Source organism: Aulonocara sp. 'chitande type north' Nkhata Bay, linkage group LG5 (assembly GCF_057382095.1).
Source record: "Aulonocara sp. 'chitande type north' Nkhata Bay isolate Kocher_YH1m ecotype deep benthic linkage group LG5, A_spYH_male_GT1.1, whole genome shotgun sequence".
In the NCBI taxonomy this organism is placed as follows: Eukaryota; Metazoa; Chordata; class Actinopteri; order Cichliformes; family Cichlidae; genus Aulonocara; species Aulonocara sp. 'chitande type north' Nkhata Bay.
In genome coordinates, this window is record NC_141348.1 from 47,801,434 (window position 1) to 47,867,182 (window position 65,749).

The 65,749-nt window shown below is 39.9% G+C and overlaps 5 protein-coding genes across 7 annotated transcripts in view; all 5 read right to left on the bottom strand.

Annotated features, from left to right (window-relative positions):
* Positions 1-871: 871 nt before the first annotated feature.
* Positions 872-15,648, bottom strand: LOC147331579 (uncharacterized). Of its 2 annotated transcripts, XM_086294389.1 has the most exons (9): positions 15,526-15,648; positions 14,168-14,449; positions 13,644-13,955; positions 13,252-13,545; positions 13,069-13,074; positions 4,210-4,248; positions 3,869-3,955; positions 3,513-3,568; positions 872-2,283 (listed from the first exon to the last, which is right to left on the bottom strand). In XM_086294389.1, exons 1-9 carry the CDS (start codon positions 15,563-15,565, stop codon positions 1,978-1,980), a joined length of 1,422 nt encoding a protein of 473 aa, XP_086150515.1. In that variant the 5' UTR covers positions 15,566-15,648; the 3' UTR covers positions 872-1,977. The 2 variants fall into 2 exon arrangements, with proteins under 2 accessions (XP_086150515.1, XP_086150514.1); XM_086294388.1 differs by lacking the exon at positions 13,069-13,074.
* Positions 15,649-16,592: 944 nt separating this feature from the next.
* Positions 16,593-24,882, bottom strand: LOC147331580 (polymeric immunoglobulin receptor-like). The gene is made up of 9 exons (XM_086293981.1): positions 24,739-24,882; positions 23,789-24,088; positions 23,172-23,474; positions 22,774-23,082; positions 21,027-21,074; positions 20,814-20,894; positions 20,292-20,347; positions 19,380-19,695; positions 16,593-18,701 (listed from the first exon to the last, which is right to left on the bottom strand). The coding sequence occupies exons 1-8, from the start codon at positions 24,770-24,772 to the stop codon at positions 19,381-19,383; spliced, it is 1,446 nt and encodes a 481-aa protein (XP_086150107.1). The 5' UTR covers positions 24,773-24,882; the 3' UTR covers positions 16,593-18,701; position 19,380.
* A 16,038-nt stretch (positions 24,883-40,920) lies between these two features.
* On the bottom strand, positions 40,921-47,130 carry LOC147331581 (uncharacterized). The gene is made up of 5 exons (XM_086294114.1): positions 47,010-47,130; positions 46,569-46,874; positions 42,799-42,882; positions 42,628-42,659; positions 40,921-41,563 (listed from the first exon to the last, which is right to left on the bottom strand). The coding sequence occupies exons 1-5, from the start codon at positions 47,128-47,130 to the stop codon at positions 41,306-41,308; spliced, it is 801 nt and encodes a 266-aa protein (XP_086150240.1). The 3' UTR covers positions 40,921-41,305.
* Positions 47,131-52,408: 5,278 nt separating this feature from the next.
* On the bottom strand, positions 52,409-59,431 carry LOC147331582 (uncharacterized). Its single transcript, XM_086293985.1, has 8 exons — positions 59,248-59,431; positions 56,663-56,815; positions 56,037-56,333; positions 55,634-55,930; positions 54,441-54,533; positions 54,217-54,297; positions 53,944-53,999; positions 52,409-53,256 (listed from the first exon to the last, which is right to left on the bottom strand). Exons 1-8 carry the CDS (start codon positions 59,429-59,431, stop codon positions 52,963-52,965), a joined length of 1,455 nt encoding a protein of 484 aa, XP_086150111.1. The 3' UTR covers positions 52,409-52,962.
* A 2,772-nt stretch (positions 59,432-62,203) lies between these two features.
* The window catches only part of LOC147331583 (uncharacterized), a 9,660-nt gene continuing 6,114 nt past the window's right edge, over positions 62,204-65,749 (bottom strand). For both annotated transcript variants that reach the window (XM_086293984.1, XM_086293983.1), the window contains exon 7: positions 62,204-62,944. In XM_086293984.1, coding sequence (XP_086150110.1) covers positions 62,810-62,944 — 135 coding nt within the window. In that variant the 3' untranslated portion in view covers positions 62,204-62,809. The remainder of the gene's footprint in view (positions 62,945-65,749) is intronic.

Below are 65,749 nucleotides of genomic sequence, written 5' to 3' on the forward strand. Positions count from 1 at the left end.
CACACAATATTAAGAAAATGAAGACAATCTTTATTTAATGTTGAATGAAAACAATGATCATCTCTGGTGAAGCGCAATAAGAGAAAGAGAAGACTGAAACCACATCAGTGCATGTTGGGAAAGACCAATAACACTAAGCTCATCTAAAGAAAGAAGGATGAACTTGTATTTATTATGTTGCTCTTTCTTGTTTGTTTTCTCTTCTGTTTTTTTAATCTCCATACAGGTGATCCAGGTGTTGTGTTTGTTTTTCCTTTTTTTTCTTCCCCCCTTTCTCACCATCTCTTCTCCCCGCTCTATTTTTCTTTCTCTCCCTCTCTTTCATTCATTCTTTCTCTCTGTCCTTTCCCCCAGTCATGTCTGTCCTGTCTGTAACATCCGAAAACCAAATAAAATAAATACATGATTATAATAAAGGTCAATCAAATGGACCAATATGGCAAGGCCATGATGATCCAGTTGGTAAAGTAAAGCCGCTTGGCATCTTTCTTGGCCTTCAAACAACAATTCTGATGGCTAAAGATCAAAAAAAAAAAAAAAGAAAGAAAGAAGAATGAACCAAGTCAAAAGCTTTTGTCAGACCTACAACTATCACCACTTTAAGATGACCACGATCGGCAGAGAACACGGGATTTTAAGAGAGCATTAGTTGGGAAGTATTTCAATCTGAAAACCAAGTTTATGCTGTGAGAGGATATGATTATTATTAAGGTACAGAAATAACTGATTATAATTTTTTTCAGTCACTAAATGAAAGAATGTGATTGTGGATAAAAGTGATAGAAATGAGATAAGTGAGATAAAGTGAGGACCACTCAGCAGGGCCTTGAAGTAGAGCCACTCCTCCTCCATGAAAGGAGCCACTGGGAGTTCTAATTGAAAAAGGGAAGGTAGGGAAGAAATTCCCTCTACTCGGGCCGCCCATATTCTTCTCTTCTCTTCACCGGCTCCAGTTAGTTCAAAACGCAGCTGTCAAATCATACTAGTTTTAGTCAACTTACACTGGCTCCCTGTTGAAGATCGTATCAATTTCAAAATTATCTTGCTTACCTTTTAAATTCTAAACAATTTGGCTCCCAGCTATCTGTCTGAACTCCTCCATTTGTATATTCCTAATAGAGCACTAAGATCTTCCAATCAGATGCTCCTGACGCAACCGAGGTCTCGTCTGAAGTCCGGAGGTGATCAGGCCTTTGCTATCGTAGCACCCTGACTCTAGAATAACCTCGCTCCTTATATTTGTTCCTTCGACTCCATCCAGTCATTTAAATTGCATCTTAAAACTTCTTGTTTTAGTCTGGCTTTTAATTCAAACTAGTTGGTAATTTCGTGGCTAGTTATGCTGTTTACCCATATTGTTTTCTCGCCCTCCTTCTTGACTGTTTTTATTCTAACTGTCTTATACTATTGGTCTGACCAACTGCAAAGCACTTTGATCAACTTTGTTGCATTATTATGTGCTATAGAAATAATTTTTGATTTTTGTTGATATCAAGAGTGACACTGTGGTTGTACAGCAGAGTAATGTGTGCACTTTTCCAGATAGATGACATTGAGTGATCGAAAGATAAAAATCAGGACTGTTTAGGATTTTTTAAATCATTGCTTAAATAATATTTACAGTAACCTGAATTTGACTTTTGCTAATGTTAGTTAGCTGAAACACACGTCTACACCCCAGCCCAGGCTGCCTGAGCCAACCCATGATGGGTTTAAACTTGAACAAGTCTAATCCCAAAGTCCAAACAGGCTGGTCAGCGGGAACGCCTGTTCAAACAAAGCAGCATCAAGTGTGCCTTGTATCGCTGGGACTCTACCAGTTGATATCTAAGAGCTCAGTATGGATCAGTGTAAAAAGATCGCAAGTCCTCACATTAGTTGAGTGATTTAACACAGATGTAATGACCTGAATTCTTGGCCATGCAGGTTCTGTAATTTATACATTTCTAACAAGAGAAATGAACTCTAATTCCCGTTTTAGTTTTTTCCCGTCCTTTTGACTCTGGAGTACAAAGACTCCTCTGTAGGTCTGTGTAGCTGATTAACAGATGAGTTGGTCGGATGTTTGCTGAACGTCACAGCAGAATATTTGTAGGCAGAGGAGCTGGGTTTGACAGTCGGTGTCTCACCACCAGCTCTGTTAGACCTGCTTTGAAAGTTGATGGTAGAGTAATGCAGTGAGTCAGGCTGGTTTGGGGGATTCACAGTGAGATAAACTGTGTTTGTTGCAGTTTCTGAGTCTGGATACTCAAGGTGCTCCTGGAACTCTTCATAGATATTCTCCTGCAGGAAAGAATGAAAACACACCGTTGAACAGTTTATATTTGATCTAACAGGAAGCCTTTTCCATGCAAAGCGCAAATAAAATTCCTGGCCAACTCATTTCAATTGTGACTTTTCTTGTGATAACATTATCAAGCAAGATCCAGTTAGCCAGCTGGCTACAACTTAACATTGATGCACTGATCTGGCAATGGTTAGGTCATAATTTCTTGAGCATATTCACACAAGATCATTAAGAAACTGGTTTCCTCTAACAATCACATTTTCATTGGTAAAATGGGCTTCATCACATGAAAGCAAGAAGCAACCCAGCTGAAAAATCCCCACCCAAAAGTGCCAGAAACTTGAGCTTCTCTCCACCTGCACCTTAACCCAAAAGCAAGGTAATCTCCATAAACTACCACGTTATAATGATCACCAATACAGGATTAAAACGCCTGAACAAAAAGTGGTTTTGGTCTCACTGTATAGTTTCTCCAAGTATGACAGCTCTATGGAGGTCCCCGCCTCTCCTCCAGTTGTGCACTGAGCAGTGGCTCCCCACGAGTGTGTGTGCTGAGCCCACTGCTCTACACCCTCTACGCTACAGACTGACCTGCTCACTCCAGCAACAAGTGTGACAAGTGCAATACCCATAGGTTGTGTTTTTATTGTTATCTATTCAAAATGCTGCAGCTGGGAGTTGCTTCTAATTTCGTTGAACATCTGATGTTTAATGACAATAAAAGAATAGTTATCCTGATTCTGACTTTTTACAATTCATCCATATAGATTTTATAGTTAGATCTGTGACAACTCTGACTTGTGTTCCATTTTAAATCAGGTATCTTGAACTGGCTCAAGTCAGACTTCCAGTTCATAAAGATATAGCAGTCCCACCAAGCCTGACTTAACACTCCACAGCTGTGAATGTAAATAGTAGTAAAACTGTAAGACATGTTTAAGAGCTTTATCCAGGCTCTGGATGTGAGTGCGCTGCAGCTGTGTTTTCAAACAAAAACAGCAAGCACTGATGAATTAAAGGTTCTACCTTTTCTAAAGAGAGAAAAATCCTTCATATCTCTGCTTTTCCAACTTAATGCTTAGTTATTGTTACTGTAACAAGCTCAACTGAGGAGTCACTCCCAGCTCAACCATCAGACTTCTGAGGCATTACATTAATAATACTAATACATTACAATGCAATACAGTGAACAGACATGACACATGACACAGCCTAAGTCACTCACCTCTTTTATATTCTGCACAGCTGCTTCATTTCCTGTGTTTTGTAATTTTGAAATTCCTGCCAAACAGAAAAGAAATAGTGCAAATTGATCAAATTTCTACAAATCTCATAAAAATAAATTCAATTTCTTCCACCAGCTCCATGACCTTTAAAGAAAGAACTGTAAGAGTTTCATTGATAATGTAGTATTTACATATTACATATTAAAATATCAATTTCAAAAAGCAAATAAAAATGAATAGAAGCTGCTAACATCATCCTGTCTGCTGTGGGATTTTAGACATCATATGTACAAAACACAGGGAAGGAAGTGATGGTCGTTCTGTGCTCCACAAATGAATAATAAAATGTACTTACGTTTGTAGATAAGGATCAAGACTATCACAAACACCAGCAGCAGCAGCAGCAGCAAAGTGACACAGACGATCACAACAATCACTACATCTGAGGAAATGAAGGCAAACAAAAAGTCAGCATGGCTTTATCTCCCAGACTGTGGACGCTTGTGTAATTTTATTTGAGACTGTAGAGAAATTTAAATGAAACTGTTCTTTTTAAACCTCGTGAACATCTTCACCTCACTCGTGTTCAGCAACAGTTTTAAAACATTAAATGTATGGAATGGGTCTTGGTTGGAACTCAGTTTATCATGTTCGTAGTGACAACCAAGAATTAAAACATTAAGTGTAATCTCTTACCATGACTTTTAGAAGCTGCATCAGGTGCTGTGTTTGCATCTGTTCATGAGGAAAAACGTTTTATTTTCTTCATATAAGACAAACAAATCAAATATAAATGCATATGCAATGTTCAGTCATGTTCGGGGAACAACCAACAAACTCTGAGCCTGGAACCAAAGACAACAGGCAGTGGTGTATTTTCAGAATCAGAATCAGAATCAGAAAGGGGTTTATTGCCAAATGTTGAGCAGGTTTACAACATCAGGAAATTGCTGCGGTGCTTCAGTGCAAACATAGTGTCATAAGTTGCGCTTAAATAGACATGAAAAAATAAAAGTAAGAATAAGAATTAAAAGTGCTACGTAGAAAGATATATGCATGAGATATACATGAGATATATACATGAGAATAAGAATTAAGAGTGTTACGTAGAAAGATATATACATGAGTGCAGGTGGTGATCAGTGCCAAACATGGAATGATGCAGTGACACAGCGTAGGGTCATGTGTTAGTGGCGGGAACAGTCATATGGTTATTGTTCATGTGTCCAACAGCAGAGGGGAAGAAACTGTTCTTATGGCGAGAGGTTCTGGTGCGAATGGACCGGAGCCTCCTACCTGAGGGGAGCAGGTCAAACAGACTGTGTCCAGGGTGAGAAGGGTCAGCTGAGATCCAGGCTGCACGCCGCAGAGTCCTGGAGGTGTACAGGTCCTGCAGAGATGGGAGTCTGCAGCCAATCACCTTCTCAGCAGAGCACACAACACGCTGCAGTCTCTGTTTGTCCCTGATAGTGGCTCCAGCAAACCACACGGTGATGGAGGAGGTGAGGATGGACTCAATGATTGGAGTGTAGAATTGCATCATCGTCCGTGTTGGCAGGTTGAATTTCTTCAGCTGCCTCAGGAAGTACATCCTCTGCTGGGCTTTCTTGATGACGGAGGTGATGGTGGGCTCCCACTTCAGGTCCTGGGTGATGGTGGTACCCAGGAAGCGGAATGAGTCCACAGAGGTGATGGGGGTGTCAGTCAGGATGATGGGGGGGAGTGGGGCTGTGTGCTTTTATAAGAAGCTTGGATAAATAATCTGGGGCATGGCCATTTAGTGCTCTATGTTAAAACAAGAATTTTAAAACGAATTCTAAAATCTATTGGGAGCCAATGTAAATAATATAAAATGGGGGTAATGTGAGCACGCTTGCTAGAGCATGGTAGTAGCCTGGCCGCTGCATTTTGTATAGCTTAGAGGCGAGAAAGAGATGATTTGTCCAAGCTGGTAAACAGGGCGCTACAATAATCTAAACACGATGACACAAATACATGAACAATGTTTTATAATTCAGCTGAGGAACCCATATGTTGGAGTTTAGAAATGTTCCTTAAATGAAAGAAGCAGGAAGGAGGTCCAGAGAAGAATCAAAGCTTACTCCAAGATTTTGAATATTTGACTTGGCAGAAGGAAAGAAAGAGGCAATAACTTGACTGATTTTAGACTGTAGTTCTTAAGGAGCTACAGTCATGGTCTCTGTTTTATTTTTGTTTAAAATAAGGTAATTGTTAGAAAGCCAATCAGAGATTTGAGTTAAACACTGGACTAAGGTGGACAGCCTACCCAGCTGGTGAGGCTTAAAGGACATATGCAGCTGAATGTCATCGGCATAGACATAATAAGATTGAATTATGCCAGCTAAAGGAAGAATATAAAAAGAAAATCATAATAGACCCAAAACTGAACCCTGTGGAACCCCACAGGTTAGGGGGGTAATGTTAGAGGTAAACCTGTCAGTCCTAACAGAAAAGGTCCTATCTGATAATTAGGAAGAAAACCAGGCAGATCCAGATAGGCCAGCCAAAACCTTCAACTTGTTAAGTAGAATTTTATGGTCAATGGTATCAAAGGCAGCATGGTGGTTAGCACTGTTACCTCACAGCGTGGGTTCTCCCCGGGTACTCCGGCTTCCTCCCACAGTCCAAAGACATGCACTTTGTGGGGATAGGTTAATTGAAAAATCTAAATTGCCTATAGGTGAAAATGCAGGAGCGAATGTGAGTGCGAATGATTGTCTATCCCTGTGTGTTAGCACTGCGACAGACATGCGAACTGTCCAGAGTGTACCCCGCCTCTCGCCCTATGACAGCTGGGATAGGCTCCAGCGCCCTGACAAGGATAAGTGGAAGCGAATGGATGGATGGATGGTATCAAAGGCTGCACTGAGGTCAAGCAAAACGATCACAGAACAATCCCCTGCATCAGAAGCCATTAATAAATCATTATAGACCCTTAAGAGAGCAGTCTCAGTGGAGTGATGCTTTTGAAAGCCAGACTGAAAAGGGTCAGCAATCTATAATCTGCATACTAAGGACCTGAACAGATTTTCTACATTTCTTTACAGTAATTTGCTTAAAAATGGCAATTTTGAAATAGGCTGGTAATTACTAGTAGAGCTGTTTTTTCAATAGAGGAGTTACCTCAGCATGTTTAAAATAGGATGGAACACAACCTTGCCTCAGTGTGCTGTTGATGACGGATAGCAATGTGGGACCAATGCTGCTGAGAGTCCCAGACAGGACAAAGGGAAGTAATGGTGAGGATTTCATTTTACCTATCACTGTAATTAAATCATTAAGTGTGATTGGAGAAAAGGAAGTACATGACCCAGGACACCGAGGGGCATCTTCATAAGGGGAGGCACTTTAGGAGATTTTGGATCTCAAGTCCATCACCTTATTTACAAAGTGATGGAGAAAAGTATTACAATCTTAATCAGAAAGTAACTGAGCATGCTGAGTTGGAGGAGAAACAATACTGTTGATGGTATCAAATAGAATTCTTGAGTTATTCTTATGACGATTTATAAGATTATTGAAATAAGAGGATCTAGCCTTTTTCACAGACTCGTTTTATAAGTGAAGAAGATCTTTGAATTGCTCACGATGGACAACCAGACCAGTGAACTTCCAGAGACGCTCTGCTTTCTGACAGGAGCGTCGAAGACCACAAGATTGATTATTTAACCAGGGTGTACGGGACCGAACAGAACAATGCCTAGTTTCAAAAGGAGCAACCTGATGGAGAATGGCAAGATAGTGTTCATTAAAAGAGTTAATGTGGAGCTCAACATCGTCAAAAGAAGTCTTAAAATCAAAAAAGGGAGAACATTTAGAAATAAAAGTCATCAATAAAACGCCTGCGCCTAATAAACCCTTGTGGAAGAGACTCTGAGTTGACAGATACATCAAAAGAGACTGTCTTATGATCGCTAAAAACGACGTCATTTAAATCCAACTGGTCAAGGGAAATGCCATAAGTGAAGACCAAGTCCAGAGTATGCCATGCAGTGTGAGTAGGGGCTGATACATGCTGAACAAAATTAAAAGAGTGCATGATGCTCAGGAATTCCTTAGTTGTACTATTTGATGAGTCCTCTGCATGAATGTTGAAGTCTCAAACAATGATGACCATGACCAGTTTAATAGTGGAAGTTAAAAGTTCTTGCAAGTCTGAAAGAAAAGCTGCAGCAGACCCAGGTGGACGATAAATTAAGATACCGTAGAGGGGCTAATCTCTTCCAATTTTTATCATGATCATCTCGAAAGAATTGTAACAGCTCAAAGAGATCATCTGGCATAAAAATGTCTTTTTAAAAATTACAGCTGTTCCACCTCCTCGTCCAGATATCAGAGGTGCACAGAGAAATGAACAGTCTGCGGGACAAAGCTCTAAAAGACGTGAGACTTCATTCTCACGTTGCCACGTCTCATAAACATGAAGTCAAGCTTCTTTGCACAGAACAAGTCATTTAAAATATAAGACTTGTTGGCAATTGAGCGGGCATCAATTCACTTTTTGCATCCCACCGGGACAGGGGTAGAGTCCGCACAATGTGGTAAGCCACACAGCAAATCAGGGTTCCTACTGCAATGAGCCGTGGCTTTCCATGCTTTCAGGTGACAGCCCGGATGGTAAACACAGGGAGTCGTGGGGATTAATCCAGCTCCAACAAGTTTCTGGCGTATCTTACCAGCAGCAGCCCAAGAGTAAGCCCCTGAAGACCAAGTTCTCTGCTTCCTCCGATGAGGCCTTGGAAGCAAAAAAGAGCTGACCAGCAAGAATGGAGGTAAACCGGGTGCTGCGCCGCGCTCAAACGGCGGTGGGAAAACAACCTTGTTTCGTTGACTCTGAAAATTATCCATAGCAGATTTGATTGCCAATAACGCATGGAGATCATAAATGCGAAGTGCGCTGGACAAAAGTGTAGCAAAGACACTAGCACAACATGAAAAGTAAACAAACAGGGGCCATCTTGCTCATGACAAATGTATACACTTACTAACACAAAATAAACAAAATATAAAGGGCATCAAATACCCACTCAATTATGGAGTAGGAACATGTATGTAGTCAAAGGAGCTTGCAAAGAAAAGCATCTGGACTTCATCTTCACCAGTTTTTTGTCTGAGCAGCAAAAAAACTGGTTCACCCGAAAGATAAAACGCCAAAACACAGACTTAACAATGTGGTGTATGCTGTACAGTGCAGCGAGGAATGCCCAGACCTCTACATTGGAGAGACCAAACAGCCACTTCACAAGCGCATGGCACAACATAGAAGAGCCACCTCCACAGGACAAGACTCAGCAGTCCATCTGCATCTTAAGGATAAAGGACACTCTTTCGAGGATGCCAATGTTCACATTTTGGACAGAGAGGACAGATGGTTTGAAAGAGGAGTGAAAGAAGCCATCTATGTCCACTGTGAGCGACCATCTTTGAACAGAGGCGGGGTTTACGACACCAACTCTCTGCCATCTATAATCCAGTTTTGAGATCCCTTCCCAGACGCCTTAACGCCCACTCACATCCTGGGCCATCTGCCCTCAGGAATTCGCATGATAAGGTGGGGCCAGGTTTCACAATGAACCCACCCGAAACTCTGGCTGATTGTGACCCACACCCAATTCCACACCTTGGCTCAGGCGATTAGAGGATCATCAGGGGGTCCTTTTGTCCCTCTGTGGGGGGTTACTCCCACTAGGTTTATATCTGGGATTCTCCACCATTTGACCTTAGAACTGAAGAAGCTTCTCGGATGAGAGGTGAAACGTCTTCAAGTAACTTAAAGAAGTCCAGACGCTTTTCTTTGCAAACTCCTTTGACTACGATGACCTGGATGACTGAGAACCTTCACAGACAACATGTATGTACATACTTCCTACCCGATGTTGAACACGCTATCAATTCACCATATTCAGTATCCGATCCCGAACCAGCAGACTGAGAGAAAACTTTTTCCATCAGGCAATCAGACTGCTGAACACTTCATAGACACCTCGCCTTCACTACTGGAACTTCAACATTATGCACTCCATACTGTACATTAATGCCACTTGTTTTGCTCAATATCCTACTACCAACCTCTGTGTATTTTATATATTTTATTTTATTGTTTACTCTATTTAATTTGTAATATTACACACACACACACACACACACACACACACACACACACACACACACACACACACACACATATACAGACACGTAAATATACATATTTAGTATACACATTCAGTAAGGCATATACACTCTTATATTGTACATATATTTATTCATATAACTCTCAGATTTAGCCATTCTTATATTTTGCTTGTTCTTATGTTATTGTATTTTTGCACACCTCTGTTGCTTGTGAAGCTCGCACACAAGAATTTCACTCACATGTACTGTACCAGTGTACCTGCACGTGATGTGACACTAAAAGTGATTTAATTTGATTTGATATTCATCATTACCCCCACTTCCCCTCAGTGCTTGTAAACACTCACCCCACACACAAAATAAGAGGAAAAAGAAATGAAAAATCTATGTATAAATATAACGCTAGATAGGAATCTGATATGAATTTGCATAATAATGTATACAATCAGTCATCAATTTCATTAATTTCTTCTTTTTCTAAAAGCAGGTTTTAAAATAAAAAAAACCCAATGTTCCACAGTTTTACTCCACAAATGGAAACACAACAGGTTTTAACTGTTATCATTAAGTCTTCAGATTTCGCCCCAGGTTATTCTCTGTGGAAAACAACATCCTCTGTACATAACAGAGTAACATAACATAACATATCATAATTATACATGTATATAATTTGGCAGTTTTATATTTTATGAATTCCATGAACTTCATGATTTTAGTCTTTAAAAGTAGAACATTAGTGTGGTCTCTAAATCCAGCTTGATTAATGATCCTGATTGCTTTTTTCTGAGGTTTACACAATAGTTACAAAAAAGTTGTGTGTGTGTGTGTTACCTCAGACTTCCACACAGCACTCTAGGTACAGCAACATGAATGACTACTAAAACGCACGGTGATTTATAATGCTAAAAAAGCTTTTGCTCAACTCAGTACAAAGATGCTTTGTGACAGTTTGTGTGCTTTTATGTTGTACCCTGAAATTTTGCATGAAAGACTCGCCTTGAACAACAAGAGACAGTCCTCGTCATTAAAGCCTTTTCTTTTCTTTAAGTGAAACATATGAAATAAAAACCTATATCATTGAGTTCTACTGCTAAACATTTTTTTTGCTTTTAAAACTTTAAAAAAACAACTTTTAAATACATTTCAGATATTTGATTTGGCATGTCTTGAGTTATTATACCAGACACCCTTGCTGATGTAACCCTGCAGTTTGTGTCTCCTCCCACTCATGAACTGAGAATCTTTTGTGTTTTAGATGCATTTGTAAAGTATTGCACCATGGAGCCACTTAAAGAATCACCTTAAATTAAAAACAAAAGAAAGAAAACCCAATATCTTGGAAATTGTTGACTATCAGGGAGCCTACAATGTAATGAAAACCACTGAAGAAGTCCGCAAACTACACTGTGTCAAACCAGTGTCGCTGAAAAAATAGACAATGTTTTATGAATAGGAAGTGTCGTTGTCAGTGTTGCATTACCCTGAAAAATGTGAACTTGATGAGGTTAATTTAAACTACATTTTAAATGACAGAAGACAAAGATTTAAAAAAAGAATTTCAAAACTGAAGCGATGTCAGCGATTTCAGTTGTGGCTGATAATTTCCTGCTATTGCATTTCTGTGGGTTACAGGAGGTGCAGGAAATGAAAACAAAAACAGCAGCAGCTGTACATGCTACTGCTGAGCTGTGTTGCTGTTAGAGTTATGATAACAGAACTGACTTTTTACAGGAATGGGTCTTGGTTGGAAATCAGTTTATCATGTTCGTAGTGAGAACAAACAATTATTTATTTCAGTCACTCCACTTAGAGAACGACCATGTGGTTTAAAATCAAGACTAAGTGTGTTGATCAAGCAGCAAACTTTGGGGATAATAAATGATGCCAATGTGGAACTAACACAATCTATAGTTCCTCTAATAGACTATGTGCACCTTAGCATATGCTGCTTCCGGTGGGAAAACTGTATAGCGCTTTGTTTCCAGTGCGATATTCATGCCTTGTTTACAGTCAGGTTTCCCAAAACAAGTCAACCAAATGGATGAATCAACAGCAATTTACATTTCTCTCAAGGTTCAAACCTTTGTAGAAAGATAAGTCCAGTATTATTGAATGAAACCAAAGATCAAACCCAGTTTTCAGGTCCAGAGCATGGGAATAGAGCAGCTGCGAGAGAATTCAACACTAATGAATCAGAAGTCCAACTTTTTGCGCTTCCTCTGCCTTTTGGATGCTACCGCAGGTGCCTTTGAAAAACGTTTCGTCGGCATTGTGTTTATTGGGGGGAAACTTACAAACATACAGTATTGCACTTCAGAGTCACACTGCTAGCGATCGATGTAGCGATTCTGTACAGGAGAGACGGCACGGAGGAGATCGACAATGATCTACAACTGATTAGGAAGCAGAACACAATGCACTGTAAAAAAAATAAAAATGCAAAAGTGCACTAATAAAAATCAGCGAAATAGCGAGGCCGCAAAAGGTGAACCATGTTATAGTGAAGGACCGCTGTAATTTTGAAGGTAAGTCACAACATACCCTTTGTAAATACTAATGTGTAAAACCCTTTACCAGCAATCGTTCATTTTTTGTGTGGCTTTTTTTCACGGTTTGTTAACATGCTGTGTAGGTGTGTACTTGACTAGCTGATATCGACATAACGGGGGAACATCTGGTTTGACTATTGTTCACCTTTAGCTTGAATACTGAACATTTGCCTGTTTAAATCATAATAACTGTCACTATACAGAGATGTGCTTCTGAATGTGGACGATGTGTCTTCTGATTCTGTAATGCAGTTCTGCTTTTGTTGAGTGGTGTAAACAAACAATCGATTGCACACTCTTCAAACATCAAAATTGATCATTAGATTTTTTATGACACAGCAATGGTGATTGTTCCCACCTTCTGCTCTTTGTATTTTGGACATGATTTTGGAGTCCGTCTTCACAGTAGCAACTGACTGCAAAATAAAGTTACGGGAAATGTACAACTGTACATCCGGTCTTAAAACAGGGACGGCTGCTACTAAAAATCCCTTTCTTCACATCAGCTGTATGCGGGTAACTCTTTTTAAAATAATAATTGGATTTCTCACAGTTAGCAGCTGCTGTGACTGCAGCACCTTTTGTGTGGTGCAGATCATCCACGTTTGCACTATTTCATTAGTACATTTATAGCATTATAGTCCTTCTCAGCATTGATGAACAGATATTTGTGTGTTGCAGTCATATAGTTCAAAATTGCAGCTTGCTAGAATTAACTAATAATTTTGCACTCCATCATATTATGTAAGTATGATCACCTCTGGTTCCAAAAAACAACCTGACGGTGTCCAAAATCCAAACATTCAGACTTTTAAAAAGTTTAGAAAGAAACAGATGACAGGTCAGTGGACACATCCATCTTTCATGTTTGGGCAAACTTTAGCTTTTTACGTTAGAAACTAAGTTTAAATATGTTTTAAGAATTCCTGTCATGGAACTCCTTTTGTGGTTTACTGTACATCTCAAAGTGACTCATTTTGTTGATAGTCCTTACGGAATTATTATAATTTGAAATAATATAAAAATCGTGACTCACCTACAGTCAGGAACAATCTGCCAAAGAAAACGTTGCTTGTTTGGTTGTCGGGTCTTTCTGCTCCACACCAGTATGTCCCACTGTCATCTAATGTTATTTCTCTCATTGTTATAGTAAGGTTATTCTTTCTATGGTTATCATTCATAGAAAACCTGTTTATGTTGTTTATGAGAGGCTTACATATAGATGACTCGTCTCCCTTACAGAAAAATTTTTTAAGTGAGGAGATATCCTGTTTGTATTTACACCAGTAGGTGAAGTTCTGTCCAACAGTGGCTGATTTCTTTATTGCATCTATAGGAGTAGAAAATAGAAAAAAAGAAAAACATGATATATTTGAGACTTGTTTTTGTGTATTTGAAACTCAGAAGCTGAAAATGCGTAATACTCACATAGGGGCGCTGGGGTTAAGAGGTTAATTTTTACTTGTTTGAGTGAAAATCTTCCCTTATTTGATACCACTGCGCACCAGTAGACACCAGTATCCCATTGGGACACATGACTGATAGAGGCGCTAAAGCCATGGCTGGTGAGAATAATTAATCCTTTCGACTTTTGAGGATGATTTTTTAATAAAATATCTTCACAGGTGAAATTGTTCTGTCTGCAGAAAAACGTGAACCCAGACATGTAATCATCTCCAGGAGAGTCACATGTTTTCTTGTACAAAATGAGATTCAGTGTTCGTTGGCAGCTCTCAAGCTCTGTAAACAAAACAGTGAAATCAAATATTTGTCATCTTATGAGGACTTGGAATGCTTCTTTCATGTTCAAATTAATTTTCCTAAGTCTTTTGGCAATGATTTGAAATACATGGGGAATAGATCTCTTAGGTCTCTCATGATCCAGTTCATTTTTATAATACTACTACTACTACTACTAATAATAATAATGATAGACGTGCTACATTTCTTACCAGGTTCTGGTTCCTCGTCTTTTCTGTCAGTCGAATTTGATCTTCGGTTTAATTTACACTTATCTTTAAGGTCTTTAATGGCTGCCTGGTGATTTTTCCTATTTGTATCATGGTAAAATCTGCCTTCAGTTTCCCACACATCTTTCTCAGAGCTTTGAATGGTTGTTTCATTGGAATCGACTATATCATTGTCTTGATGTGATTTATTTATTTCAGGATATTTGCAGGTGTCTTGAAACCATCCTTGGTGACATGCTTTCATTCCAAAGCTGACCTCACAACCTGCAAATCAAAGAAACTGTTATATTACATCATGTTCTCCAAAAGGAATCTCATTCTCATTTTACACTGTCAGCTACACGCAGTCCGGTTTGATCTTAACCTCTATAGTGTCTCACGTTTGATATGTGAGATTTTGTGACTTCTATATCATCAGTGTGAGTCCTCTTGAAAAATCTAAAAAAAAATGTGCATAATACATTTTTAAGTAATAAACAGAAAAAAATGCCAGAATTAGCAAATATACAAATTAAAGTATTTCTTCAATTGTCAGAAAGTTTAATAAATGCTCCAGTTAAAAAAAATATTCTGGTAATCATTTCATGGTTCAGACATAAGTGAAACTGCCCTTCCAGTCCAGCACGTCTCAGTTTTTCTGGACCTAATAAAGAAATGCTGTCAGCACAAATATTTGAGCTTATATTGTAAGAAATAATTAATAATAATAATAATAAAAAAGTGACAGAAAAATGTACGTCCTATAATTATAAAACAGAAATGGTTTGTTAATGCAGAGATTGTTTTCTTTTACTGTGAACCCATTTTTTTCACATAAAAAAAACTAAAGATAGACATTTGTGTCACAGAAATTACTAGATTTTTACTAGATAGTAGATGAAGTGATGAAGAAGAATGAAAGGCATTATTTAGTATTTCTTATCCCACAGAAATAATATATTTGCACCACAGTGATATGTTTAACATGATGATTTTTATAAAATTTGCACATATTAAGAATTGTCCCTGCACCACATGTAAATGTTTAAATTCATCATTAATTGTGTGTTTATGATTATCACAACTGTGTGTATGTGACAGCAAACTTTTAAGTAAATTAAAATATTGTACACTGTCTTTTCAAAATTATTGTTCAGTTTGTGAGTCTGAGTATTTTATTATTTGCAGCTGGATTTCCTTCAGGTTCACTGTCAGACTGTTTCTACATACAGTTTGCATCCCTTTAGTGTTAAGCGGTCTTAAAAAAGATTACACCACATCAAAAATATGTTTGTTATATATAATATTATACATTCAGATAAACTCTGAGTGTTAATGTGTTAGCAAATGAATGTTTGTACCTGTTGTTATTGAGAGGACGAGTAGCAGCAGAAACTTCATTATCTGGTTTTGGATGTTTGTTTAAGATCTTGAAGTCTGAATTATTTATCTGCGGTTTGTTTCCTGATGTCTTTTCCCCTCCTCAGGCCGTTGGTCTGCAGTGATCTTTCATTAATTTCGGTTTTAAGTTACCTAAAATCTTCCTGCCCCACTTTTCAATCTGTCCATTTTTTTTGTCTTAAACAGCTCCTTCCGCTTTGTATGTTGCTTCCTCTAATTGGTGGTAAACAGGAAATAAATGGCGTGTGTGGTGGAGAATCATATCACGCTTTGATTAACAGGAAGTCTTGAAACTGCGTGACAAAAATAGCAGTTTGTAGGTATTATAGAAAACTGCTTTTATCAGTTAGAAGGAGACGGGTTTCTTTTGTTTGCACAGTTCAGTAATGTAAACTGAGCCTCATGGATTTCAACATATAAAGGCGGCTCCTGTTTGACAGTACTAAGCTAACTTTATGGGGGAAATAAAAGTCTGCAACTATACTACTATACTATAAATATAGTAGTAGTAAAGCTGTAGTAATATTAATATTATGATGAATTGTACGTATGATTAATATAAATGTATCTATGATGGTTCTGCTGGTTTCCCAATCTACCAGCTTGCATCGTTCATTAAATTTTCAAACTAATTTTGAAGAACTTTTTTCCGTCTAGATCGACAAATGACATGTTAATTTAACTGCTGATTGCTGTGCAACTGCTGTGCAACTGCTGTGCAACTGCTGTGCAACTCCGACATGGCAAAAAAGAAACCAGCCCTGGCATTTTTGGTCCAGACGGCCCATCATACTTATATATGTCATTTATATATCATTTTGTTTGATTATAGATATTAAAAACAGGTTTGAATCAGGTTGGTACAGTTGATGTTAGTTGGGTTAGTTCTTGCTTGTACCACCAAGTAAGAACTAAGAACCAAATGATAGGAGTTATGATTTCTAAAGCTCAAGGTGTATAAACAGACATGTGTTTTCTCATTGGTGTCAGCTCAAAATAAATACACAACAACATTTTATTTAGGTAATAGTTTACTTACAAGAAGCAGGAACAGAAAAGTGTTCAAAGTTTCAGATGTATGGTACATGAAATGGGATTTAAAATCTGATCAGTAAGCCAAGTAAAGATGTGTCGGAAGTTAATCTGGTTCTAGATAATGGCTCTTTACTGCAGGTGGCATTAGTGGACTGGACTTCACTCCATCTCAGTACAGATAATGTACACTGTATGCTTTAGCTGCAAGGTTGGCGACCCTCAAATAACACTGGAGTGAGAACAATATGATGGGAAAAATGAGACAAGAACATTTTCTCACAGCTTTGTCTAAACGTGCCTGCTGCCACTTCCCCATCAACCTTATGCATGGAAATATCACCAGTTAAACAAAGACAGTGTTTTTAAGTAATTAATTTTTGCTCTAAACAGTGATCTTGTTGTGTTAAACTAACCTCAGATGTTGTAAAAAGTAGCACCCACAGCACATCTGTCTCATTCTCCCCAGTAAAACATACCAAGTAATCTGAACCTCTAGCTGAGGTTTTTCTGTGATCCCTGTAAAATGCAAATCATTCAACATTGGCACAAGTGACTTAGAAGACAAATGCTGAAATCGTTTGTGAATTGTTCATATGTACAGTCTGTCAGTGTTGGGCAAGTTACTTTGAAAAAGTAATTAATTATAGTTACTAGTTACTTCTTCAAAAAGTAACTGAGTTAGTAACTGAGTTACAATATTCTAAAAGTAACTAATTCCCTGAAAAGTAACTATTGCGGTACTTAAAAATGTTTAACCCTCTGGGTTCCAGGGTATAATTGGCCATTTTTAACTACTTTTGATGTTTCCTCCACATTTCACCTTTAAAAACTATTTACTTTGTCTTGTTTGGTATCATTCTACTCAGCACAACCTCACGTGTCTGAATTTACAGTCATGTTTTCATTTTGACTGACTGTATTAACACAATTGATCTAAAGTCAGACAAAAAAACATAAAAACAGAGTAGAAAAACTTATATTTTTTACTGTAACAACCACAAACATGTTTATTGAATCATATTTCATAACTTTAAATGCAAATATAAATTGTCAATTTTAAAATCCTATGTACAAGTTTTGCAAACAACAAAGTTATTTGCAGCCATTTACCTTTTACCTTGATTTTTTAAATAACCATTTCAAACTATTTACACAACAATCAGCTGTTCTACATTCAATAACATGTCACACAAATTATTTGTGCCACTCCAAAAAAATTATTTCTGTCCACTATAAAGGAGAACATCACAGCCTGATACCTGCAGGTCTGACAGCAGCAGGTGTATCACTCCTGTTTCTACCTGGAGACAGCATTGTTCTGACACACAACACAAAACTATCCACAACACTACACACTAACTACACAAGACAACACATTAACTACACACTCCAAACACGCTAATCTCTCAAATCTCTCACATCTCAAAACTCTCTCTCTCTCGCGTCACTCCTAAAACTTTGGGTGTTTTTTGTTTGTTTTTTTGCTCATAAGCAGAGAGGTCTCGCTGCGCTGTCCTTAGACAGTAAACGTGACGAAACTATTGAGGAAAAAACGCCGCGTATATATTTTTTATCATGACTCTGGTTTTACTGGCCTATCAACACAGTTTATAGACTGGTATATATCACCTTGTTGCTTTGTCTTGAAGTGGTCATGTGATTGGCTTACCACGACTACTTTATTCTTCCTCAGTCAAACAGCAGCACTCATGTGATTGTTTTGCCCCCTGAGCTCCAGGTGTTGTGCGAGACAGTGATCGTGATTACCGTCCGCGGGAGCGCGCGCAGCTGCTTGAAAAAGTAACGCCGTTATTCCCATCACTGCAGTCTGTGGGGTTGTTAAAAGGACACCAGGGATGTGTCTCAAAAGTGTTTCAATAAGGAGAGTTCACTTAAAAGAACATGATTTACTGACATAGAGAAATGATTGTATTTGGCAGTCAGACTCCAGCAGCTCATCATGGCAGAACACAATCCCAGCAGTTTTAGGACAGGACCCACCAGAGTCTAGGTGGTGGTGGTGAGGATGTAGACTGAGGTTTGGATGTTTCCAGCTGAGGTGGGTTTGAGGTTGACAGGGGTGGATTGCATCAGGGAGAGTCTAAAAGGGAGAATGATGGAGAGTGCAGATTTAAACCAGTGGAGGCTCAGCATCCTGATATCATTTTATTAAAAATGATGCTGCTATGTGTATTTAAATAAACTTTTCTGTAATTTTTATTTAATTCAGTTTGAGGTAAAGGCTTACTCTGACTTACTGCAGCATGAACATGATCAAGGCTTTTTTGCTGAATATGGAGTCTTTTAAGTTAAACATAACCACGCCAAGAGATTAAAGACATTTTCAGTTTAATTTGAAAATAGATTTCAAATCTTGGATTTAACCTATTTTTATCATTTCCAAATATCACAAGATTCCACTAAGAAATGTGGAAACTGTGACCATAAAAATATTACAGTATTGTGTGAATCCTACCAGCATTCATGAAAGCACAAGGACAAACAAGAAACGCATGCAAGAAGATTCATATTTTGTAACTAAAAACACCTCAAGGAAGGAAATGTAGACAGAATTTATCTACGCAACAGAACACCGCAAGTTTCACCTTATCAGACTGGTTTCAAAACATGTCACGCTCTACGTCAGCGCACTTCCTTTTCAGTTTGGGAGCATGTTGCCAACATTTTGATACACTTGTTTTGCACCTCTTTGTTTTTTTTAATTACTATACACGATTTGACATAAATCAGTCAATGTATTTCATATTTCTTCACAGACCTTATTTCTGTCTTGGCTTCAACTTGTTGACTTTTGAGTAGAGAGGCTCCTGTGGAGGTCTGGGTGGGTGTGTGGCAGTCGACGTCGTCAGACTCGTGCTGTGCTTCACAGTCGAATATTTGCAGGCCGATGAGCTGGGTGTGAGGATCAGTGTCTCAGCAGCAGCTATGTCAGAGCTGATCGGAAAGTTGATGGTGGAGTAATGGAGTGAGGCAGGATGGTTTGTAGGATGATCGACGGTGAGATAAACTGTGTTTGTGGCATATTCTGAGCCTGGACTCTGGAAATGCTCCTCTATTTCTTCATAGATATTGTCCTTGCCAGAAAGAGGAGAAGAAAATACAGTTTGAACTGTTTATATTTGATCTGATGAGGTTTACCATCAATCATTATCTGTACATCTTGAAATTCAAATTGGTGTTGCTAAAACTGTTAAGCAATGCTTAGTTCAGAACGCTGGCAAATAAAATGATATGAAAATGGCCAAAAAAGCTAAACCAGGGATTATTAATCATGCATCCATTAAATCAGTTCACTATTTTTTTTTACTTGGGAGAGCTTTCAATCAGTCAGTGTTAGCAGGTACTATAAGGTCAGGCCTCGGCCGCACAGGTCTAGAGACTGGCGAGTGATGATGTGGCAGTGACTCTACTTTCATGTGTATTCTCTGACTGGTTGCTGTTGGTGCTGGCAGTTGCCAGGAAACTGCTAATTCCCTGGACACAGTGGACTAGAGAGGTGTCAGTGACCCCCCTGGCAACCACAGGTCTTTAGGAAAAAAATATGCATTGACTGATTGGTTGGCATGTGGTTGCTGGCAGCCAAGTATATGGTACTGCATCAGAAACCTCCCTGTGATTGCATGGATCATAGCACACTGCCACAGTCACACATAGAGCACCATTCACTCACCTCTTTGATATACTGTGCTGTTGCTTCACTTCCTGTATCCTTTGAAGATGAAAGGCCTGAGAAATCGAAAAGAAACAGAACAACGTAGATTCATTTCGACACATGACTGAACTGAGACTTAACTAGCTCTTCATTTGACATCTGTCAGGATCCAGTGTGTGTGTTGCTGTTTGGCATATTTTTCCACAATGCACTCCGGAAGCTCCGATTCTCACATCCAGCTTCCCTCAACTACGGCTCATCTCTAGTAATAACCTGTCAGTATTTAAGGACCGGCTGAGACCTTCACTTTCCGCCAGATTGTTAGTACCACTGTAGTGCTGTTCGGCCTCCTCTGTCACTGGTCCTTCTCGCCAACTTTTTACCTGCTAGAAACTAACCACCGCCTTCTGCTGCTAACTCCGTCTTGACATCTTAGATCTGGAAATCTCACCTGTCTGCCCCCCTGCTCACGGCAACTTTCTGCCAGATGTATGATTAGATATAGATGTAAAAATGAAGGTAAGTGATAAATGAACTTACGTTTGTAAATAAGGATCAAAACTATCACAACCATCAGCAGCACTGGCAGCAGAAAAGCCATACAGACGGTCAACACAACGACTGCCTCAGAAAAAACAAAAAGAGTCAGGATGACTGGAAACTGATTCACATGCAATCATCACACAACACTGTCCGAGGATGTCGTGAAAATGTCTGTTTGTTTTCTGCGAGATAGTAAATGTACACTCTCACCAAAATTCTTATTCTCATGTGGATGGAGAATACTTCCTTGTTTCAGACCTTGAAGAAAAGGAGAGTGTTCAGAAAGTCGTATGTCTTATATAACTGAAACAACTGACGTTAATATGCAAAACACACAATTTTGAATATTAAGTCTTATTCCTTTAAGAAAAAGATCAAACGATGAGAATCTGTTTGGGGTTTTTTGTTTGTTTTGAGACAGAAATATTTTGAAATCATTTTTCACATCCTGCACAGCAACATATCGTCAAAGGTTCAGCAGTACAGACACTAGACATTATAATAACATCTCTAAACTAAATTCTTCTGTTGCAGTAAAGCTAGTTACAGAGAGTTTCAGATATCGTGCAGATTAAACTGTGCTAAGTAAAGATGTTTAAGGCTGATGGACTCTAGGACTAGTGCCCTCCCAGGTGAAAACACTGACGCTGTGAACGTGTTATATGTTTTCCTTGAATATCAAGAAGACTGCACTGTGAGGGAAAAGTTTTTCTAAAAAGTATTGTGTTCTGAGATTTCCCCTTCATATTAAATATATATAGGAAAATGAATGTTCATCAAGATAAACCTGTAAATATTCACGTCACACCTCTGCAGGTGGTGAAGGTGGTGCAGGAAGACTGAAGCATAAACAGCAACAGCCTCAGAGGTTATTACATTCATACAGTGAACTTTGTCAAGTGCTTTTGCAGAATATACTTTTGCAGACTTTGTAACCGATGCAAATAATGCACCTATTAATTAATCCCTTGACCTGACTTTCACTAGTTCTGATCCAGACCTTTCAGTAGCATTTGAGGTGTGCGTGACTGAACAGATTTGTACAGCCTGCTATGTGGTGCACACCATGCAGGTAATAGAATGCTAGCATTAGCAGTCTAATAAGCAGATGTGTTTCTGTGTGTTTCATTGTTACAGTGTATGGAACATGGTGGCACCCAAAACCTTATCAGTCAGACTTCAAAAGTCTAGAAACCAATGTATGTTTTTAATACACAGTTTCTGGTGTAGATCATTATCGATAATATTGATGTTAAATAATTAACTAAAGGTCTTGACTGCACTTTTAAGTATAAGTTAGTAGGGGTGGGAGATCAACCTTTTAAAATTATGTCATATTTTAAGGAAATTTGGGATATTTCTGATGATATGTTAGAGAAAAGGGAAAATTTCATCATCTGCTTGCAGCTTGCAGGCTGCATATTAGGGCAAATATAATTAGGGCATTTTTCACTTTTCCCAAGGATTTGCTATCACTGATGACACAATATTGGGAAAGGAGGACTTATGTGGTGATGCAACATAAGACAAATGCAAAGACAAAAGTGTCCTAGCTTAAGTGTAATATTTAAAATGCTGGTATTTTGTTACTAAACCTTGTAACTCTACAGGTTAAGCCTGCACAGGACTGTCACACAGTAAAATTTAAAAGAAACTTTTATTTATGATTAACCAGTACCTTAAAGCCTTTCTTAATTTCTATCCATTCTTATGTGCACTAGGGAAACTAAAGACGTGATGTTGTTATATCACAAAATATTACACTGCTATTGCTGTTAATTATGTTTGTAGCATAGCCCAAATATTCCACTTATAGTCCAGGAGAAAACAGTCTGTGTTACCTCACATTTCCTTTTGATTTCTGACTGACTACAAGCAAATGTCTTAAAAAGTGACATATATTTTCTTTGATAGGTTGATCTTGACAGTCACCCACACAACAAACAGCACAACTTACCTAGAGTCAAATTAAACCCATCAAAGAAGTCGTCATGTGTTTGATTGTGTTTGTGAGGGACTCTTGCTCCACACCAGTATATCCCACTATCGTTTGCTGTTACTTCTCTCACTGTAATGGTGATACTCCCGTTGTTCTCTTTCATTATAAATCTCTGGTTCACGTCAGGCTCTGTGGTGGTTACTAGCTGTTTGCATACAGTTGAATCTTCTCCTTTGCAGATGAATTTTATACATGAGGAGGCATCCCGGTTGTACTTACACTGGTATGTGAAGTTCTGCCCAATAGTTGATGGCAAAGGTTCAATATCTGAAGACAAAAAGACAAATATTTGCCTTCAGCTTATCAGCCAGCTTTTATCATTTAAACCTGTGATACTGAACATGTGGAATACTCACCTATAACTTTCAGGTGTATTTGTGTGTGTGATAATCTGTAACTTCCATCATTTGATTCCACTCCACACCAGTAATCACCAGCATCCTGTGAGGTCACATGACTGATGGAAATGTTAAAGGCACGGCTGCTGCCTGTGCGAGTAAACGTCCCTTTTGACGTTGATAAAATGTCCTCACAGGTAAAACGGTTCTTTTTACAGAAGAACTTTATGTGGGACTCGTAAACATCTGGATAATCACATGTGATGGTGCTGTTCGCTGTTCTGTACACGCTGAGATATGTTCGCGGGCAGTTTATATGCTCTGTAAACAAATCAGAGAATTAAAGCAGTTTATTTTAAGGACTTGTCAAGTTTCTTTTATGTTCAGGTGACTTTTTGAAATGTCCTTGGCTCCATTACTTTGAATAGATGGGGACTCACTAACTGTGGAAATGTTTTAGAAAAGTTTGTACTGCAGCTCAGGACTGCTCATGAGCCAGAAAAAAAGTTCCCAGTGTTTCCGAAACTCCTGTTTTATTCTGTATCGATTTTTTTAATCAAATATTCTGATTTCCTGTGTGTGCCTCGTCTGGTGTCTGACACAAGGATGATGGTGATGATGATGATATTTCTTACCAGTCTCCAGTTTTCCTTCCTGTATGTCAGATAAGTTCGATCTTTGAAAAAACCTGCACCTGTACTTCCCAAACTCTCGCTCTTTAACATGTTTTATTGCAACCTTGAGATTTTTATTTTTTGTATCATGGTAGAGGCAAAATCTGCCATTTTCTTCCCACACGTCCTTCTTAGAGGTTTGTACAGGTGTTCCATTGGAAAGAACTACATCAGTGTACTGATATATGTTATTTGTTTCAGGATATTTGCAGGTGATTTCAGCCCATCGATGGTGACATGCTCTCACTTCAGATTCACAACCTGAAAATGAAAAAAATCTCTTTGTAAGAATCTGGAGCTGCAGCCACGTAGTCAAAGTCAACATTAATTTCATGCACGCATGTTTGTTCTTGAAATGTATGAGAGAAATACAATTTTTAGCACTTCTTATACCACAAAGATATTTGTACACTAAGACCTGTTTTTGATTTGTTGCCTGGTTCATGATGTCTCATCCATGTAACTATTTAAATTCAGTGTTTGTTGTAGCGATAGACTCAGGGTGCTATGTTCAGATGGTACGACCCGAGATTATCCAATCAGACGTTTTACTTCCTAAAAGCTTTAATAAACAAGGTGAAGATGTGTTATGTAAAAGAAAAAAAATGGTGCACATAATTAATGTTAACATTTTTAAGATGGTATATTTTATTAACGTGCATGAGCACAATTTTAGTTTTTCTATTTATATATTATATATGATTAAAATGTGATTGTTTGATTGAGTTGTAAAAACCTTTTTGCCATTTTTAAAATATATGAACAGACTTAAAAAGTAAGAAATTGAAAAAAAATAAAAATAAAAATAAAAAGCTTAAACCATTCCAAAACACATAATCACCAGCAGCATATGTATTGTAATGTAACATTCAGTAGTCTGTTGTATTAACAAGTGTTAGTTATCTTTTTACCTGTCAGTGAGAAGATGAGTAGTAGCAGTAACATCACCGTGCTGCGTGCTGATGCTTCTTTAAGAGTCTGATGTATCCTCGGCTTGTTTGCTTTCACTGGTTTGTCTGAGACTCTCCAGGGTTGTTTCTTGAATTTCACCCGTATGTGATTTTAAACTTTCTTGCCCCACCTTCCTGTCTGTCCTTTTTAATTTTTTTCCTTAAACACAGCTCCTCCCTCTGTGTAACTTACTTCTTTTGATTGCCAGTAAACAGGAAATAAATGCTGTGTGCGTCAGGGTGAATGAGTTGGTGAAAATTTCCCTGGTTGAACTGGAAAGCTGTGACAGCGTGGCAGTCATGTCCAACAGTTGTGGCAGTAGCATTTATTATATCGACTTTCTTTTTCATACTTTAGATACGTTTTACATGTTTTTATGGGCAGCATGAAAAATCATTTCACATATTTAAGATTTTGTCAATTACTGGCAAATCCTTTCAGTGTCTAAAAAAGTACAATTATGTTCTGTAAACAACTAATGAGCCATTTAAAGATACATTAAAATCAGTTCCAGTGTCTTATTATGTGTGCATTACAATTTAAAGTGCATTTACAAAAAATGTAACTAAATTGAATATTTTTTCATGACCAAAACAAGAATTCAGTGTTGGGATGATTCAGACACTTAATGTTTTGTAAAATGTCACTCCTGGGATCATTCGATTGCACATTTGATTTAAAAAGAGAGAGAGAAACTGCAGGTTTGGACCATTTTAGTGATCCAGGTTTGCAGATTTAAGACCTCTAGTTTTAAAAGCTGTTTTTAACTAAACTAAAAGAGTAGCTGGTTTTGCTTATTGGGAAATGATAGCTTACATCAACAGCTTCAGCTAACTGTAATTGTGGTGGTGTTTTATTTGTTGCTTTGACTGTTTTAGAATAGAATATGCAGTGGGAATATAGAGGGAGATAAGCAGTGAAAGTTTTGCCTGGGTTGATTGTGTGTCGATCCATTGTTAATGCCTCAGGGCTCCAGTAGGTGGGTTCGCGCGCTTCCTCCTTCACTCAATACAGACGAGTGAGAGTGAGAGCTGCGTGTCTGTGCCGTTCTTTCACCTCTCCTCACTATTTCCCCTGTTTAAGGGCACAACATTTGGAGGCACCGCTGGGATGATTGATTCGAGGACCATCCCTGACCTGTAAGAGAAATCCTCTCGTTGATCATCCCCCCCAGACGACCCAGGTATCAGAAAGGAGCATAGTAAAGCAGCAGAGACATCGCTAGACCTACGTTGGTATCTGTATCCTGAAGTGAAAAAGTGGCCACTAGGGGGCAGTAAAAGCCAACTAAGTCTGATCATTTCTCAACTGACTGCTTGTGCTAACTCCTCTGACAACATGGAGTCTGAATTAGAAAAGCTACAGCTGGAGATTAAAGGAACACTGTATCAACTGACTTTAGAGCAGCTGACTAAATTATGTGATGTACTTCAAATCTCAGGACCAGGAAAAGAGTTTGTGATTAATAGAACGCGCAGTCAGCTAGTCTCGCATTTAGTTAAGCACCTTGAACGCACAGAGCTGGCTACCCGTGAGGACGAAGGTATGTCAGAACTTCTTAATGTCCAGGACATTATAAGTGACATACAAATGGATAAAAAACAAGGTGTGAATGAAACAGTGGATCCAGCTGTTCAGGACCAGGAAAGTAGCCAGGAGGAGATAGAGACATTAAGACTGCTCTTACAACAAAAAGAGGGTGAAATGCATGACTTGATGAGGAATAGCATGAATCCTGCCTTAAGTCCTCGCATCCCAGTGAGAAACATTGTTCCAACAGCACCAAACAGTTCCATGTGGCGCAAAGATTTTAAGATATCAGGCCAAATAGGAGAGCCGGGGCAAAAAGACAGGCTGACATTCTCCAGTCTGGCGAGACAAATTGAAAGCGGGATCAATAGAGGCTACCCAGAATCAGAAATCACTGATGCTGTAATTCGTGCTATCACGCCAGGCTTGCAGCTAAGGAGTTATCTTGAAGGAAAAGAAAACCTCACATTACCTGCTCTTAGGAGAATCCTCAGGTCTCATTACCAGGAGAAAGGTGCCACAGAGTTATACAAACAACTTACCTCTGAGGTTCAGAGTAGTAAAGAGACACCCCAAAATTTCTTGATCAGGACAATGGACTTGAGACAGAAAATCCTGTTTGCTTCTCAGGAAGTTGAGTCCAGTCTAAAGTATGATCCAGCACTAGTCCAGAGCCTTTTTATGCATACTGTCCTGACTGGCCTTCAGAATGACAATATTAAAAGTGACCTGCAACCTTACCTCCTGCAAACAAATACTTCAGATGAGTTGTTGCTCGAGAAGGTAAATATTGCAGTCGCAAATGAAAAGGAAAGACAGGACAAAAAGAAACATGCCGCTCCATCACGAGTAACAGCTGTAAATACTGTCCAGTCTAATGATTCCCCAGTGGGAAAGAGAAGCACAGCTCAAGAGAAACCAGCCCCTCCACCCCCTGATCTTCTAACAGAAATAAAGGAAATGCGTGCTGACATGGTGCTGCTGAAAGACTTGAGGGCTGAAGTTTCCCAAATCAGAGAAACCATTCAAAAGACAACCCCAGCACCTCAGCAGCCTTTCCCCATTAAGGCTGAACAAAACTGCATGCCATTTTACCACCAGCACCCTCCTGCAGCAGCACAGGAACACCACTCAGCATATGGACCTGGGCATGTGTATGGGACAGCACAGTTTCAACAAAGATTCGCACCACAGCGATATTATCCCTCACCAAGTCACTGTCCCAGATGTTTTGCATGTGTGCAGGCAGGTGAGGCATATTGCCAGCATTGTTTTAGGTGTGGGAGTAGTGAGCATTTCCGTGCAGGTTGTAAAGCACCTAGACTGACAAAATCAGATCAAGGGAGCCCTTTAAACTAAGGGAGGTTGCTCCCACGGGACATGGGGCAACCGACAGCATTGAAAAGTCCCAATATTGTGCTAACTGTGAGGGAAAGGAAGAGAGTATGAAGTTAAAATGTTGTTCTGTTTGTAAAATAACATTGTACTGCTCAAAAGACTGTCAAGAGACACACTGGTCTGTGCACAGAAGGTACTGTAAGCCACATACATGTTCATCTATTAAGAAACAGGAAACACAGTCAAGTTGCAAACCAAAGTGTAGGAAAAGAAGTAATCCAGTGAAGATGCCTACTGTAAAAGAGCTTGTAGGAGAGAAATGTCTCATTCAGTGCTTTCTGCACAACCAAAGAATCCAGGCACTTTGGGACACAGGTTCACAAATTTGTGCTGTAGATGCGGCCTGGAAACAGACCCATTTGCCTGATGTCCAACTAAGAGATATAGCAGAACTAGTAGACCCACTTGAACCACTGCAACTTGAAGCAGCCAATGGGACGGAAATACCATATATTGGTTGGCTCGAGGTAAGCTTCAGACTTGCTGCTAATGATAAAGATCTGCTAATACCTGTGTTAGTGTTAAAAGGCAACCAACAGTCATGCCCCATAATTGGCTTCAATGTGATTTCACACCTAGTTGCAAACAGAGTACAGGATAAGACAAACACTAAGAATAAAGAGAAACTCATGAAAACAGTAAAAGTAGCTTTTCCTCACCTCAGAAAGAGTAGGGCAAGAGCTTTTGTTAATGCAGTGACAGTGGGACAGCCATGTGAGCACAGTGTAAGAACAACAAATGAGAGAGTTGAAGTGCCTAAACAGAGTTCCGTCCAAATAGAGTGTCGTGTGCAAGCCCCGCCTTTCAAAGAAGATAGAACCCTGATCTTCGAGCCTCATGAGAACCCACAGTGGCCTGAAGGACTCGAGTTCTGTGATACCCTTGTTTTAGTAAAGACTGGTATGACACCAAAAATTGTCATTAGTGTACAAAATCCCACCAGCCATGACATCACACTGCCAAGTAGGACTGTTATTGGAACTGTGCAGTCTGTTGCATCAATATATCCTACTAATGTATTCAAAACTGACTGCCTCCCTACTGCATCAGTCCGTCCCATCCAGGCTAAGAGCTCAGGTGAGAACACACCTAAAAGTGAACAATGGGACCCACCTGTCGACTTGACTCACCTGAATGACCACCAGAGACAAGCTGTTAGTCAGATGTTAAGAGAAGAGTCAGAGTCATTCTCTAAATCTGATGACGACATAGGCTGTGTTGAAAACTTGCAAATGAACATTTCGTTGAAAGATAATGAGCCAGTCACACGGACTTATCTCTCTGTACCAAAACCCTTGTATCAGGAAATGAAAAACTACCTACAGGACCTAATAGCTCAGGGGTGGGTGGAAAAATCAAACTCATCTTACTCCTCTCCAGTAGTCTGTGTGAGAAAAAAAGACGGTACATTGCGCTTGTGTATTGACTACCGAGAGCTGAATAGGAAGACTCACCCAGACCGCCACCCTATTCCCAGAGTACAAGACATCATGGACAACTTAGGTGGCAACACTCTCTTTTCTCTACTGGACCAGGGTAAAGCATACCACCAGGGGTTCATGGGCAAAGACAGTAAACACCTAACAGCTTTTGTGACCCCCTGGGGCCTGTATGAGTGGGTCAGAATCCCATTTGGACTGATGAATGCTCCGGCAGCATTTCAACGCTGCATGGAGGAGTGCTTAGAAGGGTTAAGGGATGAAATATGTGTGCCTTACCTCGATGATGTCCTTGTCTTTAGCAGAACGTTTGAGGATCATGTTGAGGATGTCAGGAAAGTGCTGCGCCGACTCAGGGAGTACGGAATCAAACTCAAACCAAGGAAGTGTGACCTGTTTAGGACAGAAGTGAGGTACCTTGGCAGGATTGTGTCAGCAGAGGGAAGCAGGATAGACCCCGCAGACACTGCTGCTGTAACAGCTTTGAAAAACAAACGGCCAGGTACTGTTGGTGAACTAAGAGCAATGTTGGGCCTACTAAGTTATTACAGACAATACATCAAGGATTTTGCCAGAATTGCAAATCCTCTGTATGACTTGCTCAAGGGACCTGCAGATGCTGAAACCCAGCGAAACACAAGATTAAAGTGGCAAACAAAGCGAAACAGGTGTAGTGTCCCTTCGAGTACACCTATTGAGTGGACCGACATGCACCAGTTAGCACTAGAGCAGCTGATAGACTGTCTAACTCAGCCCCCTGTTCTAGGCTTTCCAGAATTTTCACAGCCATTCACCCTTCACACTGATGCGTCAAACCAGGGATTAGGTGCCGTGTTGTACCAAAAGCAGAATGGAAAGCTTCGTGTGATTGCTTATGGTTCCCGCACTTTAACTGCAGCTGAGAAGAATTACCATCTCCATTCAGGCAAGTTAGAGTTTCTTGCTCTCAAGTGGGCTATCACAGAAAAATTCCGTGATTACCTATATTATGCACCATTCTTCACCGTGTACACCGACAATAATCCACTTACCTATGTACTGTCCACTGCCAAACTGAATGCAACAGGGTGTCGATGGGTAGCAGAACTGGCAGATTTTCACTTCACAATTAAAAATATCGCCCTGGTAAAGAAAATGTGGATGCAGACAGCCTCTCCAGGATGCCGGTAGACATGGAAACGTTTATGAATGAATGCACAGAGGAAATGGCATACGATGTAATTGGAGCAACCACACAGGCAGTGGAAAGGCAGGATGACTCCAATGTGTCATGGTCCATGGGTGTCTCAGTCAGGTGTTCAGCCATGGCCACAGATGTTTCCATCATTCCACTGACAAAAGGCCAGATCAAACAGGACCAGAGAAGTGATCCGACTATTGGACCTGTAATTCAGTGTAAACTAACACAGGAAAAACCATCACGTTCAGAACTAAGAAAACTCAGCCCACAGGTCATATGTCTCCTGAGGGAGTGGGACAAATTGGAGATGGATGAGAATGGGATCTTGCACAGAAAAACAGCAAACAGAAAACAGTTGGTCCTACCAGAAATACACAAAAGTACTGTACTAAAGGAGCTACATGATGAAATGGGCCATCAAGGTGTAGAGAGAACATTGTCACTGATACGGGACCGGTTTTACTGGCCCTATATGCAACGGGAAGTAGAGGATTATGTGACCAGAAGGTGTGTTTGCATAAAACAGAAGAAGCCGTGTCATGAGAGCAGAGCACCACTGACTAATATTGTCACTACTCACCCATTTGAACTTGTCTCAATTGATTTCCTGCACCTTGACAAGTGCAAAGGGGGTTATGAATACATCCTTGTAGTCATTGACCATTTCACACGCTTCGCCCAAGCGTATGCCACAACTTCCAAATCAGGTAAAACGGCTGCAGACAAAATCTTTAATGACTATGCTTTAAGATTTGGCTTTCCAGCACGAATACATCATGATCAAGGTGCTGAATTTGAAAATCATCTGTTTGCACAACTAAAAAACTACTGTGGAGTTGCTGGGTCCAGGACTACTCCCTACCATCCCCAAGGGAATGGACAAGTGGAGCGATTTAATAGGACACTACTCCAGATGCTGAAAACACTCTCAGAGAGTCAGAAAACTAACTGGAAGGACTCGCTTAACAAACTGATTTATGCCTATAATTGTACCCGCAGCGAGGTAACTGGATTTTCCCCTTTTTACTTGTTATATGGACGCTCCCCACGATTGCCAATCGACATGCTGTTCAGCTTGACCTCAGAACAAGGAGATGGCAATCATCATGACTACATGGTAAAATGGAAACAAGGCATGGAAGAAGCATATGAGATCACGAGAGAAAATGCTCATAAAGCAGCTGTAAGAAGTAAAAGACATTATGACAGCAAGGTGAAGAGCTCAGTATTACAGCCAGGTGATCGTGTTTTAATAAGGAACATGACACCTCGAGGAGGTCCAGGCAAGCTGAGGAACCACTGGGAGGATGTGGTTCACACAGTCGTTCGTCAGGTCAGCAGAGATACCCCAGTTTATGAACTCAGACCTGAGAAAGCAAAAGGGAGATCAAGGATATTGCATCGCAATCTTCTTCTGCCATGTGACTATCTGCCTGTTGAAACTGAAGTGCGACCACGAACAAGAAAAAGAGCCGTGGAGACAAGTGAGGAAGTGGAACAAGCTGAGGAAGAGGATGACGATGATGAGTACTATCCAGTGTCATCTCAGCAGCCATTTGAGCCACTTTACCCTCCGACACTGAATCCTATGAGCACTGATGAACCAGCCAAACACCTTCAAACAGTGGAAAACATGTCATCTGAGCCAGAGAATGAACATGAAGTACTGAACCAATGTGAACAACTACCCGACCAAGAGGAAAATTATGTCGAGGAACCATCAGTGGAGGAACCTGTTCCTGCACCTGTTCCAGACAAACACAGCAGGACCTGTGAGCAAGAGCATCAGCGACCGCGTAGAGAGCGCAAGCCACCAAAGATCTTCACATATGATCGGCTTGGTTCACCAGCTTGTTATAACCTGAGAACACCATCACATCATACACACTTCATGGTTCCACGGACTGTTCAGGCATACTGCCACTGATAACTGTATGGACTTGAGTGAAAAGAAACATTGTGATCACACACGAAACACATTACTGAACAGAGACAATGTACTTACACTCCACACCAACCACAAGGAAATGGACTGTTTAACACAGAATTCATATTCAAAGTGACTTTTGGACATTGAACTGATTCATATTGTGCTTGCAGCTTAACAGACACATCCAAAGCACACCACATGGCTACGGCCACTTGTATCACTCTCATGGACATTTGTCAAAGGAGAGAGTGACTGCTTTGACAAGCTGCACTAAAATGACTTTGTTCTCAAGCCAGCAGCAGACTGTGTTAATGTAACTGCATGGACACTGTAATTCATACAGACTGTATGAGAACACTGAAAGACTTTGGGTAATAACCCACACTAAAGAATGTATGAAAAGAGTTCCAGCTTGTGAAACTATTTTTGTAGAGTACATATAAGGTGCAAGAAACAGTTATAGTATGCAATGGTTTATTGTATGTGGTTTTGGTGATATTAATGTTCATAACTCCACGTTTGTGCTAAATGTTAAACATTTGGATGTTGAGGACAACATCTATTCTGAGGGGGAGTATGTGGTGGTGTTTTATTTGTTGCTTTGACTGTTTTAGAATAGAATATGCAGTGGGAATATAGAGGGAGATAAGCAGTGAAAGTTTTGCCTGGGTTGATTGTGTGTCGATCCATTGTTAATGCCTCAGGGCTCCAGTAGGTGGGTTCGCGCGCTTCCTCCTTCACTCAATACAGACGAGTGAGAGTGAGAGCTGCGTGTCTGTGCCGTTCTTTCACCTCTCCTCACTATTTCCCCTGTTTAAGGGCACAACATAATCTCAGAGATAATTTTGTACAAAAATAAAAACCTGCTTAGTTTCCCTTCATATCACAGACCCAATGGGGCTAAGACAAGAGTTTTTTTAATACTTCTTTTTTGAGATAATTTATACTCTACTCATATTCTACTCTTTTGTATTCTACTCTAAAAATCTGCCCTTTTTTATGTTACGAAATTTATCCCTTTAGTCAGTTCACTATTCCTGTGGTTTATACTACACAGTACGTATATACTTTATTTATATATCTCATTACAATAGGTAGTCTCATTAGAGTTCAAAATCTCTTTGCAGGTAGTAATTCATCTCAAACACACAAAATTAGCCACCACCCTTCAGTATCAAACCACTTCCTCTGATGTTTTCTGTGGTTTACAAGAATGTTTCCTTTTACACGTACAGGTTCAAGGGTTGTTGGTTCTATGGCTAAAAGCATATTAAGTTAAAAGCAAAGATAAAACGTGCATGGTCACCATCGTTTCATTTTTTTTTTCTTTTTTTTTTTTCTTCTTCAATATTGATACGTTTGTTCTGTTTTCTGTCTAGTTTGCAGACTGGACAAAGTGTGACCACACAAATACATTTGCATGAAATCATTTGTTTTTATTCATCTCTGGCTCTTCCTGTTAAAAGGGAGTTCTTCCCTCTCACTGTCGCCAAATGCTTGCTCACAGCGGGGTTGCAGGGTCTTTACTTTAAAATAAAAAGCACCTTGAGGCAACTATTGTTGTGATTTGGCACTATATAAATAAAATTGGAATGTATTGAACACAACTAGCATCTTAATCACTGCCTACACCCGATATCACAACAAAGCGTGTAACAGACACGCCTGTCATGCAGAAGTTGCAGTAATCTGCACTAATAACAAGGGGTATTTTATTTTATATAAAAGTATTTTATTTCCAGCCAACATGAAAATAATCATGGAAAGCATTTAAACCGACATTATTAACACATTTACATGGCTATACATATTAGCCACCTAGCTTAATCGATTCTTTTTTTTTTTTTTTTTTTGCCTGTCCCATTTGGTTCTTTAGCCATCAGAATTGTTGTCTGAAGACCAACAAGGATACCCAATGGATTTACTTTGCCAAATGGATCATCGTGGCATTGCCGTATTGGTCCATTTGGTCGATCTTTGTTTTTATTATTTATTATATTTTATTTTCAGATGTTACAGACGGGACAGACATGAGTGAGGGATAGGAAAGGGAGAAAGAAAGAGGAAGGAAAGGAAAAACAGAAGGGGAGAGGGACAGTGAGAAAGGGGGGGAGAAAAAAAATAAAAATCTCCTGGATCACCTGTTGAGAGAAGAATAGAAAACAAGCAGAAAAAAAAACAAAGCAACATACTAAACACAACACCATCGCATTAATCTAGCTAAGTGTAAACAGCAGTAAATACTAAATATTCAATGTTGTTGTGCAGCACGCAGGACAGATGTGCTTCGAAGTAGCAGCCAAGAAAGGTGTAATTTGGGTCTACGAGCAGTGAACACCCGTGTGCATACCTGTGTGGATCAGCGCGCTTGCATTCCAAAGGTTTCTCCATGTAATGATCTGCTAGGGAGTGTGTGGGGGGGCCACAGCCCCGTCCTCCAGGGTGTGAAGCGGGTATGGAGGAGATCAAAACTCCAGACATCCAGAGGCCCCCAGAACACAAGAGACCATGGAAGACCAACAGAGGGGCAGCCGCGCCACTGTCCCAGTAAGAGCTGAGGAGAGTCCCAGATGAGGGCTCACTCAGCAGCCGCGGAGCAGAAGCCAGGGGGAGTTGCAGTGACGCGCCCATGAGCTCCGCCGGCCCCCAGCTGTGCCTGAGTGACCGAGCCCCAGGCCGAGAGGCCGGGGGCACCCCACCTCCGAAGGGGCCCGAGCGAGCCCTAGGCTCCAGGCCCCGATAAGCGGCCGCCAAGGAGTGAGCCGGTGTGTACCTGGACGCCCACCCCCAGACACAAAGAACCACCAACGCACCGATGTCTGAGGGAGTCCGCCACTGGCAGGGGAAGTGGTGGTGGGCGGAGATAGGCCTCCAAACCTTGGAGGGCCTGAGATGTCCCCAGAGAGGTGGCGCCTGACACCCAACCTGACATATAGACACAGACATACAGGCACACACAGACACAAACATCCATTCCCACCCTCATGCTCTCATATGCACTTACTCCACACTCAACCAACGTGGAGACAGACATAAAGAGACGCTGTACACACGATCACACTCCCCAATCGTACTCTACGAACCGGGTCTAGGTACCCTTGCCCCTGGAGGGGGGAACTGCACCCAGACCCAGGTGGTGTTACCCTTTTCCCTGCGGTGGGGAGAGGCAGACCACCATCGTTTCATTTAATGTACATCTCGCACCCGGGTCACATGAAGTTTGCTGAGGCCACAGCGCATAACAGCGACTAACATTACTGACTCAGTGGCTGCAGACTTCCACACCTCTTCTCTCATTATCATCAGCAAACACCATCAGTAAAAAACTGCACCTGGAGCTTTGTGGTATTTCCGTAGCTGAACAGCTCCTGTAGGTGTAATGTGCACAAGACTTGTATTTGTTGTCCATATCGGTTAGCTCTCATGTTTTTGCAAAAATTGTTACTATCACAGTCTCTTAAAATATGTTTGTTTGTTGTCTTAAAGGAATATAACATGAAAGACAAAACAGTTCATTTATTTTTATTCATTTAATGCTATTTAATATCCACTCTCATGTCATCAACTTACAATAAAACCAGCAAACATTAATGAAACTTTAACACTACATGATCACAACTTTAGAAAAGCAAACAACAAAAACTGCACAGTAGAGAGTTCCAGTCTCTAACATCCCAACAAATGTGTTTTTTACCAGTATACATTCAAAAATCGCCCCTCCACCCCTGACCCCGTGGTACTACTCACTGTGGTAATGAGTTGGCCTAAAATAAAAAAAAGTCCAGTGGATAACAGTGTGATGATGGCATAACACAAGATGATTGTCACAAACAGGTCAAAGCAGGTAACAAGGAGGCAGATTCTTATTTCAGCAGAGCACACGGAGCGATTTACGTATCGTTTTTTATAGCTTTTTTTTTTATAGTCGCCTATAGCTTGCCCAGGTAACATCAAGGTGTTTCCAGGCCAGTCGAGAGATATAATCTCTACAGCATGTCCTCCTCCTGGTGGGACATGCCCAGACCACCTGACTTAGGAGGTGCCCAGTAGGCATCCTAGTCAGAAGCCCGAATCACCTCAACAACTGGCTCCTTTCAATGTGAAGGAGCCAGCCACCCATCCTGATGGCTGACCTCTTCACCCTATCACTAAGGGAGAGGCCAACCGCCCTTCAGAGTGAGCTCATATCCGCTGCTTGCATCCACAATCTCATTCTTTCGGTCACCAGCCAAAGCTCGTGACCAGAGGTGAGGGTGGGGACGTAGATCAACCAGTAAATCGAGAGTCGCTTTTACGATCAGGTCACTCTTCACCACGATGAAACAGAGACATGTTTTTAGACTTCTCTCTGTTGAAACCATACATGTCACAGTGAAATGTTTGTCAAATGGTGTTAATGTGATTGAACCAGTGTGTCAGACTGAAGTGTACATTTATACTTGTGGCATAGTAACAGTATCTTCATTAAGACATGGGCGCACTGGGCTTTGACACTGAATATATGATACAGGTGAGCTGCTATGTGCCAGTTTTTGTATGGTTATATGTCATATTGTATTATTTAATTGCTATTGAATTATCTTCTGCCAAAACAGTTTGGTTTAATGTGGGAAGTGGAGAAGCAGCACCTGAGTTTGGTTTCTGTTTTATAATAAAATGATAATAAAAGGCATCCCGCTTCTGAAGATCATCTTGAGTGTTTTCATTTTTATTACAGGAATAACTACACGAGTCATCTGATATTTTACATATAAAATATCATCAAAACTACATCTTTTAAATTAAAGTTGTTATTTCACCCACCGTGCGACCACTACAATAAAAACGAATCCTTTCTGTCTGCAGATTCTGAAACTGACGATTATAACTACAAACTGTAAACATGAAATAGCTTTATGGCCTCTAAAACTGAAAAAGTTTTACAGAGTAATGACAGACCTGATAACAACACCAGTGATCATTATAAACAGGAATTATGATTAGATCTAACCACAGGATGAGTCCAACAATTTCCAAAATTATTTTGCCACCTCCACGGGACAAGAAACGGCAGTCCAAAGGACAAAGGTCACTCTTTCGAGGATGCCAATGTTCACATTTTGGACAGAGAGGACAGATGGTTTGAAAGAGGAGTGAAAGAAGCCATCTATGTCCACTGTGAGCGACCATCTTTGAACAGAGGTGGTGGTTTAAGACAACAACTGTCTGCCATCTATAATCCAGTTTTGAGTTCCCTCCCCAGACGCCTTAACACCCACTCACATCCTGGGCCATCTGACCTCAGGAAATCACATGATAGGGTGGGGCCAGGTTTCACAATGAACACACCTGAAACTCTGGCTGATTGTGACCTACACCCAGTTTCCCACCTTGGCTCAGGCGATTAGAGGATCATGAGGGGGTCCTTTTGTCCCTCTGTGGGGGGTTACTCCCACTAGGTTTATATCTGGGACTCTCCACCATTTGACCTTAGAACTGAAGAAGCTTCTCGGATGAGAGGTGAAACGTCTTCAAGCAACTTAAAGAAGTCCAGACTCTTTTCTTTGCAAGCTCCTGTGACCTACACCCATTTTCACACCTTGGCTCATGTGATTAGGTAGAGGATCATTAGGGGGGCCTTTGTCCCTCTCAGTGGGAAACTCCCACAGGGCTTAAATCTGGGACTCTCCACCATTTGACCTTAGAACTGAAGAAGCTTCTCGGATGAGAGGTGAAACGTCTTCAAGCGACTTACAGAAGTCCAGACGCTTTTCTTTCCAAGCTCCTTAGATCATACTGTGATGTTACTTATCATGTTTTTTCATTGGTCCATGATCATCGCTTATGGGTTTAAGTCATTTGCAAATCTTTTTTATTATTCTTGTTTACTCGGTTCTATTAATAATTTTATTTGTGTCCACTATGTTGTTTTTTGTCTTCTGTCCTAACTTTACTCTTTGACACTAATGTCCATCTTTCTGTTTAAATGTAGTATTTGTATTTGCTTGGTTGTCAAAACACTTTGCACCCAGTGTTTTTAAAGATTTTTAGATAAGTAGAGTAAATTATAGTAAGTTACTTTTATTAGTTTCATTATTGTCTTGTGATGGTCTCCATGTCTCCCTGGCTGACCTAGTTTCAGTCCATGTGTTTGTGTTGCTGTCTCTCCCTCTCTTCTGTCTGCCTGGCCCGAGCTCATCTTGGCAGTTCTCACCTCCCGCCCGTGGCCCAGGCACCTGGCCTCATCAACCACCTGCCGTTGATCTGTCTGATTGCCCGAGCCGCTATTTAAGATGGCGGCTCAGTGTTCCTTGTTGTCGTTTTGTCAACTAAAGCTCATTAATATCCTCCAGCACATCAAGCAGTGCTGATGTCATTAGTCAAATGTAATCACAGAGGGAGTGATGTCTGCATGCTCAATGAAAACATTCCCTTATGCAATCACTTGTAGCTCTTTTCAATCACATATTTGATTGTAACATTCTACAAATATCCTGTCACTGTAAACTAACATGAGATAATATCATTTGGTCGAAATAGTCCCACCTCGTTCAGAGTTATATGAGGTTAAATCATGACTCAACTTCCTCAAAGACGAATGATCTAATGATCTAGCCATTAAACTAAACCAATGAGGTGGTAATATTAATTTTAATAGAGAATCATTTTGGATATTCAGTTTTACGAGTCTGCACCCTAGAGGTATGAATGAGAACTTTTTCTATCAATGAGTTTTTGTGAACTGTACCCTTTTTTTATTCTTTTTTACCAGTTACTTTGCTCTGTCAATCATTCTCACACGGGTAATGTTTGTCTATTTATCTATTTCTATTTATTTTTTCAGTAAAAGAGGGAGTAACATTCTAGATGTCTCGTTTTAAGTCTGAATTTGAGAGACATAAATGAGGACCTTTCCACAAATGTTTATCCATGTGATGATGTCCTCTTGTTTTTAAATCTAACTGCTGCACTGACTTCTTTTTTGAATTAAATGTTTTTCTTTGTTATCATTTTTTGTATATTTGTAATATTCCTTTTATGTATTTCATGCATGTATTTTAAGACAGGTGTGGATTATGTCTCCTCACCCCGTCTTCATCATTAATGACTTAGTCCAGTATTTACTTGGGCGTGACTTAACCAATTAACCAATACTAACCCGGTATATGTCAGCTGGTTCAAACCTTGAAAGTAGGTGAAGTTGTGCCAGAAATGTTTGCTGTGGTTAACTCATAACTCAAATATTTGAGGGTGTGATTTGAGAATGAGGAAGTGATGGAGTAGAAAAAGATGGTGGTGGTGATTAAAATAGCTGTGGTTTTAAAAGAAGCACATATAAGCAGTCCCATGACCAAACACACAACCTTTGAAAGTAAAGACAGAACATTTGTACACTTTCAAGACACAAAAATGATAGAAAGTGTGCGTTTATATCTGTTTACAATCTTTGTTTAGTGACTTTGTGCGGAACAGCTCACTTGTCTCACAAAAGTATTCATGTTGTACCATCTGTCTGACCCTCTCTTTGTGTTCATTATCAAAGCCAATTCATTAAAATTCAAGAACTGAATTATGAATCACATTTAATACACACAAACAGCTGGAAGAAATAAACACAACTCGATCTGCTGTTTGTCAAACCAGGATGACACTAATCTCGCATATTAACTCTTACAGACAAATCAAGCACATTAACAGTTTTCTCCAATATTTCTGCACCAGGGGAGAAAATTTGAAAGTAAAGACTAAAAACCATCACCAGGTTTGATCGTTTCCCTTATTTGGTTTGAGATTTCATCTTGAGTGTGGATGTACAAGTGTGTGTCAGAGTGTGGTCACAGTGGTTAGCACTGCCTCCTCACAACAAACTATATATCATCAAGTATACGAAACTAATTGTTGTCTACATTTATGGTTAAAATGTGTCTTAGTACTTAGAATGGTCGGTCAGACTAGTTTGCCTTTGGCTGTTTGTCTCTCGGGTGTTTGGCGTCCAGTGTTGTTTCTTGATTGTTTCTCTTCTCTGACCTAAAACTTTGTTCCCTCATCTCTCTCTGTCCTTCCCTTTTAAGTTTATTTTCTCACCAACCTTATTGCTTCTTGTTGATAAAGAGGAAATAAGTGGTTTAAGTATAAATAACAGGAAGTGTGTGGCACAGTGTGACAGAAATAGACGTTTAGTACTTTCATAGAAAATTCTTTTATTGCGAGGAGAATCAGTTGAGTCTACACCGTTCTCACATGCAGCCTGAAACTCTGACTTCCACAGAGACATGATGCAATTGATGACAAAAAGATAATAATGACACATCCCCCACAGTCTGTATTTATTTCCCAACTTTACATCATTAACAGCACTGTAAAAACAAACTGGTGCAACTGCTGATGATCTCAATCCTGAAAAGCTGGTTTGTGTGTCAAACTCACAACATCACTTTTGATTGTTTTCATGTTATGTGGGACTGCTGACCAGTTCACTCCCTGAGTAACCGCCCACTATTCTGACTGGTAGAGAACGGTGGATCGACCTGTCCATGTGGTGACACAGTTAGCTTCGTAAGTATTTGTGCATCACGTTTTTTGTACTTTTGTCTCTGTAAACCATCACATTCAACTGTAAATATAACAACAATTAAGATGTGATTGAAGAGCAGACTTTAATTTGACGAAATTTCCCCGTGTGCCTCATTTCCATTTTAGTATCAGCTTAAATTCACCTCCACTAACTGTGCTCTGAACTGGTTTAAACTCTGCATTGGGCTGAATGAACTGTGTTCAACTCTGTGCATGATACCACAGCATGGTATAACACATTATCTCAGGTCCATTGAGACACAATGCATTTCACTGCTGATGTGAACCGGTAGATAATCTGGCAGAAGTCTAAGACCCCCGAACAGACGAATACTGTCACAAAAATGTGAGACTTTCATCTAAATAGCTTGGTTTAAATCCCGAAACCCAAAAGTAATCACATGATTCCTTGCTAATTTTTAACAATTTTACAACAAACATGTTCCTCACAGAGCTGATCTTTTTTTCATTTTCATTTTGCCTGATAAGTGGAGGATCTACTTCACCAGTCTGTGTGGTTCGGTCACGGTCAGGTCGTCTGGACACTTGCTGAACTTCACAGCAGAATACTCACAGGCAGAGGAGCTGGGTTGGAGTATCACACTGCCAGCTTTTTCAGACCTCACTTGAAAGTTGATGGCAGCGTAATGTGGCGAGGCAGTGTGGTTTATGGGATTATTGGCACTGATGGAAATCGAGTTCACTGCATTTTCTGGGTTCTGGAGGTTCTCCTGTCTCTCGTCACAGATACAGTCCTTCAACAATAAGCAGAAAATGAGTTTATGTCTAAACACTATCCATAAAAATTGTTCCTATGTTGCCAGAAACAAAAAATATGCTTTTTTTTTTTTTACAATTTTTTTCTACTATTCAGCCTTGAATAACCATCAGCTGACATTTTTTTGTCTTGTCGTGAAGTCTGAAATGATTCCAAAATTGACGTTTTGCAGACATTGGAGAGTTTACATTGTTGTCTAGACTCACGTCTTTATATTATGTTTATAATGAAAAAATAAAACAAGCAGTTACAAGAAGAGTGAGAGATTATTGAAAGCTAAATCACTGGGGAGACTGAATCTCACAACCTTTTTCCACTACAACCTATTCCACTGACCTAACAGCACAGCAATTATAGGATTATAGTGTAACATGATGACTTGGAAAGTCCAAGTAAGCAAAGTTCACCATGTAATATATAAGAATTTACAATAAACCTGCAGAAATGTCACAAACATTAAGAAACAACTTTAACATCCGTCTGTCGACTGTGTAGTTCTTGCTTCATAAGGAAGACGACAGAGCCTTTAGCTGTCAGGCCCCTCTTCTGTGAAACCAGATGAGGGCTGGATTAGGTGACCCTCAATCCTCTCCCAGTTATGCTGCAGTAGGTGTAGGCTGTGGGGGTGATTCCCATCATGCATTGAGTGTTTCTCCTTCAGTCAGCTTTCTCACTCACTATGTGTTTATACACTTCTTTGCACTGAATCATTACTTATTATTACTACTCATTGTAGTTCTCTTCCACAGCATGTCTTTTGTCCTGTCTCCCTCCCCTCACCCCCAACCAGCTGTAGCAGATGATCTCCTCTCCCTGACCATGGTTCTACTGGAAGTTTCTTCCTGTTAAAAGGGAGTTTGTCTTTCCTACTGTCGCCAAAGCGCTTGCTTATAAGGGGCCATCTCATTGTTGGGGTTTTCTCTCCATTACTGTAGGGCTTTATTTTAATATAAAGTGCCCTGAGGTGACTGCTGTTGTGATTTTCAATTCAACTCAGTTTTGATAAATAAAAGTAAAAAAAGAAATAATTTCATCACGAACCTCTTTGACATGACGTCCTGCTGCACCATTTCCTAAAATAGCAACCAAGCAGAATTATTTATTAGTAGTTCATAGTTTGGTTTTAATGTAAATCTGGTTTAACTACGAATTGCCAAAGACCATTAATTTAATGAAATAAAAAAGATATCTTGAAACTGCGAACATTCTTACGTTTGTAGATGAGGATCAGTGCTATCAGAAACAGCAGGAGCACAGCTACAGACACAGTAACACTGATGATAACTTCTAAGCCATCTGTAAAATAAAAGAAAGACCAAAGAGAAAATATTAACCCACAGGTTTGTTTTTTTTAACCATCCAGAAGGTCTCTGTTGAGGAATTTTACAAAAATAAAGTTTGAAAATATTAATAATGAAAAATACTCTAAAAAAAAATATTGAAAACACTGAAAACATTTCAGAGTGATACATTAAAAAAACAACATTTTTTCACAGCTTTTTATAAACTGGACCTCGACAAAATACTTAAAACATGTCTTACTTTATCCTTTAACGTCACAATAAAGTTATTTTAAAATGATCTTCAAATGTTTCTATTAAAAGAAAAATGTTTTGTTGCAAACATATTTATAATTTCTAGCATTCTAGCATGAGTGGAAAGGGGCTGTAGTTACTCCAGTCTTTAAAGGAGGGGAGCGTGACTTGATATGTAATTATCGTCCAGTTTCCATACTCTGTTCTTTCAAATGTGCTTGAGAAGGCTGTGGCAGCACAGTTAATTGATTACTTAGAGACTAATCAACTGCTTCATCCAATGCAGTTTGGTTTTAGACCAAAATTTTCCACAGAAATGGCAAATTGCTATTTTGTTGAAAATATTAAGTGTAATCTGGATAATGGTAAAGTTGTGGGTGCAGTGTTCCTTGACCAAAAATAGGCTTTTGACACTGTCAGCCACGACATACTTCTTTCCAAGTTGATAAAATTTGACTTTGCAAAGCAAGCAGTTGATTGGTTTGAGTCCTATCTTCACAAAAGAGAGCAGTGTGTGAGGGTTGATAAAGAAAAGTCATCCATGTTGGAAAACAGAATGGGTATTGTGATCCCAATGATCTGTACTTGGCCCATTGCTATTTAATCAATCAATCAATCAAAGCTTTATTTGCCACATGCAGGTTGTCCTGCAGTGAAATGCCCCCCCCCCCCCCCCCCCCCCCCCCGACCTTACACAACACAGACATCACATGGGGATACAAGTCGGAGATCGGTAGCATTACAGAAAAACACTGAAATGTACACTACAATGGGAAAGTACAAGAGGGAAAAAAAGAGACCTCTACTCATGTTGTGCTTCCATGGTAGGACAGCACGAGAACAGGAAACAAAAAAACTCCTCTGCACAAAAAGCACATAATTGTCCACAGCACAACATTGTGAAAGACATGACAAGCCACAGGGGTGGGTGGGGGGTGAGGAGTAATCCGAAGCGAACACAGCAGCCGCCCTGCACAGCGCTACCATTCCAGCGCGGCACACAGCCCCGCCGTGTTCCCCCGCAGGAATCAAGCATCAAAGGCGTTTGGAAAGGGAGGGGGATGAGTGTGTGCTTATCAGTGTACGTGTATGTGTGCGTGTCCATAGTTCAGCTGAGACAGTGTCCTTCGCCCTGCCAGGCTAAGTAAACAGTCTACCAGCCAACCCAGGTGGCCTGCATGGAATGGGAAGGAACAAACTAAACACGGGGCCGACCGTGGCTCAGGGGGTTGGGAAGCGCATCTGTAACCGGAAGGTCGCTGGTTCGATCCCTGGGCTCTCTGTCCTGGTCGTTGTGTCCTTGGGCAAGACACTTTACCCTACCTCCTACTGGTGTTGGCCAGAGGGGCCGATGGCGCGATATGGCAGCCTTGGAGAGCCGCGAGCTTCGCCATACTTGCGTTCTGTGATGTTGTCATTTCTTGTGCTCAAGGAGCCGATTTCTGAGAACTCACGGCAGTGTGCCTCCCCGAGATGTCATCCAATTTGCGCCCAGAGATGTTATTCTGGGCTAGCCCTTTCGAGATGTATCCAGTCTGCAGTCAGAGATCTTATTCTGAGTATTCACAGCAGCCGTAGCCTCTCCAAGATCTTATCCGTGCTGCACTCAATGAGCCCATTTTGAGAAACTCATGCCTCTTCCCATCGTTCCAATCCCAGCGGGCAGCCCTGTGGGGGTTTGAACAGCCGGTTCCGCTTTCTTAATTCTTCGATAAGTCAGGGCCAAGCCAGCTCCGATCAGCAAGAACCCTGTTATCATGGTTCCGAATAGGTAGATATCTTCAGCACTCAGGCTCACCCGAGCCCAAACTTCTCGTTGAGAAAGGGGTGTCAATTGCATTTAGGGAGCAGTTGATCCAATCCATAATTCCTCTTTTAGGTTTTAGAGAACAGACTGTGAGAGAATGTTCCAGGGAAAAGTAGTAAAAAACACGAGACAAGACAAGGACATAAGCAGGGAAGATAAGGGAGAGGAGAGGAGAAAAGTGCGACCGCCTTCGCTGAGAGCCAAACGAGAAAGTTTGTTTATAAATGATTTGCCTGCCAGTTGTCCAAAAGCTAGCTGCCAACTTTATGCAGATGATGCAGTTATACACGTACCAGCTAAGTCACCTGGTGAAGCAGCAGACACCTTATCGGCACATCTAAATGATGTCCAACAATGGCTGGAACATAATCATCTTGTATTGAATAAAGAAAAAAACAGTTTCTATGTGTTTTTCTATTAGGAAACTAAGTTCATCTGATGATTTTAAAATCAAGTTAAGGAACAAAGAAATAAAAAAGGTCAAAGATTTTAAGTTTCTGGGAATAATTTTAGATTCACATCTTAAATTTGACAAGCATGTAAAGAAGATTTCTAAGACGGTCAACGCTAATCTGAATTGTTTTAAGTTGATTCGGCACTATATACCTAGTTCAGAGGCTCAGTTATTTATGCATTCTATGATATTCTCTCATTTTTCATATTGTATGACAGTTTGGACCCAGGCAACACCATCTATAATTCAGCCTGTGGTGTCCTTATATAACCAATCTTTAAAAATAATGGATAAAAACTCTGTTCGGTGGCATCACTGTCACATTTTAAAGAAATATAATCTACTTAGTTTTAAGAGTTTTAATCATTTATGTTTTCTTAAATTAGTCTTTAAATGTATAAATAGGATGGATACATCCAGAGACAAGATAGTAATCGCAAGGTGAACGGCAACTGCAAGCTATTATATTGCAATATATTTACAGATAAAACCAGCAAGTGAAATAGACTGATTGACATTGCGTACAACACAGAGAGCCTCATTCTGACACTGTTGTGTCTCCCTTCCCAATTGAATGGCAAATGCAAGAGGGGATTCAAAGGATAAAACATGGACTAATATAAGATCTATTTGGTCAGTCAGCTTTTTCCATAAAGGCGTTGCCATCTGTGGAACACACTTCCAACCAAAATCAAATTGATTACAGACATCAGATCCTTTACATTGAAGGTTAAAGTTTGGTTAAAAGGAAATCAGAGATGTAGCCATTTTAACTAATTTTAATATTATTTTAATTTATTGTCTATTAACTGTAATTGTATTTATGATGTCATTTGGTTTTATGAAAGTGTATGCTTTATTGTAAAATGTATCTATTTTGATTGTAAGCCCAACAAGGGACAATTGTTGACAATTAGCAATAGCTATAAACTTATGTGCGTTACATCAGCTTCATGTTTGTACTTGGACTATGTTAAACTGCACTGTCCCTTTTAAATAAATAAATTCAAATTCAAGTTCATTTTTGCAGTATCGGGAGTAAAGTCCCTGCCTTCTGTGTTCTTATCGTAAAGCTCTTCAGTAACATGGAACTTCTTCATTTACATCTGCACTATAACATGTAGTATTTTAGTCATGCCCTGATATAAAATTGAAACATAAGAGGGTGAAGATGTGAATTACTCACCTTTAACCTCTAGATGTATTTGTTGAAGAGAAAACTCTTTGTCACCTGATTTCACTCCACACCAGTAGACTCCAGCATCCTGTGAGGACACATGACTGATGGAAATGCTGCTGCTGGTGTTTGTTGACATGATTCTCCAGTTTGGCTGCGGAGAAGGGCTTTTTGGTAAAACGTTCTGACAAGTGGAGTTATCCTCTTTGCAGAAAAAAGCGGGCTTGTATTTTCCATCAGGAGAATCACAGGTGATGGTGGTGTTATTATTTCTGTATGCAGTTTGATTAAATGGTTTGGGGCACCCATCTTTATCTAAAGGGAAAAAAGAAAACCAAGATAAAACACAGTAAAGTGTGTATCAGATATTTTACTCTTCATTACATTTATCTTATTTAACATTGCAAATAAAGTTTCTTTTATGGGACCAAAAAACCCACAACTTCGTACCAACTTCAAATTCTGTGTCTTTGGATTGTTTTCCGTTGCTGTCGGCATTATTAAGCTCCTTGACGATCAACTTGCCAGGGTTTATTTTGTTTTTTTGAGGAAGATTAACAACTTTTTCCATTTGAAATCTTCCATTTGTTTTTTGATTGAAGATGAATTTAACCCACTCTCCTTCGGAGGGTGCTGCTTCTGACATCCGCTCACAACCTAAAGACAAATATTCACATCATGTCAGATGTCAAAAGTCACACACAGTTATTTATTTTAATGTCTCTTATTACATTTGTTTTAAATGGCCAGTTTGATCTAAATTAGTTAGATTAATATGAATGCATAATTATGGTGTATGACAAAACATACAAGTGTTTTATTTCTTCTTGTTCAGTTTCATTCTTTGTGAACAATTTTGAAATGTTGTGTTTTTGTGTTGTAGCCGTGCCTTTTAGCTCGATATATAACAAATGAATTGCAAAATGTCTGTCAAGGTTCTCAGTCATCCAGGTCATTGTAGTATAAGGAGTTTGGAAAGAAAAGCGTCTGGACTTTTCTTGAAGATGTTTCATCCGAGAAGCTTCTTCAGTTCTAAGCCAAGCTTCATTTGAAAGCCTGATGCTTAGCCTCGTCCACCCCAGCTGTAAAACTCAGAAACCAGTCTTACTTGTTATCATCTATCGTCCACCTGGGCCTAACACAGAGTTTCTGTCTGATTTCTCAGACTTTTTATCTGATTTAGTTCTGAGCTCAGATAAAATAATTATTGTGGGTGATTTCAACATCCATGTAGATGCAAAAAATGACAGCCTCAACATGGCAACATTTGGTTTCTCTTCATTGGCTTCCTGTTAAATCCAGAATTTAATTCAAAATCCTGCTCCTCACATACAAGGTCTTAAATAATCAGGCCCCATCTTATCTTAATGACCTTGTAGTACCATATCACCCTATTAGAGCACTTCGCTCTCGCTCTGCAGGCCTACTTGTTGTTCCTAGAGTATTTAAAAGTAGAATGGGAGGCAGAGCCTTCAGTTTTCAGGCCCCTCTTCTGTGGAACCAGCTTCCAGTTTGGATTCAGGAGACAGACACTATCTCTACTTTTAAGATTGGGCTTCAAACTTTCCTTTTTGCTAAAGCATATAGTTAGGGCTGGACCAGGTGACCCTGAATCCTCCCTTAGTTATGCTGCAATAGACATAGGCTGCTGGGGATTCCCATGATGCATTGAGTTTTTCCTTTCCAGTCACCTTTCTCACTCACTGTGTGTTAACAGACCTCTCTGCATTGAATCATATCTGTTATTAACCTCTGTCTCTCTTCCACAGCATGTCTTTATCCTGTCTTCCTTCTCTCACTCCAGCCGGTCACAGCAGATGGCCCCGCCCCTCCCTGAGCCTGGTTCTGCCGGAGGTTTCTTCCTGTTAAAAGGGAGTTTTTCCTTCCCACTGTCGCCAAAGTGCTGCTCATAGGGGGTCATATGATTGTTGGGTTTTTCTCTGTATCTATTATTATAGGATATACTGTACAATATAAATATATATTTGAGGCGATTGTTGTTGTGATTTGGTATAAATAAATTTGAATTGAATTGAATTGAGTTCTAAGAGCAAATGGTGGAGTCCCAGATTTTAAGCCCTATGGGAGTGTCCGCAAGAAGGTCACGGACACCTTATTGATCCTCTACCTAATCACGTGAGCCAAGGTGTGAAAATGAGTGTGGGTCAAACTCCAGACGCTTTTCTTTCTAAGCTTCTTAGACTATTCTCTGCAAAATGATTTAATAAATTAATTTATGATACTGAAAATTTGCTTTGAAGATTCACAGTTACTGTTTTATATTTCCGAAAAAAAGCACAATAATAAAAGTTTTATTGTCTAACACATAAAAACAACTGAACTGTCTCTTTACTGAGAGGGATTTTATTCTCTCAGTATTTTAATCTGTCTGCATGAACGCATGCTTCTGTAAACTCATATAGTTATCAGTTATAAACACAGTACAGAAGCACATCACTGAAACTGTACTGACTATATAGAAAACTGTACTGGAGGCAAAAATGTATGTTGTAATAAATGTTTCCATAACATGATGTCATAACAGTATAGCAGCGACTAGCATGTAATACCAGATATGATGTGGTAGAAACCTTTTACCTGCCATCAGTGAGAGGATGAATAGCAGCAACTTCATCTGTTGTTTTTGGATGCTCATCTTCAAATCTTGATTGTCTCCTGAGCTCGACTGATGTTAGTGAATTTCTGTCTGTCCTCACCGTGTTTTACTTTTAAAAAGAACTCCTCCCACCTTCATATCTCATTACTTTGCGTCAGTAAACTAGATGTGGTTTGAGTTTAAATTAACAGGAAGTCCACAAACAGGAATAGCAGTTCAGAAAATGACTTTATGAGTTGTAACAAGAAGTAAAGGCTTTTTTTGTTTGTTTTGGGGGATTTTTTTAGTTGAAATCTTTATTTAGTTTTTAACTGATACAGTTTTTACTGGGGCGTGGGAGAAATGAAGACAGTGGTGGTGATGACTAAATAGAAATTAGGAAAAGAAGCTGACTCATGCTTCGCTGTCTTTATATATTTTTAATAGTGTTGCATCATCAATTTAAAATAACAGGATATGACTCACATGATTTTGCAGTACAGTCTATACTAGAATGACTCTGAAATATTTGTGTTGTAAATGTGCTTTTAAAAACAGAATTCAGTGATTTTCACAGCTGTTTAAAACCTGTGTTGCATCACATCTTTTCATGTTCAGCAGGCAGGATAGGACCCAAACACAAGAGGGGAAAACTGAGAGAGGCAACTTTACTGCTGTAGGTATTTCAACACTAAAAAAATCAGAAAGCATAACCAAAAACTAGGAACAGACTCTGAACTAGCATTGAGAAAACACACACAGCATACGTGTTGGGAATAACGCCGTTACTTTTTTCAGCAATGAGTAATCTAACTAATTACTATTCCTATCATTACAACGCCGTTACCGTTACTAACAAGAAAATGCGGTCGCGTTACTATTGTGATCAGTTTACGGCACCTTATATCAGATGTAGCTGTAAGTAATCTGGGCGCTACAGCTTTAAGCAGCTGTGCGCGCTCCGGATGGCAATCACTTTCTGACAGGGATCTCTTTTTGGCACAACACCTGGAGCTAAGAGGGCAAAACAATCGCATGAGTGCTGCTGCTTGGCTGAGGAAGAATAAAGTAGTCAGTGTAGTTCATGTGTTGTCTTGTGTAATTAGTGTGTAGTGTTGTGGATAGTTTTGTGTTGTGTGTCCGAACAATGAGGCGACTGCTGTCTCCAGGTAGAAACAGGAATGATAGATCTGCAGGTATCAGGCTGTGATGTTCTCCTTTAGTGGACATAAATTTTTGGAGTGGCACAAATAATTTGTGTGGCATCTTATTGAATGTAGAACAGCTGATTGTTATGTAAATAGTTTGAAATGGTTATAAAAAAAGGGTAAAAGGTAAATGGCTGCAAATAACTTTGTGGTTTGCAAAACTTGTGCATATGATTTTAAAATTGACCATTTATATTTGCATTTAAAGTTATGAAATGTGATTCATTAAACATGTTTGTGGTTGTTACAGTAAAAAATATAAGTTTCTACTCTGATTTTTTATGGCAGCAGCTACTAAGTTTTAATATTACTCTTATTACTCTTTTTGTGTCACAAAATAAACTTTTAAGATATTTTCAGGCAAGAATGCAGCTGTGTAAACTTCAAATATCTTCTCGGTTTATCAAGATATCACATATTTGCAAAAGTGCTCCGAAGTGCTCCTTGATAGCTAGCCGGGAGCTCGAGGGTCACTAGAGCTGTAGGGAACAGCGAACTCCCTGCACATCGTTTTCAGGCCCCACGCGGTCTTTCGCTACTCAGTGTTTCCCCCTCTTGGTGTCCTCTGCCTTGTTTAGTTATGAACCAGTAGTTTTGCCCTTCTGCATTCTGTTGTGTCTGAAATAAGTCAAATCACCAAATACATTAATTATTTTGTCTCAATAAACAATGTTCAGTTCTTCCAAGCGATCTCTTTTTTTTTTTGAAGTGTATATAGTCTTGTCTCCCCTTTGACCTCCTGTTAGACTCTAATGTTGATTTCATTGCTGGGATCTCTAAAACCTGCTTTATGGAATTGCTTGTTTTTCTGTTTTGCCACAGATTTTTAGGTTGTGTTTTCTGAGGCAACCAAGAGCTCAATGCTGCCATCTACTGTATCTGCTGCTCATTAAAAACCTCATTAAAAGGAGAATAGTAACAAACTGACAAATTGATTCTAATATCACAGACAGAATACTCGTGCAGTTCGTGTTTTCTTAATGAAATGTATGACAAATATAAAACTGACAAACAGTTGTTGAATAAACATGATAAATTATCCCCCCGATTAAAACTGGTCACATTATAACTCATAAAACTGCACCGTAGACAGACGGACAGCTTCCAGGCGGTTTCTATGTACAGCAGGGGTAAATTATCTCTTACAAAGCAAAAACACTGATGTAAACAATATGTCCGATACACACAGCACCGTGGATATATTTAAGCATGAAAATATTGAAGTCAAGCAAACTGTTTAACTACTACTGCACACATTTTCGTGGTACATGCTGGAAATGATTTAACATCATTTACTGACTGATACAAAAAATGTATTCCAGACAACCTCTTCAAGATATTTTTCATTGCTTAGAGGAAACATTGTGCAACAACAGTATATATATAAACATAACTCATAGATCATAACACAACTGAAAGCAATAAAAACAATAGAAAGTGTTGAAGAGAGAGTTCTGTGCTGTAAAACAGAGGTGCACATTGCACTTCAGACACATCACTTTTTTGTTTCTGTGCACACAGGAATCCTCATCTTTACTCTTGATTCAATTCACTTTGACTTTTATAGTCCAAGGGCGTAGATTTGGTTTTGGCATTGGTGGGGACGGATGATTCAACCACCAAACCCTGCCCTGTTTGTTCTTTTTTTCCCCTTTCTGTCTTTGCTTCTTGATAACAAAAGGAGAAATATACTTGCCTACATATGCTATTCTATACTTTTAAACCATTTAAAATTACAATTCATAGTTTTGGTTACATGGTTACATGGTTACAGACGATCTTAGACTGAAGTGGGACAAAGAACATAGGAGTGGTATATACATACATGCATATATATATATCTGTGTGTGTGTGTGTGTGTGTGTGTATTACATATGGCTCCCTTAAAAAGTTCCCTTTATCACACAAGGGCAATGGAAAGAAGGAAAAAACATTTTTTTTAACATTCAAAATGAAAACACAGCATGAAACCTGAAAAAACCCCTCTATATCTTCTTACACTCACATGTACTCTTTTATTTACAGTTTGTCATTTTAATTACACTTACAATGGCAGCTTCACACATCATCTGGTCCTGTGACCATGTGTCAGAACAGGATGCCCCACCGTCCTAATACTGCTCGACAGTGACTCGAACATCTTATAGGACTGAAATTTGATACTTTTTCCAACACTCTGATTGGTTGGCTCAGTTCATTTCACATGTACTGGGCATGTTGTTGCCCAGCAGCAATGCTGTGCTGTAGAGAGTTAAGTTATAAATAACAGCTAATTCTTTTGATATATTATTATTCAATCCAGATGCTTAGGATACTTTCACATTCCTTGTGGTTAAAGTCAGTGGCTCTAAGTGTGGATGTTGTGTATCGTACCACAGTGTGGTACAAAAGCACTTGACCTCTTTGTTGGCTTCTCCTCCTGTGAAAGAGGCAGGTCCGTATCTTCCTGATAGGCTTTAATAATTATCTTCACAGGGAAATAAAATCTAAGATCTCAGAACAGATCAGCACCAAAACACCATCACAAAATCACTGTGACTCAAACACTAAATACATTATTTTTATTCATAAATCTGTTATATTCTTTAAATAAATGATCTCATTTTCTTAGCTTGTTGACCGTTGAGTAGAGCGGCTCCTCAGTCGGCGGGTACAGTTGGGTGTCACTCGAGTCAGTTCGACATTTGGGAAACTTCACAGTAGAATATTCACAGGCAGAGTAGCCGAGTCTGACTGTCTCAGCAGCAGCTTTATCGGAGTTTTGAAAGTTAATGGTAGCATAATGTGTTGAGGGCACAGGGTTTGGAGAGCTGACGGTGGCATAAATTGTGTTTGTTGCATTTTCTGAGTCTGGCAGCTGGAGGCGCTCCTGTATCTCCTCATAGGTACAGTCCTTCACGGGAAGAATGAGAAATTATTATTTTTTTAAGCAGTGTATTTGATTTCTTTACTGAAGTAATATGATCATTATTTTTGGTCATGTGAGAGAACTCTGACTACACAACTGTTGTGTGTGGAAATAACATTTACATGTCTGTTTATGGTGAAGTCTTTGCTTTCTTTAAATCCATAAACTTCATTTCACTGCTCAAATATCACGTTGTGTGTCTCCTATATGATATAATTAACTGACATTTGTTATTGTAACAACCATCGATTTATACAGGAAAACAATGACTATTAACAAGGTTGGCCAAACTTTTGCATCCCACTGTAGATTTCGGGACATGTATTCTGTAATCTGTAGTGGAATACATTTTAAAAGTAACCTTCCCAACACTGGCTATGCTGAGTTGGTTATGTCTAAGGTAAGACAGTAAACTAAAAACTAATGACCATGAGCTGTGATTGCAGATGAAAGAACGAGGTTAAAACTGTTCCTGATCAGTGACATGCTGCCAACAGCGCCTCCTTCATGTGAACATGCTGACACCTATTCTGGGAAAGTGAAGCCAGATAAAGAAAAGAGATCCTGTGCACGGTGAACTTCGGATGAACACACTGGGAAGAAAACGAGGTTTTGATCCTGTTTGCTGCAGAAGTGTTGCACAGTAAAAAAAAGCAACATTTCCACACAAACCTCTTTGGTACGGCATGCTGCTGCACCATTTCCTGTGTTTTTTGAACGTGAAAATCCTGTTAAACAGAAAACAAAGACAGCAAAACATAAACGAGCAGTTTATGTTTTGGATTTAAGTGGACATTTACAAAGATTATCAGCTTTAATGAAGTAATGTCAGGATACTTTTGCTGCTGTGTTTTTAGACAGTGTGAGATAAGGAAGTACATGAATGTGGTTTGTGGGTACAAATTAGCATATCTAGTAATGTTGTGCAAACAAACAGTAACTTACGTTTATAGATTAGGATCATCAGTATCACAAAAAGCAGCACAGCCACACAGACGATCACAGAAATGATGGCCTCAGAGACGCCTCACAAATAAAACAGAAACATATTCAGCATCAGTTAAAAAGAAAACGTTTGCGACGCACACATTTCTATGCTGAGGAATTTAAAGTGAATTTTACTTAAATGAAAAAGTAAAAACTAAAACAAACTAAAAGTCCTCTCTCACCACGTGTCCCAGCAGCTGCAGCTGCAGCTGTAGTCATTGCTGTAGTCGTCGCTGTAGTTGATGAAATGGTAGACGTGGATGTTGTTGGTGATCCTGAAAGAAAAATGAAGGTCAAGGAAGTTCTACTTATGAAAATGTTTGAAATTTTTATTGATTTTTATTTTAATTAATTTGATAAATAAGACAAAATGTGTCGGTTTAAAGGTTTATTTTCTTCTTTTTTGATCCTTCTGTTAAAACAAGGACCTTAATAATACATTCTAATCCCAAATTTGTGTCAGTAGTTATTAAAATTGACCTGATCCAACTTTTACCTATGGTTTATTGTCACAGAGACAAAAACACACAATTAATGCAGCAGAAATTAACTGCATGAAAAAACCCGATTAATGCTGCATTTATTTGAATTTAGGATCCTGCTAATGTTCATAGCTTGACATCACGCTTTCATAGCTCATTGGGACACTTAGAACCGTTGATAATGATTCTTCACACTTGTGTAAATGTCTATCTTTCCTTTAAGCCCTGATCTCGAAGCTGGAACCGCAGATTTTTAGCTTTGGTTGATAATTTTCAGACATCACACACCACAACTCAAAGGGAGGAGCAGGAAATGAAAACAAATGCAGCAGCATTGCTGTAGGTACTCTGTATGCTTGGTAGTCTGTTTTAGAGTAATGGGACTGACTTCTAAAAGTGGCTGATGAAACCATACAGAGCCAGTTAAACTGATTCTTTCGCAGCATATACAGGACTCACTGCAGGTCTCACAGGTCTGCAATCAGAGCAGACTGAAAGTTGTGGAAGCACACAGATTTAAGATTCTGTGTAGTTATTTTAAAGTTAATGTTAAATCATTTTAGTTGTACAATCTCAGTCCTTAATGACACAAAAGGTTATCAGCTGAACACGCCCACATTACTGTCTTAAAGCTCTTTCTGTATCAAACCACTTCCTCTCATGTAACGTTTTCCTGGTTTGCTTCTTTACATAAAATTAAAGGGTTTATTGAGTTTTTATTATCAGATATCAGAAGTCTTCACTTTCGAAGACTTTTTATTGGCTGAAATTTAACAGGACAAACGTATGTTGTTATTATAGAAAAAGTTTATGTGAATTATTACTGCTCTGTAATATCCTGTACATTGTGAACATGTCAGATAACACCCACAGAATAAAACAGCGTGACTCACCTACAGTCAGGATCAGTCTGTTGCAGATTTGTTGGTTGTCGTTTTTCGCTCGACACCAGTATGTCCCGCTGTCATCTGCTGTTACATTTCTTATTGTAACAGTAATATTTGTCTTGTCTTTATCATTTATGTAAAACTTCTTGTTCTTATCAGGCTCATTGGTCGTTACTAGAGTTTGACATATAGATGGATCTTCTCCCTTACAGATTGATTTTGAAGGTGAGGCCTTCTCTTTGCATTTACACCAGTATGTGAAGTTCTGACCAGCAGCTGGTGATCTTGTGAAATTAGTAATATCTGTAGAAAACAGAAAAGAGCAAGTACTTGAAAACACTGTATTTAGGCACGCCTTTAAATAAAACGGAAACTGCAACAACTGGAAGACATTACGAGAGTTACTCACGTTCCACATCCAGTTGTATTTTCTGGAGCACGACCGTTTCTAATTTCACTCCACACCAGTAGACACCTTTATCCTGTGAGCACACGTTACTGATGGACAGGCTGAAGTTTCTGTTTGTCTTTGTGAAAGTGAATCTGCTGTTTGACTGTCGAGGATATTCTACCATGTTCTCACAGACAGAGTTATTCTCTTTGCAGAAAAAAAATGGTTTGTTGTCTCCTTCATAATCACATTTGATCGTGGTTTTAGTTGTTCTGTACGCAATTTGATTAAATTGCTTCGGGCATTTAATTTTCACTACAAAGGAGGAAAAAACGGTAGATTAAGCATTCCAAATGAAATACATTAACCTAAATTAATCTCCTCTTAATCTGCCTCTCTTTTTTAAAAAAAACTGCAACTTTTTGAAAATGATAATTTCTTAATTTAGCTGATGAGAAATGATGACTTGTCAGGCTTAGGCTTTTAGACTAGAAGACAAAAAGGCATAATAATAAAACTAAGCTGATCTAAAATTTGATGTCTATCAGTTTGTTAAATGCTGCTTTAAAAAATATGTGCTATTAAAGTAGCAAAAACTTAGATATCACATGAGTGGTTTTTGTTTTTAAAAAAGGAATTCTTACCAGAGTTTTTACAGTTCCAAGAATCCTCAATTTTAAGTTCCCTGAAGACCACTCTCAGGATGGTTTGCTTTCTTTGTTGATTTTCTTGAGCATTTGGTTTGTTGCAGGTGAATTCAACCGATGGGCATTTATTCGATTTTGATATCTCACAGCCTGAGGACAAGCATTCACTTCAATTCAGTCACTTAAAAAAAACCCAGAGATTCATTCAAAACTCTAAAGATACGTTCGTCACATGTTGCCTCCTGTGAGATTCCTGACACCCCTCCCCCACCCATCACCTTCACTCAATACCAGGTTGAGATGCAAATGAGGAGACTTCACTCAGGCAAGTCTGCTGGACCAGACGGAGTGAGTCCCCTTGTCCTCAAGGCCTGTGCCCCCCAGCTGTGTGGAGTCTTTCATAAACTGTTTATGCTGAGTCTGAGTCTGCAGAGGGTCCCGGTGATGTGGAAGACATCATGCCTCGTCCCTGTACCAAAGACGCCTCGTCCCAGTGGCCCCCAGGATTACAGGCCCGTGGCACTGACCTCCCACATCATGAAGACCCTGGAAAGGCTCATCCTGGACCAGCTGCGACCCATAGTAAGACCACATCTGGATCCCCTTCAGTTCGCTTATCAGCCTCGTCTCGGAACAGAGGACGCCATCATCTACCTGCTCAATCGTGTCTACACCCATCTGGACCAGCCGGCGAGCACTGTGAGGGTCATGTTTTTTGACTTTTCCAGTGCTTTCAACACCATCAGGCCGACCCTCCTGGGTGATAAGTTAGCAGCGATGCAGGTGGATGCTTCTCTGGTGTCCTGGATTGTTGATTACCTGACAGGAAGACCACAATATGTACGTCTCCCACAGTGTGTGTCTGACAAGGTGATCAGCAACACAGGGGCACCACAGGGGACTGTCCTCTCCCCCTTCCTCTTCACCCTCTACACCACAGACTTCAGCCACTGCACAGAGACCTGCCATCTTCAGAAGTTTTCTGATGACTCTGCGGTGGTTGGATGCATCAGCAGGGATGATGAGACAGAGTACCGGGCTGTGGTCGACTCCTTTGTCACGTGGTGTGAGCAGAATCATCTGCAGCTCAACGTGGCAAAGACCAAGGAACTGATCGTGGACTTCAGGAAGACCAGGAAACACTTGACCCCTGTTTCAATCCAGGGGGTCAGTGTTGACATTGTGGAGGACTATAAATACCTTGGAGTACACATTGACAATAAACTGGACTGGGCTAAAAACACCACAGCACTTTACAGGAAGGGCCAGAGTCGTCTCTATTTTTTGAGGCGACTGAGGTCCTTCAACATCTGCCAGAAAATGCTGAGGATTTTCTATGAGTCTGTTGTGGCCAGTGCGATCCTCTATGCTGTTGCATGCTGGGGGAGCAGGCTGAGGGTCGCAGATGCCAACAGACTTAATAAACTGATCCGTAAGGCCAGCAATGTTGTGGGGATGGAGCTGGACTCCCTCAAGGTGGTGTCGGAGAGGCGGATGCTGTCCAAGATAAAGACAATGTTGGATAACACCTCCCACCCACTCCATGACATGTTGGTCAGTCACAGGAGCTCGTTCAGTGAGAGACTGAGATTACCGAAAAGCACCACTGAACGACACAGGAAATCATTCCTGCCTGTGGCCATCTCCCTGTACAACGCATCCACTTAACACACTGTTTGCTGCTACAACTACACATGTTTCTTTTCCAAATATTTATTTATAAGTGACTTATGTATGTATGTATGTATATATATGTATATATTGTACTATTCTTAGTTAGCGTATTGTCTGTCTTGTCTTAATGTTGGTTTAAAATGGAGCACTGTAACAAAAATAATTTCCCCCAGGGATCAATAAAGTATTCTGATTCTGATTCTGATTCTGTAAACATCACAGTCTATCTATCTATGAAGTTCTCAGTCATCCAGGGTTCTGAATAGGAAGTCCAGGACCCTCTTTGGGGCACTCCTATAGGGCTTAAAATCTGGGACTTTCCACTAATTGCTCTTAGAACGTAAGAAGCTTCAGTTCTAAGTTTCTTGAATTCTTCAAGAAACTTAAAGAAGTCCGGATGCTTTTCTTTCCAAGCTCCTTAAATCAAAGTCTGTCTGCATTAGTAGATCATTAAGATTAAGTAATCACATATTATGTTAGATTATCATATATCAATTAAAAAAAAAGAATAAATATGAAGTTTCCTAACTGTATTTGGACTTATTTTATCTTTTTGTATAATTGTGATGAGGCTATTACTTTTACTGTATATGTTTCATTAGCTGGACCAATCAGTTTTTGTCATAACTCAGACCTCCAGGAGCTTCATACTTTCACTCCTGCAGTGCAACGAAGTGCAGAAAAAAAAACGCATTATCTGGTTATAGCTTATGTTTGTTAAGTTGAAAAATGTGCCGTGGTTAAAAAAGTGGAGCAGTGAGTCTGTTAAGCTCATGTTCAAGATATTCAAAGAGAGCTGTAGCTATACCAGCCCACAGGATGTACTGATTCAAGCTACTTGCTTAAGATGCAGTAACAGATCTCTCTGTCTCTAATATCAGTAATAAAGCCATAGTTATAGTTTTTACCTGTCAGCAGGAACATAATGAGCAGGAAACTGCTTTTCATGTTGTTGGTCCTGAATGCTGAAGTCATCTTTAAGAAATTGAAACTCTGAGTTCTTCTTTTCATGTCTGGGGTGATGTGGTTGTGTGCACAGCCGTGTTTCCTCAGTTTATATTTTGGGCAAACTAAAAGTAACCCTGCCCCCATCTTCCTCTTCCTCGCCGTGTTTCTGCCTCAACCTAACACTCTCCACGAACTCCTGATTACTCCTCACCTGCTACTGTTGACCAGACTGCATGAAAGACAAACTGCATGAATGCTGTAGTTTTATGTCATGATACGCTGTGTGTGGCAGGCAAAGACACACACAGCTAGAGTGAGATCACAAAAAAGTTAAAAATGTGAAGACATGAAGACAACGCACATTATTCTAACAGACAGGAAGCAGCAGGTGTGGCTGGTGTTAATCAGCACTTCCCCTTTCAGGGGTGTGACCTCTCGTCTGCTCTTCTCCCTCTACACAAACGACTGCAGTTCAGTTTGCAGCTGTGACATGACAGTTATCTGACTCATTAGCAATGAGTTTGCATACAGTCGTGGGTTGAACAGCTGGCCTTGTGGTGCAGTTAGAGATGATTATGCTCAGAACTCGAAGAGAGATGACAGGAGGAGCCGTTGTCCCCCATGAAGTTACTTAACAGCGCTGTCTGCTGTGGAAACCTTCAGGTTTCTGGGATCCACAGTGTCCTAGTAAAATATACTGCAATAATCCAGTCTGCTCGTCCATCACTGCATAATTTGGATCAGCCATAAAACAGGACAGTGAGCTCTATAGAAAGAAATTATTGAAGCAGACTTGCCCTCAATTCAAATCCAGTCAGGAAACAGGCAGGCAAAATCATCACAGAGCCCTCACACCAGGTTCTGTCCAACTCCTCTGCTCTGGCAGGTGCTACGCCAAAACCAGCAGACTTCTGTATGGGTCCTTGCACCATTCCATCATAACTATACTATACGTTCATTGTTTATAAAATTAAGGAACCAAGTGCAGGATTGGCATATTTGATAAGGCTGATGCAGTCTGATTAAGCGTCACAGGTTTTACAGCAGCTGGGGGAAGGAGACACAGGTGGGCACGTTCAGACAGTGAGACAGGGTAAGAAGCCAAACGCAGAATGTGAAGAAGTTTTAACAAATAACCATTAATGACATTGGAAAACATGAAACATGAATTTAATTAAATAAATAAGAAAATAAAGCCCAAAGTAAACAAAGAGAAAACATCTAATAATAAGCAAGAATGCAAAGCTCCAAAGAACTAAAAACCAGGGACGACAGCAGACGTGGAGAGAGTTTTTATTACAAAAAATTTGTTTTTCAGGACAAGCAGGGTCATGGTGTCCTACTGTATTTATAAATCTTAAACAACAATTAAACTAAAATTGTTGTTTATAGATTTCAGTCTGACAGCACCATCCTCTGTAAATATGTTGTATTGTATGTTAAGTCTTGATGTATTCAGATGCATTGGTGCAAGCACTAAATATTGTTTTTTAGTCTTTAAACACATACAGTTTGTAATAAACCGAGAAGACCACACGAGATGCAAATGCAAAACTTTTTTAATAGCATCATCAGAAGCTTTTTTAAATTTTCCAAATCAACTACAATACAAACTGTAACTGAGAAAGAAAAGAACAAAATAAAAAGGTACAATCATTAATATGACGATGAAGAAGAATTGCTTAATTAAAAACATGAATGGTTTCATCCTGGGAGGAAACACATCCCATGGGGGTTGTGTCAGGATGGGGATAAAAAAAATGGCAACCTACTTTGGAAACCCTTTGTAACAAAGGAGCAGCTGAAAGTAGCATCGACTGAACCTGACGTCATGGCGACCATGCACAAAAAACAGAAACAAAGGTAAAAAAAAAAAAAAAAGCTGCGAACAGGCAAGTAAAAGTGCACATTTGGGAAGTAACAAATGAATAATAATTTTAAAAATAGCATAAAAAGGTTCCTGGTGCAGCTCTAATTGTCACGGTTCTGGGTCATTGTGACCCAGCTTTTTCTGTTTTTCTAAATATATGATTTGTTTGGGTTTTTGAGTTGTGCTGGTTTGATTTGGTATTAAGGGTTATTCTTAGTTTTGTTCTCTTTACTTTATTTGGTGTTCTGGCCTTCAGTTTAAGTCACTGTCTTCTCTGTTTTGTGTCATATTCTTCATGTCTCTCTCAGTGTCAAGTTTGGGTCCTTTTTTCCTGCCTGCCTGCCACACAGCCAACCATGACACTAAGGCTACGTTCACACTGCAGGCGAAAGCGCATCACGATACATATCCGATGTTTTAGGAAGCGACTGCTGTTTGACGGTCATGTCGCATTAAATCCGTCTTTTACGTCACTGACACAAGACAGACGCTAATTATCAGCCCCGGAGAAGACACTGTGAACGCTTCCTGGCCATCCAGTGTAGATGTCAGTGAAACTGTTGGGAAGACAACGTGAACATTTTATTTGTACTGTATAATCTGCAGATTCTGACAGAAATCTGCAGCTATCCTTTGAAGCAGCGCTCCTCTAAAACAGGAATAAGGATCATTATTAGGTTATTTACATTATTATGTAAATAACAAAATAACTTAAAGTAAAAATTGGGAAACGTAAAGTCCGAAGTCTTTATATTAAGGCCATCAGTCAAACAATATTGTTTGCTCTGGGTCTAACCAGAGCGCGTTGTGTGTGACGTCTTCTTTTGCGCATGCGGCCGCTTTGAGCGTTCACACTAGAGCACGTTTGCTGTCGCATTTTATTTGTAGTGTGAACAAGCAGACAAAAAAATCGGATTTGATCAAAAAATCGGAATTGAGCATCAAGACCTGCAGTTTGAACGTAGCCTAATATCTTTCAGTAGATTTGCTGGTTTGGATCAACAGTGGGGGGCAGATTCCTGCTCTGTCCTTGCTTGTCCAGGTAACTGTGGGTGGCAAACACACCATGTCTTCCCTTTTCTGGCCTATAATAGGCTTGCATTTTTTTAATATAGTGCTGTGAACAAGTATTCTGCCATCTTTCTGATTTTTTTTTCTATTCTTTTAATGTTTTTTTGCATATTTTTTACATCTTACATTTTTCAGATCATCATTTTAAACAATGGCTTTTTTATTAAGAATATTTCCTTCATACATATAAACAAATAGAGAAGAGAAGGATTACAAAAGTGAAATAAAGGAAAAAAATATAAACGTAAATAACATAGGATCTGGCAAAATAATCACATTCATTCCCACCCAGGTCACTGCCCTAGATCTGTACAGCTGAAAAGTTCTTATAGATTTTGGATGCATCAAGAAAAGGTTTGAAATTTCCCAGATCATCAAATTTTAATAGCTAGAAAGCAAGCAGTAAATAGAGGAGCAGTCAGGACTTAACCCTTCTCAGTGCCGCAGTGGCATTGCAACGACAGGGAGTAGAAATTGTCAATTGAAACTCTGGATGGATGATTTGCTGTAGACTTCGTATCATGCTGGCCTGGTTTCCACTGACTACAATCTGTATCAGAGTCAGCCTCACCAGAGATGTTTTAAACCTTGACTTTGGATTCATGCATGAAGAAAGCTGGGTTTGTGGGGAAGTTGGTAGTGGCATAAACTGTTTTCATTGCAGGTCTTGTGACGGACTTCTGGGAAGACTCGTGTATTGCCTCATAGATATTATCCTAAAAAATGACAAACACAAAAAAGGTTTATATCCAATCTTAATAGTAAGCATTACATGTACTAAAGACCTTAAAAAATGGAATTGCTCTCTATCACTAAAACCTGCTAATTACTGCCCAGGTGCAAATCCAGCTCAGGGGCTTTCAGGAGCACTGCAGTTGAAACCAGCATCACTGTAAACATAACCAGCACCCCATTCTCTGCGACCTGCTGGAGCGGGGGGGCTAGGAGGAGGAGTTGGCCGTCCGACTGCGGTCTGGAGTATGGGGCCTTCCTGCTGCTGCAGAGTCGGGGCGGTCTGCCTCCCCCCACCGCAGGGAAAAGGGTAACACCACCTGGGTCTGGGTGCAGTTCCCCCCTCCAGGGGCAAGGGTACCTAGACCCGGTTCGTAGAGTATGCTTGGGGAGTGTGATCGTGTGTACAGCGTCTCTTTATTTCTGTCTCCACGTTGGTTGAGTGTGGAGTAAGTGCATATGAGAGCATGAGGGTGGGAATGGATGTTTGTATCTGTGTGTGCCTGTATGTCTGTGTCTATATGTCAGGTTGGGTGTCAGGCGCCACCTCTCTGGGGACATCTCAGGCCCTCCAAGGTTTGGAGGCCTATCTCCCCCTACCACCACTTCCCCTGCCAGTGGCAGACGCCCTCAGACATCGGTGCGTTGGTGGTTCTTTGTGTCCGGGGATGGGCGTCCAGGTACACACCGGCTCACTCCTTGGCGGCCGCTTATCGGGGCCTGGAACCTGGGGCTCGCTCGGGCCACTTCGGAGGTGGGGTGCCCCCGGCCTCTCGGCCTGGGGCTCGGTCACTCAGCCACGGCTGGCTGACGGCGGAGCTCACGGGCGCGTCACTGCAACTCCCCCTGGCTTCTGCTCCGCGGCTGCTGAGTGAGCCCTCATCTGGGACTCTCCTCAGCTCTTTCTGGGACAGTGGCGCAGCTGCCCCTCTGTTGGTCTTCCTTGGTCTGTTGTGTTCTGGGGGCCTCTGGATGTCTGGAGTTTTGATCTCCTCCATACCTGCTTCATGCCCTGGAGGACGGGGCTGTGGCCCCCCCACACCCTCTAGCAGATTATTACATGAAGGAACCTTTTAAAAAACAAAAAACAAGCGCGTCCATGCTCACAGGTGTACACACGGGTGATCACACCCACAAACTACACCCTTTTTGGCTCCTACCTCAAAGCACACTGTGTTCTGTTGATCTTATGTGCTGCACAATAACGTTTAATATTTAGTATTTACTGTCATATTCCCATATATCATTGTGATGCTGTTTATTCTATTACTCTTGTTCTCTTCTGCTTGTTTTCTTTTTTCTTTCTCAGCAGGTGATCCAGGTGACTGATATATGCATTTTTTTTCTCTGCCCGTTCTGTTGGTTTTTGTCTTTTGCCCTTCTCCCTCGTCCCTCTTCTCAGCTGTTTCTCTTTCCCTCTTTCTTTCTCCCCTTCTTTCCCCCAGTCAAGTCTGTCCCGTATTCAGCAAGTGAAAATAAAATAAACAATAAAAGGTGAATCAAATGGACCATTACGGCAAGGCTGGGATGGTCAATTTGGTAAAGTAAATCCGTTGGGCATCTTTCTTTGCCTTTAGACAACAATTATGATGCAAAAGAGCCAAACGGGACAGGCCAAAAAAACAAAAAACATAACCAGCAGCAGCCAGAGACAACAACATGTATGTAAACTTGATTTTATATTTGAGTTTCTTGCAAACAGGTTTTCACTAAAGTGCACACACTGTTCTGTTAAATGCCGTATGTGTAAACCTGATTTAGACTGGTTATGAAATTTTACTGAAAAACAGTTTTTACACGGGAAAACAATATATGTAATAATAAAGTAATATATATATATTTATTGTAATAATATTGTAATAAATATATGTATATATGTATATATATATATATATATATATATATATATATATATATATATATATATATATATATATATATATATATATATATATATATATATTAAGGGTGCAACAATACTCGTATCGATATATCGATACAGTGCTTTCGGTTCGGTACGCATATGTATCGAACAATACAAAATTATTTATTTATTTTATCAACTTTTCTTCTGACGATGCTGTCTGTGTTGAGCGCTCAGTGGATCTGCGTTCCACTACTCCGCCTAGGCTACACTCTCGAGCGCAGATCCACTGAGCGCAGTGCAAGCTAGAGACAGAAGCTAAGCTTGTTGCAACATGGCAACTGCCCCAACGCTACCCGAAATTGAACTTCCCCCATCCTCATTTAAATGTGGCGTTTGGAACTATCTTGGTTTTCATGTGAAGTATGACCCTGAAGGTAAGCACGTCATGGACAAAAGTAAAACAGTATGTTGGATGTGCCATGCAATGCTCAATTACATGGGTGGGAACTACTGCATTAGCGCCGTTTGCTCATTAGCGTGTTGACGCCGTCTAGCCCCACGCACGGGGCGATCCGCGGTAACTTGTTAACGGAGATTTGCCGCGTTATGGCGTTAACGTCATTTCAACGAGATTAAAGCTGACAGCACTAGTGGGAACACAACGAATATGACTGCACATTTACACCGACATCATTCTAGTTAGGGTTGCCAACCGTCCCTTAAAAAACGGAATCGTCCCGTATTTAGAAACAAAAGTACACGTCCCGTATTGAGCTAATAAGGGACGCACTTTGTCCCGTAATACAGTGAGAATCAAAAGTAGTCTATAAATGTTAATGGAATTAACGGTTTGTTTGAAAACATAATTCCCAGCCCCTCTCCTGCTTTGTGACCAATGAGCTGACAGCACACTTATGACAAT

Bases quoted from the DNA above. Each gene is read 5' to 3' on its own strand.
- LOC147331579 (XM_086294389.1), bottom strand. From the start codon at position 15,565: ATGAAGTTTCTGCTGCTACTCGTCCTCTCAATAACAACAG. The intron at 13,546-13,643 runs GTGAGTATTACG...CTACTCCTATAG, and splicing joins CTTAACCCCAGCGCCCCTAT to ATGCAATAAAGAAATCAGCC. The intron at 3,956-4,209 runs GTAAGAGATTAC...TCATTTCCTCAG, and splicing joins TGCAGCTTCTAAAAGTCATG to ATGTAGTGATTGTTGTGATC.
- LOC147331580 (XM_086293981.1), bottom strand. From the start codon at position 24,772: ATGTTACTGCTACTACTCATCTTCTCACTGACAG. The intron at 23,083-23,171 runs GTGAGTATTCCA...TTTTGTCTTCAG, and splicing joins AATACACCTGAAAGTTATAG to ATATTGAACCTTTGCCATCA. The intron at 20,895-21,026 runs GTGAGAGTGTAC...TTTCTGAGGCAG, and splicing joins ACATGAGAATAAGAATTTTG to TCGTTGTGTTGACCGTCTGT.
- LOC147331581 (XM_086294114.1), bottom strand. From the start codon at position 47,130: ATGGAAAAAGTTGTTAATCTTCCTCAAAAAAACAAAATAAACCCTGGC. The intron at 42,883-46,568 runs GTGAGTAATTCA...TTTATTTTACAG, and splicing joins AATACATCTAGAGGTTAAAG to ATGGCTTAGAAGTTATCATC. The intron at 42,660-42,798 runs GTAAGAATGTTC...TTGCTATTTTAG, and splicing joins ACTGATCCTCATCTACAAAC to GAAATGGTGCAGCAGGACGT.
- LOC147331582 (XM_086293985.1), bottom strand. From the start codon at position 59,431: ATGGGGGCAGGGTTACTTTTAGTTTGCCCAAAATATAAACTGAGGAAA. The intron at 55,931-56,036 runs GTGAGTAACTCT...TGTTTTCTACAG, and splicing joins AATACAACTGGATGTGGAAC to ATATTACTAATTTCACAAGA. The intron at 53,257-53,943 runs GTTTGTGTGGAA...CTTCCCGTGAAG, and splicing joins CAGCATGCCGTACCAAAGAG to GACTGTACCTATGAGGAGAT.